The sequence below is a fragment of the Ranitomeya variabilis genome, chromosome 1, assembly GCF_051348905.1.
Source record: "Ranitomeya variabilis isolate aRanVar5 chromosome 1, aRanVar5.hap1, whole genome shotgun sequence".
Lineage (NCBI taxonomy): Eukaryota > Metazoa > Chordata > Amphibia > Anura > Dendrobatidae > Ranitomeya > Ranitomeya variabilis.
In genome coordinates, this window is record NC_135232.1 from 171,051,354 (window position 1) to 171,123,442 (window position 72,089).

A 72,089-nucleotide genomic window follows, 5' to 3' on the forward strand; every position below is an offset into this window, starting at 1 on the left:
TTAATTAGCGGATTTTCTGTAGCTCATGCAATTCTAAAATCCACACATAAAACTCAAGAGGTTATCATGTTGCGGATTTAAAACAAACAAACAACAAAAACGCACCACAGGACAGTTTACACAGCATAAAAAAAAAGCACAGTGGGCAGTATAGGACAGAAACTGACCTATTGTGGACATGTGATGAGGGCAAATTAATCGGAAAAGGAGATGCTGCCCGGAATAGTTAGCAGTAAATGGAAACAGAGGAGACCAAAGGTCTGTAGGCTGGACACCATCAAGGAACAGACAGGGAAACATGAAGACAACCAGTCTACACAGTAACCAAGGATCGGGCACAACTCAATGGATAGAATCAAAATCATATTTATCAAAAGTTTAGTTGGAAGCGTACATTTATGAGTTGGTAAAAATTGTGCTATTTAATGTCTATTGGCAAAATCTCTACAAAATGTCTGACTTGACTGCACTGTCTATACACCATAAAGAAGCAAAGAAATGGTAATTAGATACATTTCAATTCATCTAATGTATGAAAATACGCAAAAAATTGCTTTTAGGTTACACTCAACACTATAGAAGCAGGTTGCTGAGTCACCAAGTGTCTGGAGAAAATTAAGCTAACATAATGAGCTTGACACTTCAGAAAGTTTAGGCCTTCAAATACATGCCCATGGTGTTTGAAGTAGACCTCATTAACGTATTATGGGATTTGCTGTCTGTTTGGGCTATGCAGTGGCTGATGCAGATGTGAATAAAGTCTTAGATTAGTTTCATACTTATGACATTCAAGTTCTGAGCACAGATCACGATGTCCGGACCATCCGTGGGTCTCAAAGCTCAAACTCATCAGCCTTATCTATAGCTTTGAGACTGTTGAGTTCAAGCCAGGAGACCCACAGCTGTTCGGACAATCGTGGTCCCTACTTGGACAGTGAGTGTCAGAAGTGTGAAACCGATGTAAGGCCAGTATCAGGCATAGGTAGTACTGGCCTAACGGAGGGTCTACAAACCCTGGGTGTGAGTTTGGGTCGGTAGATTTCTGGTTGTGTTAACTCATGCATCGTTAATATGGGTGCTCCCGTTCATCTGTTATGTACCAAACCTAAACTTTTTTTTCCAACTTAATATACTTAAAGGGTTATTCCCATCTTCATAAAAGGGTATTGTCGGATACTGCTTGTAAATACAAACAAATTTGCAATTTGCTGCTAGTTAAAATTTTCACCCGTCCTTGAGCTATTGCCACGTTTGTTTAGTTTGTAGTTTTGGAGACCGATTACCTCTGTAGGTTGCAGAACTTGCGCGGTGCTTACCAACGTTTGTTTATTGAGCTCCTGTTCTGCAGCTGGCCAGGATCGCCAGAGCATAGTCACCTCCTCATCCCAGTCAGCTTCAGCTCAAGGCTTGCAATCTCCACAGCAGCAGTGGTCTGTCTCCAAGATAACACGTTGTGAAAAAAAAAGTGTTAGGCTACTTTCACACTAGCGTCGCACGTCGCAACGTAACGACGCATACTGTGCAAGCGCCGCACAACGGGGGCAGCGGATGCAGTTTTTCAATGCATCCGCTGCCCCATTGTGAGGTGCGGGCAGGTGGGGGCGGAGTTCCGGCCGCGCATGCGCGGTCGGAAAAGAGTCACGACGCACCAAAATGTTACATGCAACGTTTTTTGGTGGCGACGGACCGACGCAACAGTCGCACGACGGTTGCGAGGTGTCAATGCATCGCTAATGCAAGTCTATGGAGAAAAAAGGCATCCTGCAAGCACTTTTGCAGGATGCGTTTTTTCTACAAAACGCATAGCGACGTGCAGTGCACGACGCTAGTGTGAAAGTAGCCTTAACATCTCAAGTATGACTGAATATTTTAATAGCCCTGCCAATTTTATAATTGCAAAATTTCTATTTTTTTTTTTTCTCACAAGCGCTCTATCTATAACCGTGAGAATAACCCTTTAAAGGAAGTATTATATAGAGGCAGAGACCTTGATTCCAGCGACATGTCTTCAGTCTGTCATTTTGATACAGTCGATATTTTCTTAGCTGCCCCTAGAAAGCTAATAAAGGGTGGGGGTGAGGTTACACAAAGCAGTTCACTAGGACCCACAATACATCTAGTCCTGTAGTGAAAATTTCCTGGTATAAAACACTGATTTTATTGAAACAGCAATTTCACACATCTTTGTTTTTCACAGTTGTATCTATAGATCCATAATATCATAATATTCTAGGGGTCTGTGTGTTGTGCTAGAAAAAAAAAATACGGAAAGCACATGGATGTGAGAATGTAGCATAAAACAAAGTAGGAACCAGTCTCTACTACATGAGGGTAGCAGAATGGACAGTGAAACTGCTGCCTTGTCTTGGAAGTGCCGCAGCATCTACAGCAGTAGACAGCGCTTCCAGCCAACGCTACAGGTACGAGACCTGTTCTTCCAACACCGGGATGGGCCTAGGACATTTTCCCTTCACCCATTACAGCTTACTGTTCGATTTCAGCAGGGAATCCCATCAAGGACAGGAACCCAACTGAAGCGGGTGAGAAGTACCGCCCTTTTATTTCAGTAGTTTACGGTCCTGGCGGTGCAGATCCATCTCTCAGGTGTGCTGTCATGGGTGAAGGGAAAATGAGCAACATTGTGCAAAAAGGAAAAGAGCAGAATCAGGTGAGCACAAGGGTTTTCACAAGGTCTTTAATGCAATTCTTGGAGCAAGTCACAAGTCCTCTTTAGGCATCAGCAAGAAGACACAAGATGATTGTGTCCAGGTTGAGAATGCAGCCCAGAATGAAGGATATTATGTCATCTCAGGCTGTGTAGATAATACATACACACACTGGGTAGTCTCTTAAATGTGAATCATGAGATCCAGCCTCTGCATAAGGTGCAAAATGTGTAAGAAACACTGCTTATGTAGGATGTAGCACACTCGGGTGATCGAGTATTTGTAACTGCTCGGATTTAGTTTTTGTCGATGCAGCTGCATGATTTACGGCTGCTAGACAGCTTCAATACATGTGGGGATTCCCTAGCAACCAGACAACCCCCACATGTACTCAGACTGGCTAGCAGCCATAAATCATGCAGCTGCATCAACAAAAAATAAATCTCAAGCACTAACAAATACTCGGAGACCCCCAGAGCATGCTTGGGAAAACCCGAGCATCAAGTATACTCGCTCATCACTAGTAGATGGTAAAACACCTGCAAGACTCTTCCTATTGAATTCTGGTCATATGTTCAATCTTTTGAACGTTTTTCTTCTGCTACAGGGTTTTAAAAACCCTTGATAAGAAAAACACTCTTGATGGGAAAATACTCCTAACTAGGCACTGTCCAATCGGACGACCACAAGAAATGCTTCAGAAAAAAAACTCTTCAAAACTGCTTCATGGAAAAAAAATAAAAAAATTCTGAAAACTTCCAAAAAGTAAGTACACATGAAGTCTTTAGGATGTTTGTCAAGACTGCCACTGCTTCGATAAAATCCAGCAAAGCTTTCCTGAAGTGCCGTCGTTTTTGTCCGGCATGTTTTGTTTCTAGAGTTGAAGCTATAACTGGTGAGGAATGAACACGATACTGCCTTTAACAGTTTCATGGTTTCCGAGTCCTGACGAGCTTAAAATAAGTGGCAAATATGTACACAGCAATATTATTTTTACATTGCTGTGCATCATTATCATTTTTTTGCGGAGCTTTTGCAGCTTTTCACGGGAGGATTCAGACGTCGTGTGCACATACCTGAAGCTATTTCCACTAGAAAACTTGTCAGGTTTGACTGCCTCAAAATTCCTCTAAATGCACACAGCCTTAGATGTATTAAGAAACTTTAGTTTAATGTATGCCTTCATGCCGATAAATGAGTAGAGCAAATACCTGAAGAAACACGCCAAATATCAGTCATCAGACGCTATTAAAATACCACAAGGCAAGATTGTATTTTTATCACTTATTTTACTCATTCCCTCAGATGTCTGGTTATACCAGCCAATACAGAGCTTGTCCCCTCTCGTTCCAAGCCTCGGGCTGCAGCGTCCCACAGCAAAGTAATGATATTCTTTCCCCTTCATGACTAATTAAATAAGATAAAATTATGTCTACATATTTCATCAACACAAACCCCCCCCCCCCAATTGTACTGTTTGGAATGCTTCCCCCTTCCTGCTACAATTATAATCTAATGCAAATACAATTATAATCTAATGCAAACTTATGGCGACATTTTGTAATATGCTTTAAATTTATCAGTTCATAAAAATATTACTTTTTTCTTAAATAGGAAAAAAAGACATAACTTCCAGTCTTTATTTGGGTGAATATTGAAAAAAGTTGCCAAAATATCAACGCAAAACTTATTTCATATGTAAGAGCTCATGTTCATTGACTTTATTAGTCCTTTATACAATTTTGGAGATTTATGGAGTCGTAATCCAGCACCCAGACAGCTGTGGGACCTGACTATACCTACACGTGCCTCTGCTTCCATGTCCCATCAGATGGCGTATTGGAGAGATTCTTCCCTAGGGTTACTTCTAGAAATGAACATTTTCATGCATGGAGGCACCATACAGCAGAATAAGATCTGAACGAGGCCCAACTGTGATCCAGAGAGAAAATTTAGGTAACAGCTGAATTTATGAGGTCAAAGTGACCTGGAATAGAGGCATAACTAATATTTTTAACCCGAAAGTAAAAAAAAAAAAACTAAACAAAACAAAAAACACCCTGTCTGTTAACCATAGTGGTTATGTCTGATACTACAATGAACACATCCCATAAATATATTGACTCCAATGTTAATATCATTAAGTGAGAATTTGGAAGAGGGGCAAATATGAACAATATTTACAACAAGAGAAGCACATATAGAAAATAATTACGTCATATTCAGACATAACCGTTTTCCTGTCATCCCGATCCAGATCTATAAACTTTGGGCCGGGTTATGTATATGTATTCTCGGACCAGTCATTTGTCAATTGTGTACGTGACTGGGACCACTTGAAGCTCCATGTGCTCGTCTGCCTCGTGCATGGGTGCAGGAGCTGCCTGCCATTAAAAAACTAATCTGTAAAATCACTGGCAAATTGACCAACACTGGGGACGGTGCTGTCCGTTGTACATACGTTCAGCCGTAGGCCAGTTTAACACATGATATTCACGGTCCAAGTACAGGACCCTTGATCAAAACGCACCATGCTCACAGGCATGTATGAGGCTGTTGAGTGTAGAGCTAGGAGTCCTAGTACTAACATTGTGGTCCATACTCGTGTGAAACCGGCCCAGGTTATGGCAAGTTTCAAATAAATGTATGAAAATGAACAACTTATATTTATATGGAACACACGTTTTATACAGTTCCAAAAAAAAAAGGGCAAAAACCCCAAAAGCATTTTACTATACACCAACTGTAGAAGAATGCAGATTTATGCCCCCATAACTAGGCCGAAAGAGCTAAACTAAGCCTTAGAGTGCAACTATGAATGTACGCTTCGGATAAACTAGCCGATGCTTGGAGGCTCTTTCTTAGGTCGCACTCTGGACACCACTGAAGATGCACTCGCGGAACTAAACATAAAAAGACTTGCTTTGAAAGAACATCAAGTGGACAAAACATCCTTCAGAGGAAAATATATTGACATTAGTGATGAGCACAAGCGCTCGTTACTAGACTTAGCCTAGGGTGCTCGGGTATGCACAGAGTAACGCGGGTCAACGAGTGACATGTTTGAATCCCCACGGCTATTAGACTGCCACAAAACATGCGGGGACAGCCCATATTTGCCAAGCAATGGCCGCATGATTTGTGGCTGTCTAACAGCAGCGATCTATGCAGCCGCGGGGACTTGAACATGTCACTCGAGCACCCGTGATACTCTGTGCATACCCGAGCACCCTAGGCAAAATCGAGTACAGAGCACTTGCGCACTAATTAACATTAAAAATCAAAATTAAAATCCCCTTAGGAAAAAAAAACCAAACCTTCAGACAGTTAAAAATAAAGTTATGTCTTAACACCATTTTTTTTTTTATTCCTTTTATATTTTTTCTTTCTTTCAGGGGATGGCTATAGTGGAGTTTAAAAGGTAAAACCTAGCTTTAGCAATATATACAGTCTTTTCCTTACCAATATCAGGAAAAAGAAACAAAAATTATTTGCAGTTGGGACAACAGTGTGTAAAGAAAGAAAACTATCCAAATAATTCTGGGTTATGATCCAACGCGTGTTGTGGTTGTTCTTTTATCGGAAAAGAAGCTTTTGAGGAGAAACACCTGTCCAATGCTGACAACTAGGAGTATAATGGCCTCCCCGACGGACCAATAGGCTACACGGGTGTTCAGATCCTCTGCCCTGCTGCGGCCCTGCGCCTCTCGTAAACGGAAGTGTGTCTGGTAATCGATGACCGACTTCAGAGCTTCGTGGATTGAAACACAAGCGGATTCCATCTGTACAATATAGAAGCAAGAAAAAAAAAATATTTATTAGAAAATGCAAATATAGTTATAACTTCCAAGAGAAATTACAGATTATTTTTCTATGCATTCATCACATGAATTTTACCTGCTTTTCAGTACATTATATGGTAGAATGAACAATTTAAACTCAAAACTACACTTCATCCTGACAACCCCTCATACGGCTGGGCTGTGTAGATGGAAAAGAAAATATTATGGTCCTTGTAATAAGAGGAGGAAAAAACAAAAGTAAACACCATAAGCTGCCCTGACAAAGGTGTTATGGGCCTATCCCCCAAGGGCTATCAGAAGTTTATGTGTTCTACTGCGATCTCAGAAATGATCGGTCACGGTTGAGTCCTGGCCGAATATCAATGTCTCCTGGGCATCTAGCAGAGACGCACACAGACTTCATCCATCCATTTATAGAACGGCAAATGTAGTAACTGTTTGGGCTGATGGTCCTGTCTGTTCCACAGGTAGAAGATGAAGTGCCAGCTCATTGGCATTACTGCATCCCACTTCTTCACATACACTAAATGTGTGGGATGCAGCTGTACAACATGTAACAATGCAAATGGCAGCAATATCACAGATATTATTTCACTATACGCGTTTGGTTGTGAAATGCTTTATAGGCTTCACTGATTAATATAAAAGCAAATTAAAAAGAAGAGGAGAGCGTCTGACCTGTGTCAGGGCTGTGGCCCGGTTCTCACTGGGGAAGAGAGGAGGGTCTTCACCAACTTGGAAGTCAAAGTAGACAGTCTTGTGGGTGAAGGTGGAGAACTCATTGCTGAAGCAGAACTTGTAGGTTCCATTGCGAGAGGCTGTGAAAGTGAAGCTGTCGTACTGTTTCTTCATCTCCTTGTACAGCACATTCCCATCAGCGTCTTCAAGACGGCAATCCACATCATAATGGCCGCCGGTGATGACCTGTAGAAAAGGACAATGTTAGAGCACACATTGGAAGTGAGGAATACCAGTTTCTTCTTGGGGCAGCCATTTTTCCAATATGGTTGAAAAACAGGCAATGTGAAATATAGAAGTATCAGCTTTCAAAATTGAATGATTAAAGGGAATCTGTCACCCCCAAAATCGAGGGTGTGGTAAGCCCACCGGCATCAGGGGCTACAGCATTCTGTAATGCTGCAGATAAGCCCCCGATGTATCCTGAAAGATGAGAAAAAGAGGTTAGATTATACTCACCCAGGGGCGGTCCCGCTGCTGGTCCGGCGCCTCCTATCTTCATCAGATGACGTCCTCTTCTTGTCTTCAGGCTGCGGCTCCGGCGCAGGCGTACTTTGTCTGCCCTGTCTGTTGAGGGCAGAGCAAAGTAGTGCAGTGCGCAGGCGCTGGGCCTCTCTGACCTTTCCCTTTGAAGACCAGAAGAGGACATCATCTAATGAAGATGGGAGGCGCCGGACCGTGATGCCCATAGGATCGGGGGCGCCCGCCCAGGTGAGTATAATCTAACCTTTTTTTCTCATCTTTTAGGATACACCGGGGGCTTATATACAGCATTACAGAATGCTGTAGATAAGCCCCTGATGCCGGTGGGCTTCCCTCACCCTCATTTTGGGGGTGAGAGATTCCCTTTAAGACTTAAAGGGGTTGTCCATTACCTGGATAACCCCTTTTAAGAAGTAGTCCACTTTGTAAAATTAAAAGTAACATATACTTACGTCCTGTACTAGCACTAGGTCTCCAGGGGCTTGCGTGACACTTATGCCATGTGAGCCCTGCAGCTAATCAGAGACTTCTCTAGTCGTGAGACTGCAGCAGCCCAAAGCTGCTGCTGATTGGCTGAAGGGCTCATGTGGCATAAAGTAATGCGAGCGCTGGGGCAGACAACGCTTAACCCCCTTCACGACCTTGCCCTTTTCCGTTTTTGCGTCCTTGTTTTTCACTCCCCTCCTTCCCAGAGCCATAACTTTTTTATTTTTCTGTAAATATGGCCATGTGAGGGCTTGTTTCTTGCGGGACAAGTTGCACTTTCGAACGACATCATTGGTTTTACCATGTCGTGTAACAGAAAACGGGAAAAAAATTCCAAGTGCCGTGAAATTGCAAAAAAGTACAATCCCACACTTGTTTTTTGTTTGGCTTTTTTGCTAGGTTCACTAAATGCTAAAAGTGACCTGCCATTTTGATTCTCCAGGTCATTACGAGTTCATAGACTACTAACATGTCTAGGTTACTTTTTATCTAAGTGGTAAAAAAAATTCCAAACTTTGCTAAAAATTGCACCATTTTCTGATGCCACCCGCAGCTATTGCGGGCACATGACAGCTGTTCAAAACAGCGGACATGTCCCGGCTTTGAGGTTGGCTCAGCGTCAGAGCCCACATCAAAGCAGGGGATCCGACATCCACAGTAATAGTACGGCGGAGGTCGGTAAGGGGTTAAACAATGCCTGCCTAGAATGAGCGTACCTGTTATTTTCATTTTACAATGTGAACTACTTTACCATTTTAAAGTGTTTTCCACTTTAAGAAAAGTGGGCCCCAAATGCTTTTATACTTGCAAATTAAACAGAGCAACTACTCGCCTCTCCTGGCTCCAGCGCTTGCAGACAGCACGAGCTGCAGAGCTCAATGATTGGCTGCAGTGTTGTGGCTGCAGTGTTGTGTGCGCTATCTACGTGACAATACTGTTGCAGTCAAATACAGAGCACAGCAGCAGGGCCGCAGCTGGACCTGGGGAGGACAAGTATCTGCTCTGTTTGTTAATTAACAACTACAGTGGCATGTACAAGTCTGGGCACCCCTGGTCAAAATTACTGTTATTGTGAACAGTTAAGCAAGCTGAAGATTAAATGATCTCTAAAAGGCCTAAAGTTAAAGATAATTCATTTGTATTTAAGGCCAGGTTCATATTGCATTAGTGCAGTCCGTTCAACGCATGCGTTAAACGGACTGCACAATGCAAGTGCCTTTTAAAGATAGTGTTATGTGATCGCGCTAGCGCAGACCCCAAAACGCTGCAGACCGCATCCGAGGGTCCGTCACATAATGACGGCACATCGCTAACGCTTGCCGATTATGACATGCGTTAGCAATGCGCTACATAATGACAGTCAATGGGTGTGCTAACGCATCCGTTACATAGCGTTAGTGCCGCTATGTAAGATGCCGTCAGAGCATTGCCATTAACACAATGTGAACCTAGCCTTAGGCAAAATAATGTCAGTTTTTACATTTTAAAAATGAAAATGGGCAAATGCAAAAGTTTGGGCACCCTTGGAGATTTATGTGCTCAGATAACTTTGATGAAGGTTTCAGACCTTAGCCTGTTAGGGTTATGGCTTGTTCACTATCATTGTTAGGAAAGGCAAGGTGATGCAAATTTCCCAGCTTTATAAAAACCCAACCTCCTCTAACCTTGTGCCAAAAACAGCAGCCATGGGTTCTTCTAAGCAGCTGCCTAGCACTCTGAAAATGGTGGAGGCCCACAAAGCAGGAGAAGGCTATAAGACGATAGCAAAGTTGCCCTTCCCAGTTTGAAATGTAATTAAGAAATGGCAGTTAACCCCTTCATGACCCAGCCTATTTTGGCCTTAATGACCTTGCCGTTTTTTGCAATTCTGACCAGTGTCCCTTTATGAGGTAATAACTCAGGAACGCTTCAACGGATCCTAGCGATTCTGAGATTGTTTTTTCGTGACATATTGGGCTTCATGTTAGTGGTAAATTTAGGTCGATAATTTCTGAGTTTGTGAAAAAAACGGAAATTTGGCGAAAATTTTGAAAATTTCGCAATTTTCACATTTTTAATTTTTATTCTGTTAAACCAGAGAGTTATGTGACACAAAATAGTTAATAAATAACGTTTCCCACATGTCTACTTTACATCAGCACAATTTTGGAAACACATTTTTTTTTTGCTAGGAAGTTATAAGGGTTAAAATTTGACCAGTGATTTCTCATTTTTACAACAAAATTTACAAAACCATTTTTTTTAGGGACCACCTCACATTTGAAGTCATTTTGAGGGTTCTATATGGCTGAAAATACCCAAAAGTGACACCATTCTAAAAACTGCACCCCTCAAGGTGCTCAAAACCACATTCAAGAAGTTTATTAACCCTTCAGGTGTCTCACAGCAGCAGAAGCAACATGGAAGTAAAAAATGAACATTTAACTTTTTAGTCACAAAAATGATCTTTTAGCAACATTTTTTTTTATTTTCCCAAGGGTAAAAGGAGAAACTGGACCACGGACGTTGTTGTCCAATTTGTCCTGAGTACGCTGATACCTCATATGTGGGGGTAAACCACTGTTTGGGCGTACGGCAGGGCTCGGAAGGGAAGGAGCGCCATTTGACTTTTTGAATGAAAAATTGGCTCCAATCTTTAGCCATGTCGCGTTTGGAGAGCCCCCGTGTGCCTAAAACATTGGAGCTTCCCCACAAGTGACCCCATTTTGGAAACTAGACCCCCCAAGGAACTAATCTAGATGTGTGGTGAGCACTTTGAACCCCCAAGTGCTTCACAGAAGTTTATAACGCAGAGCCATGAAAATAAAAAATAATTTTTCTTTTCTCAAAAATGATTTTTTAGCCCACAATTTTTTATTTTCCCAAGGGTAGCAGGAGAAATTGGACCCCAAAAGTTGTTGTCCAGTTTCTCCTGAGTACGCTGATACCCCATATGTGGGGGTAAACCACTGTTTGGGCACAAGTCGGGGCTCGGAAGGGAGGTAGTGACGTTTTGAAATGCAGGCTTTGATGGAGTGGTCTGCGTGCGTCACATTCCATTTGCAGAGCCCCTGATGTGCCTAAACAGTAGAAACCCCCCCACAAATGACCCCATTTTGGAAACTAGACCCCCCAAGGAACTTATCTAGATGTATAGTGAGCACTTTGAACCCCCAAGTGCTTCACAGAAGTTTATAACTCAGAGCCGTGAAAATAAAAAATCATTTTTCATTCCTCTAAAATTATGTTTTAGCAAGCAATGTTTTATTTTCGCAAGGGTAACAGGAGAAATTGGACCCTGAAAATTGTTGCCCAGTTTGTCCTGAGTACGCTGGTACCCCATATGTGGGGGTAAACCACTGTTTGGGTACACGTCGGGGCTCGGAAGGGAGGGAGCACCATTTGACTTTTTGAACGCAAGATTGGCTGGAATCAATGGTGGCGCCACGTTGCGTTTGGAGACCCCTGATGTGCCTAAACAGTGGAAACCCCTCAATTCTAACTCCAACACTAACCCCAACACACCCCTAATCCCAACCCTAACCCCAACACACCCCTAACCCTAATCCCAACTCTAGCCATAACCCTAATCACAACCCAACCCACCCCTAACCACAACCCTAATCCCAACCACAACTTTAACCCCAACACACCCCTAACCCTAACCACAAGCCTATTCTTAATCCTATTTCCAACCCTAGCCCTAATTCCAACCCTAACCCTAAGGCTATGTGCCCACGTTGTGGATTCGTGTGAGATTTTTCTGCACCATTTTTGAAAAATCCGCAGGTAAAAGGCACTGTGTTTTACCTGCGGATTTACCGCGGATTTCCAGTGTTTTTTATGCGGATTTCACCTGCGGATTCCTATTGAGGAACAGCTGTAAAACGCTGCGAAATCCGCACAAAGAATTGACATACTGCGGAAAATACAGCGCAGCATTTCCGCGCGGTATTTTCCGCACCATGAGCACAGCGGATTTGGTTTTCCATAGGTTTACATGGTACTGTAAACCTGATGGAACACTGCTATGAATCCGCAGCGGCCAATCCGCTGCGGATCCGCAGCCAAATCCGCACAGTGTGCACATAGCCTAATTCTAACGCTAACCCTAGTTCTAACCCTAACCCTACCCCTAACCCTAGTGGAAAAAAAAAATATTTTCTTTATTTTATTATTGTCCCTACCTATGGGGGTGATAAAGGGGGGGGGGGGGTCATTTACTATTTTTTATTTTGATCGCTGTGATAAGTTTACCATAGTGATCAAAATGTACATGGAACGCATGCGCCCGCCATTTTGGAAGATGGTGGCGCCCAAGGAGAAGACGGACCGACTTCGGGAGGCTCGGTAAGTATGAGGGGGTGGTGGATCGGAGGACGGGGGGACCGGACAGAACGGAGGACTGGGGAGGAGATCGGGGGCGGTGGGGGGGGGGGGGGGGGGGGGGTAGATCAGGATTTCCAGCCATGGCCGATGATATTAAAGCAACTAAAGCAATTGTTACCATCCACCTCTCGTGTCTCCCCTTTTCCTCATAGTTTGTAAGCTTGCGAGCAGGGCCCTCATTCCTCCTGGTATCTGTTTTGAACTGTGATTTCTGTTATGCTGTAATGTCTATTGCCTGTACAAGTCCCCTCTATAAGTTGTAAAGCGCTGCGGAATATGTTGGCGCTATATAAATAAAAATTATTATTATTATTATTATATTATTGCAGCATCGGCCATGGCTGGATTGCAATATTTCACCATTTTCATAGGTGAAATATTGCAACTTGCTCTGATTGGCTGTTGCACTTTCAACAGCCAATCAGAGCGATCGTAGCCACGTGGGGGCAAAGCCACCCCCCCTGGGCTGAAGTACAACTCCCCCTCTCCCTGCAGATCGGGTGAAATAGGAGTTAACCCTTTCACCCGATCTGCAGGGACGCGATCATTCTGTGACACAGCATATGCGTCACAGGTCGGATTGGCACCGACTTTCATGATGCATACGCTGTGTCACAGGTCGGGAAGGGGTTAACAGGAACAGTGGAGGTTAAGATAAGGTCTGGAAGACCAAGGAAAATTTCAATGAGTTGTTTGTAAGGGTACCGTCTCACAGTGGCACTTTGGTCGCTACGACGGTACGATCCGTGACGTTCCAGCGATATCCATACGATATCGCTGTGTCTGACACGCAGCGGCGATCAGGGACCCTGCTGAGAATCGTACGTCGTAGCAGATCGTTTGGAACTTTCTTTTGTCGCTGGATCTCCCGCTGTCATCGCTGGATCGGTGTGTGTGACACCGATCCAGCGATGCGTTCGCTTGTAACCAGGGTAAACATCAGGTTACTAAGCGCAGGGCCACGCTTAGTAACCCGATGTTTACCGTGGTTACCAGCGTAAAAGTAAAAAACAAACAAACCGTACATACTCACATTCCGGTGTCCTTCAGGTCCCTTGCCGTCTGCTTCCCGCTCTGACTGACTGCCGGAGCAGAGCACAGCGGTGACGTCACCGCTGTGATCTGCTTTCACTTTATGGCGGCACTCAGTCAGAGCGGGAAGCAGACGGCAAGGGACCTGAAGGACACCGGAATGTGAGTATGTACGTTTTTTTTTTTTTTTTTTACATTTACGACGGTAACCAGGGTAAACATCGGGTTACTAAGCGCGGCCCTGCGCTTAGTAACCCGATGTTTACCCTGGTTACCCGGGGACCTCGGCATCGTTGGTCGCTGGAGAGCGGTCTGTGTGACAGCTCCCCAGCGATCACACAACGACTTACCAATGATCACGGCCAGGTCGTATCGCTGGTCGTGTTCGTTGGTAAATCGTTTTGTGAGACGGTACCCTAAGATTGCTAGGCAAATCAGAACCCTCACTTCACTGCAAATGACCTTCAAAAAGATTTAGCAGACTCTAGAGTTCTGTTACATTGTAATCTCTACTGTTCAGAAACACCTGCACAACTATGGCCTTCATGGAAAAGTCATGAGAAGAAAAAAATCTCCTGCATCCTCACCATAAAATTTCAGTGTCAGAAATATGCAAAACAGCATCTAAACAAGCCTGAAGCATTTTGGAAACAAGTCCTGTGGGCATAGGAGGTTAAAACAGAACTCTTTGGCTACAATGATCACGGTCATGAGTGGAGAAAAAAGGGCCCAGAATTTCAGAAAAAACATCTCGCCAACCATTATGCATAGGGGTGTATCAACCATGCTTTGGGGTTGTGTTGAAGCCAATGGCACGGGGAACAATTCACAGGTAGAAGGCAGAATGGATTCAATTAAATTTCAACATAATTCTTGATGGTAACATCATAATAATAATCTTTATTTTTATATAGCGCTAACATATTCCGCAGCGCTTTACAGTTTGCACACATTATCATCACTGTCCCCAATGGGGCTCACAATCTAAATTCCCTATCAGTATGTTTTTTGGAATGTGGGAGGAAACCGGAGAACCCGCAGGAAACCCACGCAAACATGGGTAAGAACATACAAACTCCTTGCAGATGTTGTCCAAGGTGGGATTTGAACCCAGGACCTCAGCGCTACAAGGCTGCAGGGCTAACCACTGCGCCACCGTGCTGCCCTATAACACAATCTGTAAAAAAGCTGAGGTTGAAAAGGTGATGGCTTCTACAAATGGATAAAGATACGAAACACACAATAGACTACCTCAAAAGACGCAAGCTGAAGGTTTTGCAACGGCTATCTATGCGTAGACCTCAAAATAGAAGTGCATGAAAGACAACCCAGAAATCTCACAGGACTAGAGGAATGTATGAAAATACCTCAAAGTATTGGAAGACCCTTGGACGGCTAGAAAAAGAATTTACAAGCGGTGATACTGTCAAAAAATATAGTTCTTACCGATAACGGTATTTCTCTGAGCCCATGACGGCACCACGGAGAGAGGGGATCCGCCCACCAAGGACAGGAAACCTACGGATAAAAAGGCGGTACCACTCTCCCGCATCAGTTGTTTTACATAGAAAATGATGGGAGACTACTAAAACATTTGTTAACTTTAACTTGTTTAGCATAACGAGATACCGCGTGACTTAAAAACTATTAGTAAACTATGAATAAATCGTGGCACTATTTAATGTGAGCACCCATAGGTGAAGGGAGGGAATGTACGGGTGCCGTCATGGGCTCAGAGAAATACCGTTATCGGTAAGAACTATATTTTTCTCTGATCGCCCATGACGGCACCACGGAGAGAATTGCATAGATAGTACATTCAGGGAGGGACCACCGCTTCCAGAACCCTTTTACCGAAGGTAAGGTCCGAAGAGGAGTTTAGGTCCAATCTATAGTGCCTATAGAATGTAGATGGTGAGGACCAGGTAGCAGCTCTACATATCTGGTCTATAGGAACTCCGGCCTTCTCCGCCCAGGAAGATGCCACTGCCCTTGTTGAGTGAGCCTTAACCTCCCCGGGAACGGACATCCCACTTGCCGAATACGAAAGACTGATGGCATCCGTAATCCATCTTGCTATGGTGGCTTTCGATGCTTTTTTCCCCTTCCGGGGACCCTGGAAACACACAAACAGAGAGGCATCCTCCCTACTCTCCTTAGTGACTTCTAGGTAACGTAAGAGACATCTTCGTACATCTAGTGTATGTAATGTTTGTTCCTTCCTATTTACAGGGTTGGGACAGAAGGAAGGGAGAGAAATCTCTTGAGACCTGTGAAACTTTGAAGCCACTTTCGGGAGATATGCTGGGTCTGTTTTTAAAATGACCCTATCCTCTAGAAATTGTGTGTAAGGAGGGTTAGCCGAAAGAGCCTGTAAGTCGCTGACCCTACGGGCAGAAGTGAGGGCGACTAACAGAGCGGTTTTGAGAGATAGGTTTTTTAATGAAGCTTCGTGTAATGGTTCGAATGGTGGGTTGGTCAGGGCTTTAAGGACTAAGTTTAAGTCCCATTGAGGAACGATTTTTGTCGGAAGAGGCCTTGATCTTCCTGCTGCTTTTATGAATCTAGCGACCCACCTATTTGAAGCTAAATCAAAATTGAATAGGGCCCCCAATGCTGCCACGTGAACTTTCAGGGTACTAGTGGCCAGCCCCATCTCCAACCCATTTTGTAGGAATTCTAATATGGAATTAAGGGGAATTTCTTTCCCTACTTTTTCGCCTGATGAAGACAAAAACTTTTTCCATATCTTGCCATATTGTTTCGTTGTAACTGGCTTCCTACTTTGTAATAAGGTTGAGATTAGCCCTGGGGAGAACCCCCTGTCTTTTAGCAGCTTCCTTTCAAGAGCCAAGCTGTCAAGTGCAAGTTCTTGACCCTTGGATGACAGACTGGGCCCTGTGACAATAGATCCTGAAGGTCTGGTAATACCCAGGGGTCGGACATTGACATCTTTCTCATCCATGAGAACCAAGGTCTCTTCGGCCAGAACGGGGCAATTAAGATAACCAGCGCCCCGTCCTCCCGAATCTTCCTCAGCACTGCTGGAATCAGAATGAGAGGAGGAAAGGCATAGAGCAGATGATGGCTCCAAGACATCAGAAAAGCGTCCACAACTACTGGGTTCCCCAGGGGAGATAGGGAGCAGAAGGAGGTTACTTTTTTGTTTAGGTGACTCGCAAAGAGATCTATTTTGGGAACACCCCATTTCTCTGTGATCTGGGTAAATATTGCCTGATTTAGTTCCCATTCTCCCTGTTTTAGGCTGGACCGACTGAGGAAGTCCGCTTTGTAGTTGTCTTCCCCTTTTATGTGTAGACTTGTTATGGATAGGAGGTTGCTCTCGGCTATTTGCAGGATTGAGTTGGTCACTTCCATTAGATTTTTGGAACGGGTGCCCCCCTGGTGATTGAGGTAAGATACTACCACCCGGTTGTCCGACATCACTCTTACGTGATGAGAGTGAAGGACTTTCAAGAATTTCTGAAGGGCAAATTTGACTGCCAGAAGTTCCTTCATATTGGAGGATTTGTCTGCTAGGGACGGAGACCAGGTGCCCTGGGCTACCAGATCGTCTAAATGAGCTCCCCACCCTGAAGGGCTTGCGTCCGTAGTCAGGACTTTTGAGATCTGAATTACCCACGGGACCCCCTGGGAAAGATTTTCCTGCGATTTCCACCATGTCAGAGAGTGGCTGGTACGAGGAGATAGAATTAACCGCCCGTCTAAATGCTCTCCTAGACGGGTTTGTTCCGACAATATCTGCCATTGGAGGTCTCTCGAATGTAATTGGGCCCACTGGACTGCGGGGATGCAAGAGGTCATGGAGCCTAGGAGGGACATACCCTGACGGAGTGTTATGGAGGGGAGAGACTGAACCCTCGATACCAAACTTTTTAGTTTTTGTATTTTGTTCTCCGGTAGCCGACATTCCATTTTTATGGAGTCTAGGGTGAGACCTAGGTACTCCTGAACTTGAGAAGGTATTAGTCTGGATTTTTCTATGTTTATTAGCCAGCCTAGTTCTTTTAGGGAATGAATCACAATTGCCAGTTGTTGCTCGCAGTGCTGCGGGGAGGAGCCTATTACCAGAAAATCGTCCAGATATGGTACGATCAAGGTATTTTCTTCTCTGAGGTGGGCCATTACCTCCGCAATCAGTTTTGTGAAAATCCTCGGTGCTATGGCTAGACCAAAAGGCAGAGCTGAGAACTGGAAGTGGCTTAGGACTCCTCTGATGTGAACCGCCATCCTGAGGAATCTTTGGTGATCCTTGTGTATTGGGACGTGATAATATGCGTCCTTTAGGTCTAGGACCACCATGAAGCATTGAGGAAACAGCATCTTGATAGATGACTTTATCGTTTCCATTTTGAATGCCTGGACCTCTAAGTAGTTGTTTAGACTTTTCAGATTTATGATGGTTCTGAAAGACCCGTCTGGTTTTCTTCTCAGAAATAGAGGGGAATAATATCCTTGTCCTCTTTCTTGAGGGGGGACCTCCAGTAGGACTCTCTTTTCTACTAACCCGATGACTTCTCTTTCTAGTGCCAGCTGTTCCTCTACTGAAGACCTCGTAGATGTCATCGTAAAAGAGGGACGAGGGTATCTCTTGAATGTTAACCTCAGTCCTGATTCTATAATGTTCAGTATCCATTGACTGGAGGTAATCTTTTTCCAGGCTGGGAGAAAGCGAGACAGCCTCCCTCCCACCTGGGGCGAACCTTCATTGCGGAGGTTTCTTGTTATCATTGGGGTTTTTATTAAAGATAAACCCCTTGTTTTTGTTCCTCTTATCCTCCCATTTCCCCTGGCCTCTCCCCGGGTTCTTTCGGAAAAACCTCTTGCTCCGAAAGGGCTTCCGGTAAGAGGGGAGGCCCAAGGGAGGAAAGGACTTTTTCTTGTCCCCAGCTTTTTCTAAAATGTCATCTAAAGTGGAGCCAAACAAGAATTCTCCTTCACAGGGGATGGTACACAGTCTTGTCTTAGTTTGGAGGTCGCCTGGCCAGTTCTTAAGCCAGAGGGCGCGCCTGGCTGCATTAGCCAGTGCTGCTGTCCTAGCGGCTAGTCTGATTGAGTCGGCCGAGGCGTCAGCCAGGAAAGCCGCGGCTCCTCTCATCACTGGTAAAGTATTCAGTATGGAGTCTCGGGAAGTCTTCCCTTTTAATTGACCCTCTAGTTGGTTTAGCCAAATCATTAGGGAGCGAGATGTACACGCCGCTGCTACTGCAGGTTTTAAGCCCCCCCCTGCTGCCTCCCAAGAGCCTTTGAGGAAGGCGTCCGCCTTCTTGTCCATAGGGTCTTTTAGTACCCCCATGTCTTCAAACGGGAGTGCGAATTTTTTTGATGCTTTGGCTATAGCCACATCTAATTTGGGGGCTTTTTCCCAAAAGGAGCAGGATTCGTCCTCAAAAGGGTATTTCCTTTTGGGAGTTAAGAGAGACTTTTTCATGGGCTTTTTCCATTCTTTTTTGATTAAAGCTGCAATTGCATCATTAAGTGGAAAAACTCTCCTCTTTTTTTGTTCTAGGCCCCCGAACATGATGTCCTGTACCGATTTTTTGGGGTGGGAGTCTACTAATCCCATAGTACTTCTCACCGCCTTTATAAGGCCATCGGTGTCCTCTAGAGGGAAACAGTTGTGCCCCCCCGAGGAAGAAGTGGATGATGCCGATGAGGAGGAGGAGGAGTCGGAGGATACTGAGCTTGCACTGTCGCTGTCAGATTTTGAGACCGGAGATGGAGACCTATCCTTGGTCTTTCTCCGTTTTTTCCCCTTTTTTAGGGATCTAAGGGTGTCTTCTACTTGCTCTTTAATCAGGTTTTTTAAGTCGGTTGCAAACCCTGGCAGACTTTCAGATACTGTCTGCTGTATGCAAGTATTACACAGCGTCTTCTCCCAGGCAGGTGGAAGATCTTCTCTGCAGATGGCACAAATTCTATGCTTTGTTTTGCCTACGCTCTTCCTCCCCTAAAAGAGACAAATAATAACCTTACTGTCTCTGACTTTCACGAAGATCCACTTACCACCTCCAGGACCCATAAATACCGATTGGGGATTCTCTGCCTCTGGCTTTTTCCCCGACGCCGTACTGGACCCCTTACTGCGTTGGGACCTCTGGCGTTCGTTGCTGGTGTCCTGGCGCTGCTGTCGCCTTTTTTGCTGCTGCTGCTGCTGTGGCGCTGCTATAGGTGGAGATGATTCTGGCAAGGGAGATGCCGGGTCGCTCATATTGCTGCTGGTCTGCAGTTACTGCTTTGACAACACTATGATGTAGTTGCGAGCAGCTTTTTTTGAGGCTTCTGCTGATATATTTGCGGAGCCGCTAGGAGGAAGTAGCTTTCCCCATTTAAAGCCTTCGCGCCGCTTTTTTTTTTTTTTTTTTTTCTTCTTATCCGCGCCTGCGCAGTAGCGCCCGGCTGATCGAACGCCGGCGCCTGCGCAGTAGCGCCCGGCTGACGCCGAACGCCGGCGCCTGCGCAGTAGCGCCCGGCTGATGGCGAGGAGCGCCGAACGCCGGCGCCTGCGCCGTCGGATCCAAGCGGCGCCTGCGCAGAAGCGGTACGAGCGCTTCGCCGGCGCCTCGCGAGACCAGCTTAATCCCGGGCATGCGCCGAACTTGCAAGATGGCGCCGGGAGTGCATATATGGCGCTGCTGACCGGCGCCTCCGGTCCTATGCAGTCCTTAGTGTGCGGCTCTGCATGCCCGATGGCGGTGCAGTGTGCAGACTGACGCCAGCTTTTTTGGGGGGAGGGCCGCCGCACCTCCCGCAACCACAGAGGGACCCCCCTGGATGTTGCCTGCTGCATCTTACCTGGGGAGGTGACCGCGAACTCCTTGTCACCTCCCCCGCACACCCTAGAGGCCCACTAGCCCTTCGCGGTGGCGCTTCGGGTCACCACCTTAGCCGAGGCAGAGGGACCCCAGCTGCCTGAACCGGACTAGATGGCCCCGGAATTCCCACGTCGATCTGGTAAGTCCATAGGTCTCCCATCAAGGACAGGAAACCAACTGATGCGGGAGAGTGGTACCGCCTTTTTATCCGTAGGTTTCCTGTCCTTGGTGGGCGGATCCCCTCTCTCCGTGGTGCCGTCATGGGCGATCAGAGAAAGAGGTGCTACTTGGTACTAACCATGCAGGGTGCCCCAACATTTGCATTGGCCTATTTTCCTTTTTGTAATTTTTAAAAAGTAAAAAAAGGATGTGCGTAATGCATTATAGTGTAATGGTTAAGTGCACAGCCTACGACAAGGGAGACTGGGGTTCTACTCTGTGGAAAAATAAATTATGATTTATTAAATTGGGAAAATGGCTACAAGAGATCCCAGGAGCAACATATGAGCTCTCTGTCCAGAAAACAGCAATGCTGGGAACAGCTAAGATCCTACGCAGAACCCTCAAGGTCCCAGGACCCGAGAATGAGAAAGGACGACAAAGACCAATGTGGGTGAGAAGGAAGTTGTGTATATTATAAATATATATATATATATATATATATATATATATATATATATATATATATATATATATATATATATATATATATATATATATATATATATATATATATATATACATATATACATACATACAAAAAAGCAGGCAGCACTCCAGGCTTGAGAAAGGCTCAGTTGAGCCGAAACGTCGCAGAGACATGTGGGTTCATTAAAATCCTGCATACTTTAAGAAAATGGAGTGCTGCCTGCTTTTTTGGATATATTGATTGGAGACGACCGGTGGACGGGTGGTCTGTGGGCATTGCACCCGAAGCTAAGTATAGGAGTTGTGCTGTTCCAATTTTTTGCGAAATATATATATATATATATATATATATATATATATATATATATATATATATATATATATATATATATATATATATATATATATATATATATATATATATATATTATTGTCTAAGGGGTACTTCCGTCTGTCTGTCTTTCTGTCTGGAACTTCCGTCACGGAAATCCCGCGTCACTGATTGGTCTCGCCAGCTGCCTGTCATGGCTGCCGCGACCAATCAGCGACGGGCACAGTCCCGATTAGTCCCTCCCTACTCCCCTGCAGTCAGTGCCCGGCGCCCGCATACTCCCATCCAGTCACCGCTCACACAGGGTTAATGCCAGCGGTAACGGACCGCGTTATGCCGCGGGTAACGCACTCCGTTAACGCAGCTATTAACCCTGTGTGTCCCCAACTTTTTACTATTGATTCTGCGTATGCAGCATCAATAGTAAAAAGATCTAATGTTGCAAATAATAATAATCATAAAAAAGGTTATTCTCACCTTCCGACATCGCGGCTGTCCTCGGCAGTGAAAGCGGCAGGTTCCGGTGCCAAGGATGCTATGCGAGAAGGACCTGCCATGACGTCACGGTCATGTGACCGCAACATAATCACAGGTCCTGCGCTCATACCAACCCTGGGACCGGAAGCTGCCGCGTGCACCGCACACAGGCGCCAGGACTTCAAGGGGCCTTTTCTTCAGTCAAGGAGGCAGGCCTTTCCCCCCTGCTGCAGACGCCACACAGCCGTCACTCAAGTCTTCTTGGCGCCGCCTCTTCACTGCTGTTTTGAAATGAGCCGGCGCCTGCGCTCTTTTCTCCTGCCTTGAGCAGGCACAGTGAGCGCTGCCCGTCTGTCCTCATATGCAGTCTAGCTGACTGCGCCTGTGCGGACGCCCTGCCTGTGAATCCCAGCCCCGCAATGTGAATAAATCAGAAGACAGTGGGCATTTAACTAGTTAATAGCAGTGGATTCTGACCTCGGACATACTATCCCGTCAGAGGTCAGAAAGGGTTTTTTTTTTTTTGCATAAAACATGTCAGCTGGAGCACATTACACCAAGTCCAACAAGCACTAATGTCTTCCCCTATACCACAAATGTAACTTAAAAACAAGGGATTGTCTTCTATCCAAACTGCCAGGGATTCAAGAACAACTTGGCAGATTAAAATGGGTATTCCCATCTCCAAGATCCTTTCCCAATATGTAGTAGGTGTAATAATAATAATAATAATAATAATAATAATAATAATAATAGCAAATATCTCCAATTAGAAACGTAGGTCGTTCTGATTCGCTATGTCCCTTACCCATTGTGCAGGGCATTGCAGTAGCTTAGGTATCCATGGATACGACCACTAACAGCTAACTCACTATATCAGTGGCTGTAATAATGGATACTTAAGATACTGCAGTGCCCTGCACATGGGATAAGTGACATAGCAAATCAGAATTATTATTACACCAACTACATATTGAGATAGGATCTTGGAGATGGGAATACCCCTTTAAAATAACTATGGGGATGTCCAACGAATGCCAATCCTGCAACCTTTACATTCCCATCTGAAAGACAGATCCCAGAAGTCCCTATGTTATAGATTCCTGCAGATTTTAACCAATGTAATGACAGATTCCTACACATTGAATACAGGACACATGAGCTGAAATACCGTAATTCTCCAGTGTGTGTGGCCAAATATGCATTAAAAGGTGTCTACAGCTAAATGACGGAAATGGTCTTTAACTACAGATATACCATTGTATATGCAAAAACAAGCACCACCACCTCGTATTTAGCCCATAAACAACGAGTTACTGTAAAATGCCACATGACAGGAGTTTTAGGACTTGTCACACCATGTTTTATAAGAACAAAATGGGAGACTGATACATCAATGTGTTTATATCAGAAAACAGTCATAAAACAATTTGCAATTTTTATTTTATTTTTTTAACACAATGCAGAGTTGTACAAAATTTTAAGCAACTTTTAGCATTTAATTAAGTACACTTAATTGTAAAGTGCTGCGGAATATGATGGCACTGTATAAATAAAAATTATTATTATTATTAGCATTTACTCACCAATTGCCTGTCAAATTCATGGAAAGTGGCGGCATTTCTTAGGCAAGAAACTTTGCTCCAGTCCCTGATTGGAGTAACATTTCTGGCAAGGTGCATGCCTCTTAGTGAATTGGAGCATCTTATTCCTGCACACCCCTCACTAAGACTGGCGTACAAAACACTAGTCTTAATGAAATCAGGGACCTAATGTTTACCAAAAGGGATTTGAAAACACGTTGGAGCGAATATTTCTTGGACGCAGCAGTGTTGACAAATTGGGATGGTCACTGAAAGGTGTGATAAGATTGTGGCTAGGCAGCAGAAGGCGAGAAGTCATTTATTAATATCACCCAAACACATCCAATTACCAAGAGTGATGTCAACGGACAACAGAAGTGCACCCACCAAATACCGGCCATGGGTAAAAACTGTAGCCAAGGGGTTGTGCAAGTTTCCACTTTACTTAAAGTTTCTAAGGGTTGTCTGAGACGTAACCATTAGACCACCCCCTCCAGTTGGTTTTCAAGGCTAGAGTGGTGCTTCTAATCTAAGGTCCCTGCCCGTAGTCATGTACTTACCAGCTGTCCCCTTCACCAGCTGTTGGCGGTGTTTTGGTAGCACGACACCATCTTATGGCCGTAACTTCAGACTAGCCAGAAGTCAGAAGCTACGTCACAAGTGCTCAATGCAAGTCTGTGAGAGAAAGAACAAGGATCTCAGACTTGCATTGAAAAAGTGACCTCCGACTCCCTCCAGCAAACAATGGAGCGCTCCGACAGGTCACAAACTACAGGAGACTGACGGCAGCGATAGGTGAAGATGGCAACGGGTAAGTACAACACATTATAGGCCAAGTAGGGACCTTAGATTACAAGGACGAGCACTGCAATAAAAAAAATAAAGAGCTGGAGAGTTGCTTTACTGAACAGCTCATCAATAGGAGTTCAGGGATCAGATAAAATAAGCATCGCAATAAGAAAAACTGGGAAAGAGGCTGCTAAACAATGTGTGGAGCTGCAGAGTGCTTTCCAACACAGTATTTGTATCCGGTCGATAACAGCTGATTATTGGGGCGAGATGGGGATGGTAGTCTGGTTTCTGGACCCCTACAAATTTTATTTGACTGTTGGAACTTTTTTTATCCAGTAACTTAATGTATCGGTTAAAAACAGATGAAACTCGGAAGCCCAAAATCCACCTTCCTAGTTTCATCCATTTTAATGGCCAAGTCTGATCTATACAAAGGATAAGAATCGGACATGTTCTTGGTTTTCTGGATCAGAGACTCGGACCCGTTTTTTTAAAAACGGATGTGTGTAAGCATCAATAGAAAGCTATAGGTCAGTGTGCTGGCTAAGAAAAAAAACCAGACTGCACTAGGATGTGTCACACAGATGTGTGAATGGAGCCTTATTCTGATGTGTTAGCATTGGCAAATAATACATGGTGATTCTCTCGCTACTGAAATATGGTTTATGATAAACTGATGTTTTAAAGCAGGTGTTGAAAATGTCCACCGTTCGCATCCAAGCACGCTTGCACGTGCAGTTCCATATTGTTGAATGTATTCCGCAGGAAGTCTGGGGTCATAGCCTGAATTTCTCTATATATGTTCGCTCAGAGTCAATGTAATGTTTGCGCCTTGTTTCTGTACCACCGACCATTCAAATGGCCATAGAAGGAAAAATCTGGCTGTACTGATTTAACACAATGACTCTGCATGGGGTAACACAACCTTTCTAGGCCTCTCATGGACAGTTGGAATACAACAAGCCAGTCTCCTGAGAAAGCCTGTACAACAATTTACGTGGAGATGCCAGAAGTCACCGTTTCACATCTTTAATGGTTTCCTTAGACATTTTTAGACGTCCTCCATCATGCCTATCCAGAAATGTTCTTGTACGTTGCAGCGTATTCACCAATGGCAGAATACACTGTTTACACAGCAGATCTCGTAGTGGAGACAAGTCGGTGAGACCACATGGTGCGAGGACGTTTATCGTCAATGAGGTTCACTGCACTCTCACTTGTCAAGAACCAAGGTGTGTACAGTCCAAATTTCAGTACGGCTGACTAGTTCTTTTAGAAGTTACAGCAGTTTTCCTGGGTAAAGTAGCGAGTGAATCATCCTGTACAATGATTGCGTAGCTAAGTGGATTTGGTTTAGTATACTGAGACAAGTCCGACAGATCAGCTTTACATTGAAGACAATCAAATCACTGCCAGGAGCAACAAATGCCAGCTCATCAACTAAACCACACATGACCAAAGCCTATGGGTATGTGCACACGTTGTGGATTTGCCTATGGAATTTTCTGAGTGAATTCTTCCTCTCTTGGCAGAAAACGCAGTTGACAATCCGCACATTTTTTATGTGGATTTTCATGCGGATTTGAATGCGTTTTTGTAAGCTAAATATATATTATTTAACAAAAAAATAAAGAAGAATTGTGATGTAATTTCCTTGTTCAACCTCTTCTTTTACATACTCCACTAAAGAATAATGTTTACACACACAGATAGATATATCTATAGATAGATATGGGATAGATAATACCAAGCCACATGTTTAGTAATAAACATAATAAAATGTTACATAAAGAGTTAAATAAAGACACAATCTGCGTTATGCCGGGGTCACACTTGCGAGAAACTCACACCTCAATACCCGACACTGCTGTTCAGCTGCATAGAAATACATGCAGCCCCACACTCCAATCCCAAGTGTTGGCGGCAGTGTTGGGTATTGAGATGCGAGATTCTCTAAAGTGTGACCCCGGACTTAAGGTACCTTCACACTAATTGACTTTACAACGATAACGACAGCGATCCGTGACGTTGCAGCGTCCTGGATAGCAATCTTGTTGTGTTTGACACGCAGCAGCGATCTGGATCCTGCTGTGATAATCGCTGGTCGTTGCTGAAAGTTCAGAACTTTATTTGGTCGTCAGATCGGCGTGTATCGTCGTGTGACAGCCAAAGCAACGATGCCAGCAATGTTTTACAATGGTAACCAGGGTAAATATCGGGTTACTAAGCGCAGGGCCGCGCTTAGTAATCCGATATTTACCCTGGTTACCATTGTAAAAGTTAAAAAAAACAAACACTACATACTCACCCTCTGATGTCTGTCACGTCCCCCGGCGTCCGCGCTGCTGCTCAGAGCTTCCTGCACTGAGTGTGTCAGCGCCGGCCGGAAAGCAAAGCACAGCGGTGACGTCACCGCTCTGCTGTTAGGGCCGGCGCTCACACAGTGCAGGAAGCGGACGCCGGGGGACGCGAATGTAAGTATGTAGTGTTTGTTTTTTTACATTTAACACTGGTAACCAGGGTAAACATCGGGTTACTAAGCGCGGCCCTGCGCTTAGTAACCCGATGTTTACCCTGGTTACCAGGGGACTTCGCATAGTTGGTCGCTGGAGAGCTGTCTCTGTGACAGCTCTCCAGCAACCAAACAGCGACGCTGCAGCGATCGGCATCGTTGTCGATATCGCTGCAGCGTCGCTTCGTGTGAAGGTACCTTTAAACACATTATCTGTTTATCAAAAAACAAACAAAAACAATGGCGTGGGCTCCTGCGCAATTTTCCAAACCAGAGTGGGAAAGCCAGTGGCTGGGGGCCGATGTTTATAGCCTGGGAAGAGGGTAATACCCACTTAGCTTCCCAATCTATTAATAGAAGCTCACCGCTGTATATTTAGCCTTTACTGGCTATTAACATAGGGGAGCCCCCCCCAAAAAAAATTACGTGGGGTCCCCCTATAATAACCAGAAAAGGCTATGCAGACAGCTGTGGGCTGATATTAATAGCCTAGGAAGGGGCCATGGATATTGCCCCCCCCGGTTACAAACACCAGCTCTCAGCCGCCCCAGAACTGGCGCATCTCTAAGATGCGCCAATTCCGGCACTTAGCCTCTCTCTTCCCACTTGCCCTGTAGTGGTGGCAAGTGGGGTAATAGTTGGGGGGTGGATGTCACACACACACATTCTCCGCCCAGACACTCTTCCTCCTGCCTTTCTGTAGCTTTTTTCGCACGCACATCCGCAAATCTTTTTACACCTTCGGTTTTGCTGTGGATTTGACTAATTCAATGAAAGTCAATGGGTGCAGAAACACTGCAGATCCGCAAAAAGAATTGACATGCTGCGGAAAATAAAACGCAAATCTGCTTGGATTTTTTGGCAGCATGTGTGCGCCAATTCTGGATTCACATAGATTAAAATTGGTTGTGCACTACAGTGCAGATTTGGTGCAATTCCACGCGTCCAAAAACACTGCGGATCCACAACAAAATCCGCAACGTGTGCACGTACCCTCTAGGGTCACACACAAAAAAAGAAAACAAAAATCTTTTATTTGTACCAATTGTAACTTCTTATTAGCTAAAAGTAAATGTTATGATTATGCATTTAAAGCTGAACCTCAAAACCAAGGTAAAATATAGTCGGTACAGCATCAACAGGAGGACCTGACATACAACACCTCGCCTTCTACGTGGATTAATTGCAGAACTGAACTTTCCAGTCTGACAGGCGGCGTGCTTAAATTTTAATAAATAGAATAAACACAAAGGGCTCAATGAATGGGTTTTCACACCAGCATTCTTGCAAAGTTGTACCAAAATTTTGTGGAATTTGGCAGTTTCTCTCAGCTCCGAAAAGATGGGCAGAGCGACAGGCCCTCGTCATAATTCATGACGAGTGGCAGAGTTGGCTACAACACAAATCTTACTCCAGCGGGGACTGGATTAATATTTTTGGGTGAGGCACACACAGCGGTGTACGACGCTCCTGATTCATGAAGCGGCTTATGCGTCAGGAATCAGGAGCGCCCGACTCCAGTACACCATCGGGCCCAAAATTCAGAGAAACAACGGCAGTAAAAGGAAAGCTAATGGCAGTCTCCTTGTCACAATGTCGTACAGAACGTTTTTATTTTTTCAAACTAAACAAGCCTAGATATAATTACTGAGAAATAGATGTAGACTGCTGTCAGACACTGGCTGTGACCATCGCGTTAATGCGCTCCTTGAGCACTCTTAAAAATGTAACCCTCAACCAAGTATTCGGCGTAAAGTATGAAAATGATAATGGACCTAATGGGGATATGGTGCCATGAAAGGTCACTTTAAAGGGAATGTCAGCAAGATCAACACCTCCTGAACTGTTTATATGGGCATGATGATCACTAAAAGAAACGCGTTGGTACTACTATATATGCACTATCCATTACCTGAAGCTGGATAAAGCTGCGCTTTTTGCAATATGCAAATGAGGCTTAAGCTACAAGTGATGGGTCAATGTGTCTACCATCAGGTGCTGACCAAGAAATCTACTGATGTAGATCAGCACTTTCCTTGCCTCTGTGCACTAAGAGGTCTTGAGGAGGGCACTGGTTTTAGCGTTCTACTGCGCATGCGCCACTCAGCCTTGCTGTATGCCAGAACACACCAAGTGTCCTCAATGCTTTTCTTCAAGGTGTCCAGCAAGGCTGGGTGTCGCATGTCCAGTAGAAAGCTAAAGCCAGGGCACCTGAGTGTAGAGGCGAGGAAAGTGTTGATCTATTCACGAGCTAGATTTCCTGGCTGGCGCCTGATGTCACACACATTGACCCATCTCTTACACTAAGGATGTTAAAAACTCAAAAAACAATTTTGTTATGTGCCCTGGGTGTAGCAAAGCACACAATGCCTCATTTGCATACTGCTTAAATTATGGATTTTTTATTTAGGCAACAAATAGAGGTACCGATACATTTGGTGGCTTGCAAAAGTACACACACACACACACACACACACACACACACACACACACACACACACACACACACACACACCCCCAACCCCCACCCCCACCCCCACCCCCACCCCCACCCCCACCCCCACCATTTTTGGTGTTTTGCCACCACAACTAGGAATTTCAATTTTTTTTGTTGAGGGTCTGAATCAGTTCATGTAAAGAATATGCCTACATCTGTGAACATTTTGTTTCTTTTTATTGCGAAGTAAACAACAAAAAGGGCAAAATAACTGAAAAATTCAGTGTGCATAGCTATTCACCCCCTAAAGTCAGTACTTTGTAGAGCCTCCTTTTGTGGCAGTTATGGCTGCAATCACTTTAGATAAGTCTATGAGCTTCCCACATCTTGCCACTGGGATTTATGCCCCTTCTTCAAGGCAAAACTGCTCCAGGTCCTTCAAGTTAGATGGTTCCCTCTGGTGAAAAGCAATTTTAAGCCTGACCAGTTTCCCCTTAGGGTATGTGTCCACGTTCAGGATTGCTTCAGGATTTGGTCAGGATTTTATGCAGGTAAAATCCTGACCAAATCTGCACCTGAGGTGTCCTTGAGTTTTTTCTGCAATGTAAGGACATGCTGCGTTCTTAAAAGACGCGCCACATGTGAGTTTTCTCGGGTGTGCCGCATGCGTCTTTTACTGCATAGTGGAGACAGGATTTCATGAAATCCCCTCCACTATGCTGTAACATCTGGACGCTGCGTTTTTTATGCATGCTGCTCAACGCTGCGTCAAAAACTCAGCGTTTCCTGAACGTGGACACATACCCTGAGGGTATGGCTCCACGGTACGGCTTGCCGGCGGGTTCGCCGCAGCGGCGAAGCCGCTCGGCGCTAAGCCCCGCCCCCTTTCTGGGACGCGATGGTGCCGGATGTGTACAGTACACATCCGGGATCATCGCACCCCTCGCCATAGGGCCCTGTGATATGCCTTGCGGGGACGCTGCGTCCCCGCAAGGTGTACGGACATGCTGCGTTCTGAAAAGACGCGCAGCATGTCCGGAGTCGCAGGGCCGCCGCGTGCGGGTTTCCACGCATAGTGGAGACGGGATTTCATAAAATCCCCTCCACTATGCTGGAACATCTGGACGCTGCTTGTTTGACGCTGCAGCGTCAAACAAGCAGCGTTTACTGACCGTGGAAACATACCCTTAAAGTACTTGAGTGTTGCTTTAGCAGTATGCTTTGGGTCATTATCTCCTTCAAATGTGAACCTCCGTTCCAGTCTCAAATCACTGACCGACAAACAGGCTATGCTCAAGAATATCCCTATATTTCACACCATCCATCTTTCCCTCGACTCGGACCATTTTCCCTATCCCTGCTGCTGAAAAACATCCCCACATCGTGATGCTGCCACCATGTTTAACTGCTTGGGGTGATGAGCTATGTTGGTTTGGCACCAGACATAACGTTTACCCTGGTGGCCAAAAAGTTCAATTTTGGGCTCATTTACCACACCTCCATACATTTGGGGTGTCTCCCACATGTCTTTTGGCAAACTCAAAACGAGCCTGACAATTATTTTGTGTGTAAGTAAAGGCATTTTCCTGCTCACTCTTCCATAAAGGCCACCACTATGGAGTGTACGGCTTATTGTGGTCTTATGGACAAATGCTCCAGTCTGATTGAGAACTCGGCAGCTCCTTCAGGGTTACCTTTGGTCTCTGTGCTACCTATCTGATTAATAACCTCCTTGCCCGGGCCTTGAGTTTTGGTCGGGCGGCCCTTCTCTTGGCAGCTTTGTTGTGATTTTTTTTCCCTTTGAGGATAATGGATTTGATGGTGCTCCGGGGAAGGGTCGTCAGAGATTGGGGGATATATATATATATACATATATATATACATATATATATATATATATATATATATATATATATATATATATATATATATATATATATATATATATATATATATATATATATATATATATATATATATATATATATATATATATATATATTTCACAAAAGCAGGCAGCACTCCATAGTCTTTGAGACAAAGTGTAGGTGTTTATTGGACCCACATCTCCATATGCAACGTTTCGGCTCTGCTGAGCCTTTTTCAAGGCTTGAAAAAGGCTCAGCAGAGCCGAAACGTTGCATATGGAGATGTGGGTCCAATAAACACCTACACTTTGTCTCAAAGACTATGGAGTGCTGCCTGCTTTTGTGAAATATACTGACAGGAAACAACCAAGGACGGGTTGTCTGGGCTTTGCACCCGAAGATAAGTAGTGTATTTGTGCTGTTCCAATTTTTTTTATATATATATATATATATATATATATATATATATATATATATATATATATATATATATATATATATATATATATATATATATTTTTTTTTTTAATAACCCAAAACACCTTTGTCCTTGGCTTGTTTGGAGATGTCCTTTGTCTTCATGGTGTTTGGTTAGTGGTGCCTCTTGCAACCTCTGTGGCCTTTCAGAAAAGGTGTGTATATACTGACAGACCATGTGCCATTAGATTGCACACAGGCGGACTTCCTTTCACTAATCATGCGATTTATGAAGACAATTGCTTGCACCAAAAATTTTTTGGGGCTTCGTAGGAAAAGGGGCAAATACATATGTACATGCCAATTTTTACTTATTATTTGATCCCATAAAATTAATTTATGCCTAGATTTTTCTCACGTCACCAACTTCCACTCTTTAGTGCTAATGCATCATACACAAATCGGATTATAAAAATATTTAAACACAGGATGCAATGTAACAAAATAGGTGAAAAGCCAAGAGGGTGAATACTTTCGCAAGACACTATTTTTTCACCTACATTGCCATATAAACAGTTGATCTTGCTCATGAGCCCATACACCACACTACTCTGGTCTCCGTGCAGTGCGAAACACCGCCAAACCTCCTCTGCACTACACTACATAGTCATAAGGGGTTGTCCGGCACCTGTCACTTCCCTACTGAGAGGCAAATGGCGCTACTGTCGCAGGGAGACAACAAATGCTACAAGTATTGGGACAAGGATACCAGTGAAACACCTGTGTACAAGACCTGAAAAGCAGCCGACGGACGCCGCGCCAGCAGTGCCCCTCACCTCCCAACGTAGAACAAGTCAGGCGCACTCAATAACCCAACTGTATGGGAGGAACACACGGACTAGAGAATAACGGAGTGAGATTTACCTGGAATTCGAGCGTACACTTGGTGCCCTGAATGATGTCTTCATAGAAGCACTGCTTGGCATTATCGGGAAGTTCAAAGGTAATTTCGGAGGCAGTGGCACAACCCAGAATAAGCAGGAATAGAGATAGCAAGGAGCCGACCCTGGAGTCATTTACCAGACACTGCAGCATCTTCACGTTATTACTGGCCACAAGCCACAGAGATTATCACCACCTACAAAGAGCCAAGAAATGAGAGAATAAGAGATCTATTAAATAAAACTATCTGATAAATTCAGGTAACATGGTAGGCGCTATTCATACACTATGCATCGGAAGAACATTTCTGTGGGCTCCAAGCTCCGAGCGCAGTGTCCCCCGATGTCACTGTGGCTGCACCCCTGTATTACACCAGGTGCAAAATATGCTTTCCAATTCAAAGTCAGGATAACCAGTGCGGTGGCCATCGAATTACAGGCTGAAGTCGGCCATGCACATACCACAGCGGACGGCAGAATGAGCTGCAGGCTGTCAGTTATCTCCCCCCGACTCACCAGTCACATGAGTGTTCGGCACAGCCAAGTGTTCATGTGTTTTCAATGGGGAGAGTGGAGAAAGCGGCTACAAATGTTGGATGTAAGCCCCGACGTGAGCCACTGAATGCAGTGACAGCGCCATTACACAGATTCTATTAAGAAGCCGAACGTGTGTGTCAGCAAATCACATCATACACGGACTGCAGACTTGTCCCAAGCATGAACACCCCCTCCTTGGCTACTGCCAGATGTGCTTTGCGGGAATTGTAGAATTAGGGCCATGTATCAGACTGGATCCTTTCAGCACAAAGGTTTTATTTGGGTAAGACGCCCATGCTAAGTCCTTACAGAATCAAACCCCTTTCTTGGCCCTGCACAGCACCACATCATAGGTCCCATACACCGTAGAGATGTCGTCCAAACCAGCAGATTTTGGAGAGCAGATGACTTGTGTATTGGGGCTTGTTGTTCCATCACCGGATGTGTCTGGCAGTGGCTTACGCTACTCATTTAAATCTCCTCCAACCCATAGGAGCAACACGTGCAGATGTGGGGGGCCGGGAACTAACAATGCCACTGACCATCAATAAGCCTCTTGTGTGCAGGCTCCTGGATATTTGGCCGATCTGCACTACGCTGCCATTCAGTAAGGTGACAGCTCACTGAGGGGCAGTTACACTGCACCAATATTGGGAACACGCGCCCTTATTTCCTGATAATCACCCGCCAACCGGGAAATCACTTATTGGGTGAAATCTTCTAGCTTGCTTCTGTACGGTGGTATCCTATGGCCGTCCCAATGTACACCCCTGACCGATACTACCAGAGGCCCTATACCAGCACTGTACGGCCATATTCACACTCAGGGACTGCTCTACATGTGCAGCGGCGGTCCGGCCATATGTAAGAGGTGCATCATTCCACAAAGGAGCCAACAGCGTGCAGGGGGCCGGTCTGGGGGTCTCAGGGCAACTATACGGCCCGCGCCCAACATACAGACACCGGCACATCATGGCCACCGCGCCCTACACATCCTGAGGGCGGTACCAATGTCCCTTCATGGGAAAAAGGCCATATAGATGTGGTTATCGGGGGTCCATCTGCCGAAGCCCCCACAATCAGCGGTTGGTGGGCAGCGCTGCACACAGCACAGGCTGAGGACCCATTATACAGGCTTGTATACACCATGGAAGAAGGATAATGATGGGCGCCTGCTATCAGCAGTCAGCTCAGCTGATAACAGGGAGCAGTAGCTTGCTCTGGGCCGCACAGAGACCGGTCACCCTGCGCCTCCTGTACGAGTCCCACAGCAATCCGTGCACATGGCCGGCGCCTGCACTGCTGTCCCCAGAGCTCCCGGCCCTGCACTGTTCGGTCCCGGCGGCGACCCCCGACTCTCACTCACCCCGGCCGTGTCCCGGATGTAGGGGACAAGCAGCTCCTGTAAGCGTGGCAGATGCGGAGGAGGAGGCTCGGGACGAAGGAGCCTACAAAGCGGAAACCGGTGACTGCTGCCCCGGAAACAACCGCACAATGTCTACGTGTAGGTCAGGGAGTGAGGAGGCGGGACCCGTCTCCATGGCGGCGGCCATTGAGCCTGCTGTCCTATGGGCGGGAGGGTGTACCGATGAGGGCTGGTCGGCGTACACAGCCATCCAGAGCTAGTTTACGGTTTTTTTTTTTGTGAATAATAAACCTACCAACTATGGAGGACTAAGGAAATACATGTCCGAGGCCACAGTTATATATATACTATGTTATTCCTCATGTGCCCCCACACAGGAAGAGTGCCCCTAGTGAAGCCGCCTGGTGCCCCCACACAGGAATAGTGCCTCTAGTGAAGCCGCCTGGTGCCCCCACACAGGAATAGTGCCCCTAGTGAAGTTGCATGGTGCCCCACACAGGAATAGTGCCCCTAGTGAAGCTTCCTGGTGCCCCCACACAGGAATAGTGCCCCTAGTGAAGTTGCATGGTGCCCCCACACAGGAAGAGTGCCTCTAGTGAAGCCTCCTGGTGCCCCCACAGAGGAAGAGTGCCCCTAGTGAAGCCGCCTGGTGCCCCCACACAGGAAGAGTGCCTCTAGTGAAGCCGCCTGGTGCCCCCACACAGGAAGAGTGCCTCTAGTGAAGCCGCCTGGTGCCCCCACAGAGGAAGAGTGCCCTTAGTGAAGCCGCCTGGTGCCCCCACACAGGAATAGTGGCCCTAGTGAAGCCGCCTGGTGCCCCCACACAGGAAGAGTGCCTCTAGTGAAGCCGCCTGGTGCGCAGGAATAGTGCCCCTAGTGAAGCCGCCTGGTGCCCCCACACAGGAAGAGTGCCCCTAGTGAAGTTGCATGGTGCCCCCACACAGGAATAGTGCCCCTAGTGAAGCCGCCTGGTGCCCCCACACAGGAAGAGTGCCTCTAGTGAAGCCGCCTGGTGCCCCCACACAGGAAGAGTGCCCCTAGTGAAGCCGCCTGGTGCCCCCACACAGGAAGAGTGCCCCTAGTGAAGTTGCCTGGTGCCCTGTTATGACTCCAATGGCAGAGGGTCTCAAGAATCAATACCAAGTCTGCAAACACAAAAAACCAGCTCATAGGGCTGTCATGGTTCCCAATGGCAAGGGAACGTAAAAACACATAAGTAACGAACGAGCTCTCGGGTGATGGAAACTCGAGTTGACCGTGAGCTAAATCTACCACACAACTAACAGTAGCCAGGGAGCATACCTACGGCTCCCTATATGCCACGCGCCAGCCGGAGGACTAACTACGCCTGGTAGAGGAAGAAACAGACCTGGCTTACCTCTAGGGAAATACCCCAAAAGATGATAGCAGCCCCCCACATGTAATAACGGTGAATTAAGAGGAAAAGACATACACAGTATGAAAGTAGATTTAGCAAAGAGAGGTCCACTTACTAGATAGCAGAAGGATACAAAAGAGGACTTCACGGTCAACTGAAAACCCTTTCAAAAACCATCCTGAAATTACTTTAAGACTCCTGTGTCAACTCATGACACAGGAGTGGCAATTTCAGCCCGCAAGAGCTTCCAGCTACAGAGAATTACAAAAACTGCAAACTGGACAAAAGGTTCAAAACAAAAGGACAAAGTCCACTTAGCTGATCAGCAGACTAGTAGCAGGAACATGCAACCGAAGGCTCTGGTTACAATGATGACCGGCAAGGAAATGACTGGAGAGCAAGGCTAAATAGGAAACTCCCAAACACTGATGGAAGCAGGTGAACAGAAGAAGCAAAGTGCAAACAAGTCACCAGTACCACCAGCAACCACCAGGGGAGCCCAAAAAGCGGATACACAACATAGGGCAGTGGTAACTGGGCTGACCATATATCTAATCCTAGCACCACAATTAGAAGTAGCCGGGGAACGTGCCTACATTGGTTCTAGACGTCTCGCGCCAGCCGGAGAACTAACTAACCCTAGAAGGGAAAAGAAAGACCTTTCTTGCCTCCAGAGAAAAGACCCCAAAAGTTGGATACAAGCCCCCAACAAATAATAACGGTGAGGTAAGAGGAAAAGACAAACATAAGAATGAGCTAGGTATTTAGCAAAGAGAGGCCCACTAGCTAGTAGCAGAATATAGTAAGATGACTTACATGGTCAGCAAAAACCCTTTTAAAATATCCACGCTGGATATTCAAGAACCCCCGAACCGTCTAACGGCCGGGGGGAGAACACCAGCCCCCTAGAGCTTCCAGCAAGGTCAGAAATCACATTTAGTACAAGCTGGACAAAAATAGTAGCAAAGCAAGTAACTCAAAAAACAAAGAAGCAAGACTTAGCTTAATTTTGCAAAAGCCAGGACCAGCAGACAGGAGCAACAGAAGGATCTGATTACAACGATGCCAGGCACTGGACTAAGGATCCAGGAAGTTAATATAGCGACACCCCTGGACTAACGACCCAGGTGAGTGCCAAACAGAAAAAAGACAATCCCAGAGTCATACCACTAGTGACCACAAGAGGGAGCCAAAAAGTCTAATTCACAACATTGCCCCCACACAGGAAGAGTGCCTCTAGTGAAGCCGCCTGGTGCCCCCACACAGGAATAGTGCCCCTAGTGAAGTTGCATGGTGCCCCCACACAGGAATAGTGCCCCTAGTGAAGCCGCCTGGTGCCCCCACACAGGAATAGTGCCCCTAGTGAAGTTGCATGGTGCCCCCACACAGGAAGAGTGCCTCTAGTGAAGCCACCTGGTGCCCCCACACAGGAAGAGTGCCTCTAGTGAAGCCGCCTGGTGCCCCCACACAGGAATAGTGCCCCTAGTGAAGCCGCCTGGTGCCCCCACACAGGAAGAGTGCCTCTAGTGAAGCCGCCTGGTGCCCCCACACAGGAATAGTGCCCCTAGTGAAGCCGCCTGGTGCCCCCACACAGGAAGAGTGCCTCTAGTGAAGCCGCCTGGTGCCCCCACACAGGAAGAGTGCCCCTAGTGAAGTTGCATGGTGCCCCCACACAGGAATAGTGCCCCTAGTGAAGCCGTCTGGTGCCCCCACACAGGAATAGTGCCCCTAGTGAAGTTGCATGGTGCCCCCACACAGGAAGAGTGCCTTTAGTGAAGCCGCCTGGTGCCCCCACACAGGAATAGTGCCCCCACACAGGAAGAGTGCCCCTAGTGAAGTTGCCTGGTGCCCCCACACAGGAAGAGTGCCTCTAGTGAAGCCGCCTGGTGCCCCCACACAGGAAGAGTGCCCCTAGTGAAGTTGCATGGTGCCCCCACACAGGAAGAGTGCCTCTAGTGAAGCCGCCTGGTGCCCCCACACAGGAATAGTGCCCCTAGTGAAGTTGCATGGTGCCCCCACACAGGAAGAGTGCCTCTAAGTGAAGCCGCCTGGTGCCCCCACACAGGAAGAGTGCCCCTAGTGAAGCCACCTGGTGCCCCCACACAGGAAGAGTGCCTCTAGTGAAGCCACCTGGTGCCCCCACACAGGAAGAGTGCCCCTAGTGAAGCCACCTGGTGCCCCCACACAGGAATAGTGCCTCTAGTGAAGCTGCATGATGCCCCCACACAGGAATAGTGCCTATAGTGAAGTTGCCTGGTGCCCCCACACAGGAAGAGTGCCTCTAGTGAAGTCGCCTGGTGCCCCCACACAGGAAGAGTGCCTCTAGTGAAGCTGCCTGGTGCCCCCACACAGGAAGAGTGGCACTACTGAAGCTGCATGGTGTCCCCACACAGGAATAGTGCCCCTAGTGAAGCCACTTAGTGCCCCCACAGAGGAATAGTGCCCCTAGTGAAGCCGCCTGGTGCCCCCCATACAGGAACAGTGCCTCTAGTGAAGCTGCCTGGCGCCCCCACATACGAAGAGCACCCCTAGTGAAGCCGCCTGGTGCCCCCACACAGGAAGAGCGCCCCTAGTGAAGCCGCCTGGTGCCCCTACACAGAAAGAGTGCCCTTAGTGAAGCCGCCTGGTGCCCCTACACAGAAAGAGTACCCCTAGTGAAGCCGCCTGGTGCCCCTACACAGGAATAGTTCCTCTAGTGAAGCTGTATGGTGCCCCCACACAGGAATAGTGACCCTAGTGAAGCCTCTTAGTGCCCCCACACAGGAATAGTGACCCTAGTGAAGCCTCTTAGTATCCCCACACAGGGCTATACCCCTTTACTGGCCTTCGCACACACAGTCACTCGCCAACATCTCTGGGGACCTATTAAGGGAGCCTGTCACCAGGTTTTACTCTAATAAACTAAAAGCACCCACCTTAAAGGGAACCTGTCACCCCCAAAATCGAAGATAAGCTAAGCCCACCAGCATCAGGGGCTTATCTACAGCATTCTGTAATGCTGTAGATAAGCCCCCGATGTATCCTGAAAGATGAGAAAAAGAGGTTATACTATACTCACCCAAGGGCGGTCCCGGTTCGGTTCTGGTCCGATGGGCGTCGCGGTCCGGTCCAGGGCCTCCTATCTTCTTACGATGACATCCTCTTGTCATCAGAGAGGCCCGGCGCCTGCGTACTGCAGTACTTTGCTCTGCCCTCAAAAGGGCAGACAAAGTACGCCTGCGCCTGAGCCACAGCAGCAATAATTTGTTGTCATTTAGGCTATTATACTGTTTTCTTTGAGGAGATTTTTGGGCAAATAGTAAGCAATACTAGCTGTTTCCAGCCAGCTAACGCTCGGCACGCTCATTGCTATCTAATTAACGCTGCTGGTGATTATGCAATTAAATGTACGTTTACCTTGGCTGAAGTGGTTGAATTACATAGAAAAGAAGTGCTGCGTGTGGTAATGTGGGGGGGAGGAGCCTCGTGTGGTAATGTGTGGGGACTGAGCCTCGTGTGGTAATGTGTGGGGATGGAGCCTCGTGTGGTAATGTGGGGGGAGGAGCTTCGTGTGGTAATGTGTGGGGATGCAGCCTCATGTGGTAATGTGTGGGGATGCAGCCTCATGTGGTAATGTGTGGGGACGGAGCCTCGTGTGGTAATGTGTGGGGACGGAGCCTCACGTGGTAATGTAGGTGGATGGAGCCTCGTGTGGTAATGTGAGGGGACGGAGCCTTGTGTGGTAATATGGGGGGCGGAGCCTCGTGTGGTCATGTGTGGGGACGCAGCCTTGTGTGGTAATGTGTGAGGACAGCCTCATGTGGTAATGTGGGAGGGCGGAGCCTCATGTGGTAATGCGGGTGGATGGAGCCTCGTGTGGTAATGTGGGGGAATGGAGCCTCGTGTGGTAATGTGTGAGGACGGAGCCTCGTGTGGTAATGTGTGGGGATGCAGCCTCATGTGGTAATGTGTGGGGACGCAGCCTCATGTGGTAATGTGTGGGGACGGAGCCTCGTGTGGTGATGTGTGGGAACGGAGCCTCATGTGGTAATGTGGGTGAATGGAGCCTCGTGTGGTAATGTGGGGGAACAGAGCCTCGTGTGGTAATGTGTGGGGACAGAGCCTCGTGTGGTAATGTGTGAGGACGGAGCCCCGTGTGGTAATGTGGGAGGGCGGAGCCTCGTGTGGTAATGTGGGTGGATGGAGCCTCGTGTGGTAATGTGGGGGAATGGAGCCTCTTGTGGTAATGTGTGAGGACGGAGCCTCGTGTGGTAATGTGTGGGGACGCAGCCTCATGTGGTAATGTGTGGGGACGGAGCCTCATGTGGTAATGTGTGGAAACGGAGCCTCGTGTGGTAATGTGGGGGAACGGAGCCTCGTGTGGTAATGTGTGGGGACAGAGCCTCGTGTGGTAATGTGTGAGGACGGAGCCTCGTGTGGTAATGTGTGGGGACGCAGCCTCATGTGGTAATGTGTGGGGACGGAGCCTCATGTGGTAATGTGTGGGAACGGAGCCTCATGTGGTAATGTGGGGGAACGGAGCCTCGTGTGGTAATGTGTGGGGACAGAGCCTCGTGTGGTAATGTGTGAGGACGGAGCCTCATGTGGTAATGTGGGAGGGCGGAGCCTCGTGTGGTAATGTGGGTGGATGGAGCCTCATGTGGTAATGTGGGGGAACGGAGCCTCGTGTGGTAATGTGTGAGGCCGGAGCCACGTGTGGTAATCTGGGAGGGCGGAGCCTCGTGTGGTAATGTGTGGGGACGCAGCCTCGTGTGGTAATGTGTGGGGACGGAGCCTCGTGTGGTAATGTGGGGAAACGGAGCCTCGTGTGGTAATGTGGGGAAACGGAGCCTCGTGTGGTAATGTGGGGGGACGGAGCCTCGTGTGGTAATGTGTGGGGACGGAGCCTCGTGTGGTAATGTGTGGGGACGGAGCCTCAAGTGGTAATGTGGGTGAACGGAGCCTCGTGTGGTAATGTGGGGGAACGGAGCCTTGTGTGGTAATGTGTGGGGACAGAGCCTCGTGTGGTAATGTGTGAGGACGGAGTCTCGTGTGGTAATGTGGGAGGGCGGAGCCTCGTGTGGTAATGTGGGTGGATGGAGCCTCGTGTGGTAATGTGGGGGAATGGAGCCTCGTGTGGTAATGTGTGAGGACGGAGCCTCGTGTGGTAATGTGTGGGGACGCAGCCTCATGTGGTAATGTGGAGGGATGGAGCCTCGTGTGGTAATGTGGGGGAATGGAGCCTCGTGTGGTAATGTGTGAGGACGGAGCCTCGTGTGGTAATGTGTGGGGACGCAGCCTCATGTGGTAATGTGGAGGGATGGAGCCTCGTGTGGTAATGTGGGAAAATGGAGCCTCGTGTGGTAATGTGTGAGGACGGAGCCTCGTGTGGTAATGTGTGGGGACGCAGCCTCATGTGGTAATGTGTGGGGATGGAGCCTCGTGTGGTAATGTGGGGGGACGGAGCCTCGTGTGGTAATGTGGGGGGATGGAGCCTCGTGTGGTAATGTGGGGGAACGAAGCCTTGTGTGGTAATGTGGGGGGACGGAGCCTCGTGTGGTAATGTGGGGAAACGGAGCCTCGTGTGGTAATGTGGGGGGGGCAGAGCCTCGTGTGGTAATGTGTGGGGACGCAGCCTCGTGTGGTAATGTGTGGGGACGGAGCCTCGTGTGGTAATGTGGGGGGACGGAGCCTCCTGTGGTAATGTGTGGGGACGGAGCCTCGTGTGGTAATGTGTGGGGACGGAGCCTCATGTGGTAATGTGGGTGAACGGAGCCTCGTGTGGTAATATAGGGGAACAGAGCCTCGTGTGGTAATGTGTGGGGACAGAGCCTCGTGTGGTAATGTGTGAGGACGGAGCCTCGTGTGGTAATGTGGGAGGGCGGAGCCTCGTGTGCTAATGTGGGTGGATGGAGCCTCGTGTGGTAATGTGTTATGAACTGGTGGTTTAGGAGCAACATGGGACGTGCTCTGGAGGAGGTGGTACCTTTACTGACCGCAGACCCTAAACTTAACACAACAACTAGAAGTAGCCGTGGGATGTTCCTGTCACTCCCTAGACACCTCGTCACAGCCGGAGGACTAAATACCCCTAAAGATAGAAACAGGAAAGCTATCTTGCCTCAGAGAAAATCCCCAAAGGATAGACAGCCCCCCACAAATATTAACTGTGAGTGGAGAGGGAAATGACATACACAGAATGAAACCAGGATGTAGCAAAGGAGGCCACTTCTAGCTAGATAGATAGAATAGGACAGAATACTGTGCGGTCAGTATTAAAATACTAGAAAAATCCACCACAGAGTTTACAAAAATCTCCACCACCTGACTAAAGGTGTGGAGGATAAATCTGCTTCTCCAGAGATACCAGCTTAACTGAATAAATCCATACTGGCAAGCTGGACTAGAAAAAACATAGAATGTACTGAACTATTAAGTCCACAACATATGGACTGCAAAGAACCAAGCCAGGACTTATCTTTGATGATCTGGTCAGAATAGCAGAGAAATCCAAGAAGAGATGTGAATCCAACCAGGAACATTGAGAACTGGGGGCGGGATTATGTGTGGTGATGTGATGGAGGGGCGGGATTATGTGTGGTGATGTGGTGAGGGGGCGGGATTATGTGTGGTGATGTGATGGAGGGCGGGATTATCTGTGGTGATGTGGTGGGTGGGCGGGATTATGTGTGGTAATGTGGTGGGGGGCGGGATTGTGTGTGGTAATGTGGCGGGGGCCGGGATTGTGTGTGGTAATGTGGGGGGGACAGGATTGTGTGTGGTTATGTGGTGGGGGGCGGGATTATGTGTGGTAATGTGGTGGGGGGCGGGATTGTGTGTGGTAATGTGGGGGGGGCGGGATTGTGTGTGGTTATGTGGTGGGGGGCGGGATTATGTGTGGTAATGTGGTGGGGGGCGGGATTGTGTGTGGTAATGTGGTGGGGGGAGGGATTGTGTGTGGTAATGTGGTGGGGGGCGGGATTGTGTGTGGTAATGTGGTGGGGGGAGGGATTGTGTGTGGTAATGTGGGGGCGGGATTGTGTGTGGTAATGGGGTAGGTGGCGGGATTGTGTGTGGTAATGGGGTGGGGGGCGGGATTGTGTGTGGTAATGGGGTGGGGGGCGGGATTGTATGTGGTAATGTGGTGGGGGCGGGATTATGTGTGGTAATGTGGGGGCGGGATTGTGTGTGGTAATGTGGTGGGGGGCGGGATTGTGTGTGGTAATGGGGTGGGGGGCGGGATTGTGTGTGGTAATGGGGTGGGGGGCGGGATTGTGTGTGGTTATGTGGTGGGGGGTGGGATTGTGGTAATGTGGTGGGCGGGATTGTGTGTGGTAATGGGGTGGGGGCGGGATTGTGTGTGGTGATGTGGTTGGGGAGGGATTGTGTGTGGTAATGTGGTGGGGGGCGGGATTATGTGTGTTAATGTGGCGGGGGCGGGATTGTGTGTGGTAATGTGGTGGGGGCGGGATTGTGTGTGGTTATGTGGTGGGGGGCGGGATTATGTGTGGTAATGTGGTGGGGGGCGGGATTGTGTGTGGTAATGTGGGGGGGCGGGATTGTGTGTGGTTATGTGGTGGGGGGCGGTATTATGTGTGGTAATGTGGTGGGGGGCGGGATTGTGTGTGGTAATGTGGGGGGGGCGGGATTGTGTGTGGTAATGTGGTGGGGGGCGGGATTGTGTGTGGTAATGTGGGGGCAGGATTGTGTGTGGTAATGTGGGGGCAGGATTGTGTGTGGTAATGTGGTGGGGGGCGGGATTGTGTGTGGTTATGTGGTGGGGGCGGGATTGTGTGTGGTTATGTGGTGGGGGGCGGGATTATGTGTGGTAATGTGGTGGGGGGCGGGATTGTGTGTGGTAATGTGGGGGGGCGGGATTGTGTGTGGTTATGTGGTCGGGGGCGGTATTATGTGTGGTAATGTGGTGGGGGGCGGGATTGTGTGTGGTAATGTGGGGGGGGCGGGATTGTGTGTGGTAATGTGGTGGGGGGCGGGATTGTGTGTGGTAATGTGGGGGCAGGATTGTGTGTGGTAATGTGGTGGGGGGCGGGATTGTGTGTGGTTATGTGGTGGGGGCGGGATTATGTGTGGTAATGTGGGGGCGGGATTGTGTGTGGTAATGGGGTGGGGGGCGGGATTGTGTGTGGTTATGTGGTGGGGGCGGGATTCTGTGTGGTGATGAGGTGGGGGGCGGAGCTACTGTGCAGGGGGCGGGATTAGCGAGTAATCATGATGCCTCTTATATATATAGATACATATATTCTTAATAGCTTTGCATTAACTCTTTGGTGACATAATCTCCTGGGCACGTGCCTCTTGCTATTGTCACAGCATCCTCACGGATGTCGCTTTGTATATCACCTTTCTTGCACTTGTTGTCTGTGTTTTTAAAATAAGTTATTAATAAAGTGGATTTATTTGGATACTGCATTTTTTTACCTAGTATCATCCTTTCTTGGTGTTGTGTTATGTCCGTGAGAACAGGAAGGCTGGTTATTGCAGGGAGAGATGAGGCGCTGAGCACAGACCAGCAATGCCCATCGGACCGCAGCTATTCGCATATAGTGCAGGAGAATTTAGAAGGTGTTTTAGTTTTACTCTACAGGGGACTTTTATTTATACATGTCACTGGACTCATTTGTAAGAGGAAATAAAATAGGTATTTTTAGTTTGGGGAAAACCTGGTGCCAGGATCCCTTTAATTGGCTTGTCTCTTGGGGAAACACAAGCCCTCTCAGCAGTTGTATAAACCCTGCCCTCCTACAGCTCAGGGGTCTGATGGAATCCGGGATAGTTGTCAACTATGCAAACAATATGATGCTCCCAAAATGCCCTAAAGTTGCCCCCCCCCCCCCCACACACACACACAGGATGCTTCCACCTCTACCTCCAGTACACCCAATCTCCATTACAGCTCATGAGGCTGCATCAGCCCAATGGTCTTCACGTATTGTTCCTGCTGAGACTTTCTGCAGACAGTTGCACTCCAATGGTCTGCAGCCTCTGACACATCCGTGTCACTATGTATGTATGTCGCCATCCCTTATGTAGCATCCACTCTAGCCATGTATGGCACAGTCCCTTATTATGTTGCATTTTCTTTAGTTATGTATCTCGCCATCCCTTACTATGTACCATCCTCTCTAGCTATGTATGGCGCCATCCCTTATTATGTATTACCCTCTCTAGTTATGTATAGGGCCGTGTCTTACTGTATATAGTGTCCTCTGTAATGTTCAGGGCTGTCCCATTATTACGTAATATCATCTCTTATAATCTATAGCACTGTCCCTTACATAGCATATTCTTATTTTTGTTATTCACAGCTCCTTCTCTCTATCACATAGTCCTCTCTTGTTAGATATAAAATGACTGCTGGTGGAGCAGCCATTGACCAGAAGATCAGTCCATCAACTCCTCCGTCAGCTTTCCCATGCTCCATCAGCCATCATTGCATTATATATCTAACGAGAGGGTGTTTTATAACAAAGAAAAGGGTGCTAAAAATAACAAGAGAATGTGAAGGACAAGAATGGGCGCTATGTAAATTTATATGACATATATATAGCTTTGTCGCCACAAAAGGAGAGGGCCCAGACACATTTCTTCCACAGGGGCCCCAAGCGGTCAGTGTATGCCCCTGCTGCAGGTTGTAGGGGAGGTCACAAGTCCTGTTTCCTCTTCATCCAAGTGGAAGCTATCGCAACTGTGAAGATTTAGCCCCTTTGATGAATCGGGTACACATAGTCTATGCAGAACACCATTTTTGCTAAATTTCACACAAGTTCCTTGCCAGATTCACCAATTCTTCTAAAGTTACTCCAAAAATGTACTTGATTGGAATAACATTTCTGGCAATGCGTGCACTAGTGATAATATGCACCTATTAAATGTTGTGATCACCTGTCAGCTAACAGGCTTTCTTCCAATCAGAGCCATGGCTCAGCGAAAGATAAACTCCTATCCATATTAAAAATGACTGGGTAATAATACTGACAGACTAAATGGCGGAGAAGGGAACTAATAGCTCCCTGTTCCACCATTCTGTTCAATTTGTGTTCCATAAATACAGAAATTTGGACATACTGCCGACGTCCAGGAGTAGCAGTGCAACTTCCCAAATATGGAAATGTTACACACTTTTTGCGACTATGGCCCAGTGGCCTAACTGTTAATATGTAATAATAACAATAAGGATAACGAACCTTGAATAATACAGTTAATAAAGTAAGATGCAAATAAAAGTGCCACCAAATCACGGTATCATACCCCCACAGTGAATTCCTGCACACAAACGATATAACGACCCTACTACTGTATATTCTACTATATTCCACTCCCTCAATCCTCTGACAAAGAATGGTGACCTCATCACAGTATGATTCTCCACTGTAATCACCACACAGCCCTCCATACAGTATAATGGCCACAAAAGTGCTCCATACAGTATAATGTCCCCCCCCCCATAGTCGTCCATACCGTTTAGCGAGGCCCTGAATTGCCTTTCATACAGTATAATGGCCGCAGAAAAAGTGCTCCATTCAAAATAATGGCCCAAGAAAAAGTGTTCCATACAGTATAATGGCCTCACATAGTGCTCCATACAGTATAATGGCCCCACAAAGAGTGCTTCATACAGTATAATGGCCACAAAAAGGCTCCATACAGTATAATGGCCCCACATAGTGCTCCATAATGCATAATTGACCCACATAGTGCTCCATACAGTATAAAGTGCCACACACAGTGCTCCATGCAGTATAATGGCCCCACATAGCACTCCATACAGCATAATGACTCCACATAATGCTCCATACAGTATAATGAGCTCACATAGTGCTCCATACAGTATAATTGTCTCACATTAAAAAAAATAAACACTCATCTCTGCCCAGTTCCCAGCTGCTCCAGTCTCTTCATGGTGTCTTCAGATCCTCATCCCAGTACAGCGGGCATGTCGTTGTAATGAAGTCATCGCACACTCTGAACTGAGACATCAGACGCAGAGGGGGAGTGATGGGAGAGGGAGTGTCAGCTCACACTCTCTCCTCCATCATCGCTTTCAGGTATATCGGCATCTCGAATGCCATTATAGTTGAAAATGTAACGCCAGACGAAAGTGCAGTGCTCGTTGAGGGTCAAATATTCTGACACTGTGGGCCAGAGTTAGACATAAGTGCTCTACATAATAAAGATAGGGCGCCGTAAATAACAAAAATAATGAGAAAACGCTATGTAAGTGTTATAAACAATAAGATGACACTATGCAATAATGGGACGGTGCATTAACAAGTAGACTATATAATCAGGGATGGCACCATAGATAACTAGAGAGGATGCTGCATAATAAGGGACGGTGCTATACATAATAAAAGAGGAAGCTATGTAATTAAGCATAAATATAGCTAAATATAACAAGAAAGTACATTGTATACTAAGAGATGGTGCTATACACAATAAGGCTGTATGCATGTGAAGTGGCAGTGTGCTGCACAATTTTGGACAGCACACAGACCCATTCAGTATGTCCTATTCTGAAAATGGAGATTGCTCCCTTTGTCAGCCCATCGGCACCCCTGCAGTCGCAGGGTGCTAATAGTTGATATTGGTGAAGCCTGACAATGATCTCCCTCTCAGCTCTATCCATTGGGCAATCAGATCCCGCCGAGGTCTGGGACTGTTTGGCTAACTATCAGTCAAAGACTGGCAGTGAAGATAATGCTCTGTAGTACATTTAAGGTATCTTCACACTAAACAACTTTCCAACGAGAACGACAACGATCCGTGACGTTGCAGCGTCCTGGATAGCGATCTCGTTGTGTTTGACACGCAGCAGCGATCTGGATCCCGCTGTGATATCGCTGGTCGGAGCTAGAAGTCCAGAACTTTATTTGGTCGTCAGATCGGCGTGTATCGTCATGTTTGACAGCAAAAGCAACAATGCCTGCAATGTTTCTTCATGGAGCGAACAACCAGCGAGAACGATAAGTACGTCACTGGATCGCTCCTGCATCGTTCTGCTGTTGCCGGTGTCTGACGTCCCCTAGCGACCTAAACAGCGACGCTGCAGCGATCGGCTCGTTGTCTATATCGCTGCAGCGTCACTTAATGTGACGGTACCTTTAACATTGTGATCAAAGAAACGCAGTTCCAAGCCCTCTTATGGGATTAGTAAGTATTGTAAAATGAAGAAGAAAAAATAATGTTTTTACATTTTATAAAAAAGGTAAAAATATAAAAATTAAAATAAAAATCAACGATTTAATAATAAAAAATGGTTACCTGTAAAAAAAGAAAACCCTCTAGCTTCTGCAAAAGCACGACATATTATGTATCGCTGTGTTTGTAATGACCCATGCTAGAAACTATTCATTTTCATCCCATGCGTAAATTTTTTTTTTTTTAAATATGCTATAATTATTACCACTTTTATTAATGTTGGCTCAAAAAATTAAAAAGTGATCCAAAATCACACACCCCCAAGAGGAAGCTGTCGCGAAACGCGCGTCGGGGTTTGGCTGAGATTGGCGTGCCACGTGTGGCTGTAAGCGGGGAGCACCGCATTTTTTCAGGTAATACGTATATTATGGTTTCCTTGCTTCACATAATTTTTTTTGATACTGCTGGTTATATGCATGCACGAGCTTGCATGTTTGTATTGCCCGCGGCTGCACCATTGCAGTTGCAGTTCTGAGCTTTAGTTGCGAGCGCTGATAAGAATTGTATGTATTGAACTTGGCATTTGCTCTGTTTAGAAAATCTTTCTAGCGCTGATATATACGAGTCATATATGGTGGTTTTTATTCATCTTGTGGGATAAATTAGTCCATGCAGCTATATTAATCTGGCATATTTGGTCAGTGCACATTACATGATCACATATATGGTCCTTCGCTGTACTGTTTATAGTAGCAGGTTTGAACAAATTTCTTCTTATTGGGCAATCCGAATTAAGTTGGTTCAGGGCTGAATGCAGCATTTATTAAAAGGCTTAGTGATCATTGTTCATTCACTCATTCCATCTGCACAGAGATATTGGGCTCATTGCTTGCAGCATATACACTCACCGGCCACTTTATTAGGTACACCTGTCCAACTTCTTGTTAACACTTAATTTCTAATCAGCCAATCACATGGCGGCAACTCAGTGCATTTAGGCATGTAGACATGGTCAAGACAATCTCCTGCAGTTCAAACCGAGCATCAGTATGGGGAAGAAAGGTGATTTGAGTGCCTTTGAACGTGGCATGGTTGTTGGTGCCAGAAGGGCTGGTCTGAGTATTTCAGAAACTGCTGATCTACTGGGATTTTCACGCACAACCATCTCTAGGGTTTACAGAGAATGGTCCGAAAAAGAAAAAAAATCCAGTGAGCGGCAGTTCTGTGGGCGGAAATGCCTTGTTGATGCCAGAGGTCAGAGGAGAATGGGCAGACTGGTTCGAGCTGATAGAAAGGCAACAGTGACTCAAATCGCCACCCGTTACAACCAAGGTAGGCCTAAGAGCATCTCTGAACGCACAGTGCGTCGAACTTTGAGGCAGATGGGCTACAGCAGCAGAAGACCACACCGGGTACCACTCCTTTCAGCTAAGAACAGGAAACTGAGGGTACAATTTGTACAAGCTCATCGAAATTGGACAGTAGAAGATTGGAAAAACGTTGCTTGGTCTGATGAGTCTCGATTTCTGCTGCGACATTCGGATGGTAGGGTCAGAATTTGGCGTAAACAACATGAAAGCATGGATCCATCCTGCCTTGTATGGAGCATCTTTGGGATGTGCAGCCGACAAATCTGCGGCAACTGTGTGATGCCATCATGTCAATATGGACCAAAATCTCTGAGGAATGCTTCCAGCACCTTGTTGAATCTATGCCACGAAGAATTGAGGCAGTTCTGAAGGCAAAAGGGGGTCCAACCCGTTACTAGCATGGTGTACCTAATAAAGTGGCCGGTGAGTGTATGTCTATGGTTTGTTAATCAAATTGGTTAGTGTTCCTGATTATGGGCTTTGTATAGCATTTTTCAAGCACCTATGTGGGAGTATTAAATTATTATAAAAAATATTGCACGATTTATAGCCCCTCTTGTTACTATTTGATTAAACATTTAGGTTTGGAGCATACTTATAACATTCTAAACCATAGATAACAATAACATGTACCAAATTTAATTTAATTTTATTTAGATGTTTTCTTAGCATGCTTTATTGGCCGGCTTATTAAATATAATATTGTCTTTATTACCTGGGTGCTTTCCGCTACCATTAGGATTCTTTCCACGCCCACCTGCCATTATACAATTGATTTGTATGGTTTTGAGGCATTGTTTTATTTCTTGTATTGTTTGTCTTAATAAAGTTATAACTTTTATCTAAAAAAGTACAACACTTCTTGATTCAGCGTGCAGCTTAATAACTGTTGAGTGGATCAGTATGTTTAGTGATTTTATAAAAAAGGTAAAAATATAAAAATTAAAATAAAAATCTTTTATTATCTATTTATGATTTAATAATAAAAAATGGTTACCTGTAAAAAAAGAAAACCCTCTAGCCTCTGCAAAAGCACGACATATTATGTATCGCTGTGTTTGTAATGACCCATGCTAGAAACTATTCATTTTCATCCCATGCGTAAATTAAAAAAAAAAAAAAATGCTATAATTACCACTTTTATTAATGTTGGCTCAAAAAATTAGAAAGTGATCCAAAAGTCATATTTATTCCAAAATGGTACCATTAAAAATTACAGCTTGTTCCAAAAAAAAAACCCTTTAGCGCAGTTACATGAACAGAAAAATTTAGGGATCTTGATCTTGCAATATGGCAACCAATGAGTTTTGTTTATGAAAATGAAGAAAAACATTAAAAAAATATAAATTGGGTATCAATGCAATCGTATTAACCCGCTGAATAACAGAGAAATTTGTAAAAAATATCATTTAAAAATTACAGATTTAATAGTTTTTAAAAAGTTCATGCCTACTACAAAAAGAAAACAGTGATTACAAATTACTGCTTATTCCTCAAAAAAACAAGCTCGTCTACAGATTTATGTAAGCAAAAATAAAATTATGGGTGTCAGAATAAGGTGACCAAATAAAAAGGTGTTTTTATAAGTCATTTATGAAAAATAGCAAAACATAAATATAAAATATCTAAATTTGGAATTGGTGGGATCCTATCAAACCGTAGAATTAAGATATGTGAATTATGCAGATTGGTGTTTTAAAAAAAAAATTGTATTACTGTTTTATTTTTATTTAAAGAGTTAATGAACAGTGATCACAAAGTCACATGTACCACAAAATGCCACCAATGAAAACTACAGCTTGTCTTCCAGAAAATAAGCCCTCACACAATTCTGCTGACGGAAGCATGTGAAACATAAGGCTCTCAGAATATGACGACCTCAAAAGAAATTATTTTTTCCCACAAAGTGTATTAATTGTAAAAACATAATGAAATATAGATAAAGCTATAAAAGTTCGGGATTGCCATATTCATACTGACCCACAGAGTAAAGTTAACAATTTATTTTTACAGCACGGCAAATACCGCAAAATTTATAACACAAAAAACAGTGCCAGAACTGCTGTTTTATTTATATTCCTTTCCTTAAAGAGTTAATAAAAGTTTGTTAATAAATGATTTTATGCCACTGAGAAATACAACTCACCCCCCTTCCAAAAAAAACTAACTCTAGGACTATGTCACAAAAAAAAAGGGCTTCTGAAATACGACAATAGAAAAGGAAAAAATACTTTGCTATAAAAGCCAAAACTGGCTATGTCTCCATAGGGTTAAAAGTGGCAGAAAGTAGGACCTATATAATGGTTCACTGATAGCACAGCAGTAAAGGGGTTGTCCGCTACTAGGACAACCCCTTCTCATTCCTCAAGTTTGGCCCTTGTTGAACACCAATGGTAAGTCAGGGCTACGGCTGCTCTCTGACTTCCTCTTGATTTTCGACTTGTCCTAAAGCGGGGACAGTGAAGCGAGTGCTGAATTGGGTCTGGACTCGTGTGACATAACTTCCTCATGTGAGCGCCAAGGAGAGCGAGTACCAAGACCACTGGAGCAGCGCTAGCATCGGAGGCGAGTATAGGTGTTTTTATTTTAACGGCCAAACATGAGGAATGAGAAGAGGTTGTCCTAGTAGTGTTGCTCCAATATACACAAAGGGAATAAACAATTACATTAGTCCAAATGATAGAAGGCACTTCAACAGAATTCAACAACGAAAGCTTCCCATATGTTTAGTACCCGTGGAAATATGAAGAGATCCATTACAGATTAATGTAAAATCCAACACTTTATTAAATATTGATTAAAATTACCATATGAAAAAGCAAAGTACAATTAAGGAACACCAAGCAGAAAAGGGGGGGGGGGGGGTGAATTTGCACCAAAATTAATATGAATAACCAGCACTATGCAAGTCCTCGGCCAAAAAGCTGGCCATGTGTACAGTAAGAATTCTTTCAATAACTGGGACTATGCATAAGTTATGTCTCAATATGGTTACTCATTAAGAATTCAACTAATAACCAATGTAAAACAACATCAAAACAATGTCCCCATACAGTTACTCCTCATAAGCGAATACCAGTAAGAAAATAAGGCATAAGACAGTACCTATCCCAAAAATCATGGTAACGAAAATTCAGATACAATATTTGTGCTATAATAGCTGGGAGAGAGATAGTTAATACTGCCCAAGATAGTTATATTCTTAAAAGTAAAGGTAACATTACCGGTAGCTAGAGGTCCTGTAGGTCTGCTCGGCATCCCCTCACCCCAACGCGCGTTTCGCAGCCAGCTTTTTCTTCCGGGGACGCCGAACAGACCTAAATGGGAAATCAGACTTTTTTTTGTGGGGAATAACGGTGATCATAACACTGAGGTTGGTAAAAACTGACCTGAATCTTGAATCAGCTACCCCGGAGAATTTGCAACGCTGGGGGGGCACTATACGCTTATTTCTCAGTGCCGTTAAAAAAAAAAGTACCCTATTTATGTGCAAGTGTAAAATTACAATTCAAAAACATTGTGCTTTTGGAGCAAAATTGGGATTTTATATAATTGTAAACCGTTTTTTGTATTGTTTACTGTTCTTTATTGTTTTTGTCACAATGGTTGTATAACAAGAGAAAAAATGTTGATAATTCTTTGTTGCTTTGTTTTGTTCCATAAAAACGATCTGATTGAAAAAGTTAGGGTCCATGTTTTCTGTAGTTTGACCATTCAACACAAGATGGCGCTTATGTATAATGAAAAGTCACCAGAAGTCGGCTTCATATAATTGGTAATGTATTTACTGCTCTGTGTGCGCTTATCAAAACTACTTTATTTTAAGGACATGTATGACAATCATTTGTTCACCTAATTACATAATAAGCATTCCACAGACTCGAGAGACTTGGACAGGTTTTCTATACAACACTACTGCAGTTCTTGAAGAGGTTTTCTGGACTTAAAGGGAATCTGTCACCAGGTTTTTGCCAACTAATCTGAGCATAATGCAGGGCTCAGCAGTCAGAGAACAGGTAGATCTGCAACAGATAAAACAGGGATTTTATAAAGACTGCAGCAAGTAGTTCAGTAAGTGATACATCACGGGAATGAGGGTCTCTGCCCCTACGTTATGCTACTCTCATATGAGGTAGCAAAAACCTGGTGACTGATTCCCATTAAGATATTAATGACCAGCCCTAAAGCAGACAATACATGTTAGATAACGTCTGACTGCCACATAGATAGGAACAATTGGCTTGGGGAAGCAATCCTGTGTTCTCTAAGCAAATAGCGTAGTAAGCTGTTTAGATGGTCAGTTGATCCCACTGAATTGACTGACTTTAATCTAAAGTGTATGAGGGTCTTAAGGATTGCTCATCAATATCAGATTGGTGGGAATCTGGCACCCTCACCGGTCAGCTGTCTTCAGACCTGGTGACAGCCAGACGTTATCCGTGAACAGAGCCGGACAGCACATCTGTGTTCACTATGTAGTGTCCTTTCCCAGGTACTGCAGCTCAGTTACTATTGTGAGGCAGAGATGGGTATTATATGCGAGCGTCGCTATGTGTCCCCCAGGATACGCATAGAAGCATATTCAGACCACTGGAGTGCATTGGAGTCACAGATATAGCTGTGATTGCAGGGCAAAATAACAGTAAGTTTGTTCTTGGGGAAGCTGTTTGCACCTAGGCAGATTTAAGAAAATCCGGCATAAGCTTTTATTTTTGGCGCGATCTACAGATTCCATTTTGAAAGCCCTGCATGTTGTGAAATTGGATTTTGGGCTCCCCCGGTGGCCACTGGTGGAATTGAACTGGTGTGCATCATCCTCTCTGTTCACCGGTTTCCATCAGGATGTGGGAGTCGCTATTTAGCCTTGCTCCTCTGTCACTTCCATGCCGGTCAACATTGTAATCAGAAGCCTTTCTGTGCATGTTCCTGCTGCTAGACAACTCCCAGCTAAGTTGGACTTAGTCCTTGTTTGTTTTTGCATTTTGTTCCAGTTCACAGCTGTAGTTTCGTTTCTGTGTCTGGAAAGCTCTTGTGATCTGAAATTGCCACTCTGATGTTATGAGTTAATACTAGAGTCTTAAAGTAATTTCAGGATGGTATTTTGATAGGGTTTTCAGCTGACCATGAAAGTGCCCTTTCTGTCTTCCTGCTATCTAGTAAGCGGACCTCAATTTTGCTAAACCTATTTTCATACTACGTTTGTCATTTCATCTAAAATCACCGCCAATATTTGTGGGGGCCTATGTCTGCCTTTCGGGGAAATTTCTCTAGAGGTGAGCCAGGACTATATTTTCCTCTGCCAGGATTAGTTAGTCCTCCGGCCGGCGCTGGGCGTCTAGGGATAAAACGCAGGCTATGCTACCCGGCTACTGTTAGTTGTGCGGCAGGTTTAGTTCATGGTCAGTTTAGTTTCCATCCTTCCAAGAGCTAGTTCGTATGTTTGCTGGGCTATGTTCTCTTGCCATTGAGAACCATAACAGTTTGACCGGCCTAAAAGGGTTAAATTAATTGACAGAGAAAGGAGAGAAAAGAGAAGTCTGCTGAAGATTTTTTTTTTTTTTTTTTTTCTCAGTTCTGAGTGTGCTTGTAATTGAATCTCTTGCAAGTCTGCCTATATTGCAGCCTTTCTCTCTCTCTCTCCTTCTAATCCTGGAATGGCTCTGTGTTCACCTGTTTAAAATGGATATTCAGAGTTTAGCTGCAGGTTTGAATAATCTCACCACGAAAGTTCAAAACTTACAAGATTTTGTTGTTCATGTTCCTATATCTGAACCTAGAATTCCTTTGCCTGAATTTTTCTCGGGGAATAGATCTTGCTTTCAAAATTTCAAAAATAATTGCAAGTTGTTTTTGTCCCTGAAATCTCGCTCTGCTGGAGATCCTGCTCAGCAGGTCAGGATTGTGATTTCTTTGCTCCGGGGCGACCCTCAGGATTGGGCTTTTGCATTGGCTCCAGGGGATCCTGCATTGCTCAATGTGGATGCGTTTTTTCTGGCCTTGGGGTTGCTTTATGAGGAACCTCAGTTAGAACTTCAGGCGGAAAAGGCCTTGATGTCCCTATCTCAGGGGCAAGACGAAGCTGAAATATACTGCCAGAAATTCCGTAAATGGGCTGTGCTTACTCAGTGGAATGAGTGCGCCCTGGCGGCGAATTTCAGAGAGGGTCTCTCTGATGCCATTAAGGATGTTATGGTGGGGTTCCCTGTGCCTGCGGGTCTGAATGAGTCCATGACAATGGCTATCCAGATCGATAGGCGTCTGCGGGAGCGCAAACCTGTGCACCATTTGGCGGTGTCTACTGAGAAGACGCCAGAGAATATGCAATGTGATAGAATTCTGTCCAGAAGTGAACGGCAGAATTTTAGACGAAAAAATGGGTTGTGCTTCTATTGCGGTGATTCAACTCATGTTATATCAGCATGCTCTAAGCGTACTAAGAAGCTTGATAAGTCTGTTTCAATTGGCACTTTACAGTCTAAGTTTATTCTATCTGTGACCCTGATTTGTTCTTTATCATCTATTACCGCGGATGCCTATGTCGACTCTGGCGCCGCTTTGAGTCTTATGGATTGGTCCTTTGCCAAACGCTGTGGGTATGATTTGGAGCCTCTTGAAACTCCTATACCCCTGAAGGGGATTGACTCCACCCCATTGGCTAGCAATAAACCACAATACTGGACACAAGTAACTATGCGGATTAATCCGGATCACCAGGAGATTATTCGCTTTCTTGTGCTGTATAACCTACATGATGTGTTGGTGCTTGGATTGCCATGGCTGCAATCTCATAACCCAGTCCTTGACTGGAAAGCTATGTCTGTGTTAAGCTGGGGATGTAAGGGGACGCATGGGGACGTACCTGTGGTTTCCATTTCATCATCTATTCCCTCTGAGATTCCTGAATTCTTGACTGAATATCGTGACGTTTTTGAAGAACCTAAGCTTGGTTCATTACCTCCGCACCGGGAGTGCGATTGTGCCATAGATTTGATTCCGGGTAGTAAATACCCTAAGGGTCGTTTATTTAATCTGTCTGTGCCTGAACATGCTGCTATGCGAGAATATATAAAGGAGTCCTTGGAAAAGGGACATATTCGTCCTTCGTCATCTCCCTTAGGAGCCGGTTTTTTCTTTGTGGCTAAGAAAGATGGCTCTTTGAGGCCGTGCATTGATTATCGGCTTTTGAATAAAATCACGGTTAAATATCAATATCCGTTGCCACTGCTGACTGATTTGTTTGCTCGCATAAAGGGGGCCAAGTGGTTCTCTAAGATAGATCTTCGTGGGGCGTATAATTTGGTGTGAATTAAGCAGGGGGATGAGTGGAAAACCGCATTTAATACGCCCGAGGGCCACTTTGAGTATTTGGTGATGCCTTTTGGTCTTTCAAATGCCCCTTCAGTCTTTCAGTCCTTTATGCATGACATTTTCCGTGATTATTTGGATAAATTTATGATTGTGTATCTGGATGATATTTTGATTTTTTCGGATGACTGGGACTCTCATGTCCAGCAGGTCAGGAGGGTTTTTCAGGTTTTGCGGTCTAATTCCTTGTGTGTGAAGGGTTCTAAGTGCGTTTTTGGGGTTCAAAAGATTTCCTTTTTGGGATATATTTTTTCCCCCTCTTCCATCGAGATGGATCCTGTCAAGGTTCAGGCTATTTGTGATTGGACGCAACCCTCTTCTCTTAAGAGTCTTCAGAAATTTTTGGGCTTTGCTAACTTTTATCGTCGATTTATTGCTGGTTTTTCTGATGTTGTTAAACCATTGACTGATTTGACTAAGAAGGGTGCTGATGTTGCTGATTGGTCCCCTGCTGCTGTGGAGGCCTTTCGGGAGCTTAAGCGCCGCTTTTCTTCCGCCCCTGTGTTGCGTCAGCCTGATGTTGCTCTTCCTTTTCAGGTTGAGGTCGACGCTTCTGAAATCGGAGCTGGGGCGGTTTTGTCGCAGAGAAGTTCCGATTGCTCCGTGATGAGACCTTGTGCTTTTTTCTCGCGTAAATTTTCGCCCGCCGAGCGGAATTATGATGTTGGGAATCGGGAGCTTTTGGCCATGAAGTGGGCTTTTGAGGAGTGGCGTCATTGGCTTGAGGGGGCTAGACATCAGGTGGTGGTATTGACTGACCACAAAAATCTAATTTATCTTGAGTCCGCCAGACGCCTGAATCCTAGACAGGCGCGCTGGTCGTTGTTTTTCTCTCGGTTTAATTTTGTGGTGTCCTACCTGCCGGGTTCTAAGAATGTTAAGGCGGATGCCCTTTCTAGGAGTTTTGAGCCTGACTCCCCTGGTAATTCTGAACCTACAGGTATCCTTAAGGATGGAGTGATATTGTCTGCCGTTTCTCCAGACCTGCGGCGGGCCTTGCAGGAGTTTCAGGCGGATAGACCTGATCGTTGCCCACCTGGTAGACTGTTTGTTCCTGATGATTGGACCAGTAAAGTCATTTCTGAGGTTCATTCTTCTGCGTTGGCAGGTCATCCTGGAATCTTTGGTACCAGGGATTTGGTGGCAAGGTCCTTCTGGTGGCCTTCCCTGTCTCGAGATGTGCGAGGCTTCGTGCAGTCTTGTGACGTTTGTGCTCGGGCCAAGCCTTGTTGTTCTCGGGCTAGTGGATTGTTGTTGCCCCTGCCTATCCCGAAGAGGCCCTGGACGCACATCTCGATGGATTTTATTTCGGATCTTCCTGTTTCTCAGAAGATGTCTGTCATCTGGGTGGTGTGTGATCGTTTCTCTAAGATGGTCCATTTGGTTCCCCTGCCTAAGTTGCCTTCTTCTTCCGAGTTGGTTCCTCTGTTTTTTCAAAATGTGGTCCGTTTGCATGGTATTCCGGAGAATATCGTTTCTGACAGAGGTACCCAATTCGTGTCTAGATTTTGGCGAGCATTCTGTGCTAGGATGGGCATAGATTTGTCTTTCTCGTCTGCTTTCCATCCTCAGACTAATGGCCAGACCGAGCGGACGAATCAGACCTTGGAGACATATTTGAGGTGTTTTGTGTCTGCAGATCAGGATGATTGGGTTGCTTTTTTGCCTTTAGCGGAGTTTGCCCTCAATAATCGGGCCAGTTCTGCCACCTTGGTGTCTCCCTTTTTCTGTAATTCGGGGTTTCATCCTCGATTTTCTTCTGGTCAGGTGGAATCTTCGGATTGTCCTGGAGTGGATGCTGTGGTGGAGAGGTTGCATCAGATTTGGGGGCAGGTAGTGGACAATTTGAAGTTGTCCCAGGAGAAGACTCAGCTTTTTGCCAACCGCCGGCGTCGGGTTGGTCCTCGGCTTTGTGTTGGGGACTTGGTGTGGTTGTCTTCTCGTTTTGTCCCTATGAGGGTTTCTTCTCCCAAGTTTAAGCCTCGGTTCATCGGCCCGTACAAGATATTGGAGATTCTTAACCCTGTGTCCTTCCGTTTGGACCTCCCTGCATCTTTTTCTATTCATAATGTTTTTCATCGGTCATTATTGCGCAGGTATGAGGTACCGGTTGTGCCTTCCGTTGAGCCTCCTGCTCCGGTGTTGGTTGAGGGCGAGTTGGAGTACGTTGTGGAAAAAATCTTGGACTCCCGTGTTTCCAGACGGAAACTCCAGTATCTGGTCAAATGGAAGGGATACGGTCAGGAGGATAATTCTTGGGTGACTGCCTCTGATGTTCATGCCTCCGATTTGGTCCGTGCCTTTCATAGGGCTCATCCTGATCGCCCTGGTGGTTCTGGTGAGGGTTCGGTGCCCCCTCCTTGAGGGGGGGGTACTGTTGTGAAATTGGATTTTGGGCTCCCCCGGTGGCCACTGGTGGAATTGAACTGGTGTGCATCATCCTCTCTGTTCACCTGTTTCCATCAGGATGTGGGAGTCGCTATTTAGCCTTGCTCCTCTGTCACTTCCATGCCGGTCAACATTGTAATCAGAAGCCTTTCTGTGCATGTTCCTGCTGCTAGACAACTCCCAGCTAAGTTGGACTTAGTCCTTGTTTGTTTTTGCATTTTGTTCCAGTTCACAGCTGTAGTTTCGTTTCTGTGTCTGGAAAGCTCTTGTGATCTGAAATTGCCACTCTGATGTTATGAGTTAATACTAGAGTCTTAAAGTAATTTCAGGATGGTATTTTGATAGGGTTTTCAGCTGACCATGAAAGTGCCCTTTCTGTCTTCCTGCTATCTAGTAAGCGGACCTCAATTTTGCTAAACCTATTTTCATACTACGTTTGTCATTTCATCTAAAATCACCGCCAATATTTGTGGGGGCCTATGTCTGCCTTTCGGGGAAATTTCTCTAGAGGTGAGCCAGGACTATATTTTCCTCTGCCAGGATTAGTTAGTCCTCCGGCCGGCGCTGGGCGTCTAGGGATAAAACGCAGGCTACGCTACCCGGCTACTGTTAGTTGTGCGGCAGGTTTAGTTCATGGTCAGTTTAGTTTCCATCCTTCCAAGAGCTAGTTCGTATGTTTACTGGGCTATGTTCTCTTGCCATTGAGAACCATAACACCTGCAGCACTGGGTTGGATGTGTCAGTCTTGGTTTGCAAACTACAGAGCAGGTGGCTCTGCAAAGCTTCAGCCTGTGTGAAGTAACACGGAGCCAAAAGGCCTGTCACCCCTCAGCGTGACACGGCGGTGCAGTCACCCACGGCAGTCGGTCTCGGACACAGACTGTCTTGTTTCCCGGCTGTGATCCAGAGGATACCTTTTGTTTTCTGTTTGTGAGTACACTGAACATTAAAGAGACTTTGCTTTGAACTTTCCTGTGGTCACTGCCTGTCTGTTACACTGCATCAACTCTGCTGCACTACATATGGTTGGAGAATGCAGGCAGTGTGAACTGAGGCATACCCCAAAGCATGCTGCATGTCAGTGATTAGGCCTGTAATGCTGCAGCTAAGGTCTGCCAACAAGATGGAGGAGCTTTTGAAGCAGTTGTTCCTCACTCAGCAGCGGCAATAGGAGCATCAGCAACTGGAGTATCAGCAGCAGGAGCAGCAGCAACGGCAGCAGGAGCTATATGATCAGCAACAGCAGCAAATAACCTGTTGATGCAGCAGATCACGGCTATGTGAGAGGCGGCCCTTCCAGCGACCTCGTTCCTATCGGAGGCCTGGTACAAAGCCTGGTCAGCGTTGAGGAATATGAGTCCTGAGGACGATTTGGAGGTTCTCCTCAACGTGTTTGAGTGCACAGCAGAGCGGAAGAGCTTGCTGATGATTCAGTGGGCTGAAGTGGTGGCCCCCTTCCTGACGGGAGATACTCAGAAAACCTTCCTGGACCTCAGTTGATACAATGCCCTGGACTATGAGAAGCTGAGAGGTGATATCCTTGCCCGACTTGGAGTTAATACATATGTGCGGGCTCAGCGGGTGTGCCAGAGTGTCACCCTGCCAGGTCTCAGGCCTATGACTTGCTGCAGCTGGTAAAAAAATGGCTCCAGCCTGAGACCTAAACCCCTCTCCAGTTGGTAGAGAGGGTGGTGGTCGACTGGCTGGTTAGGGCTCTTCTAGCGGCCGTCCATTGGGTGGGGCAAGGGGACCCGGGCACTCTGGACCAGGTGATTGGACTGGTTGAGCAGTATACGGCCACTCAGGAGTTTACATGGGACACTACTCCACTTCGGCTGTGACGTTGGGCACCACCAACCCAGGAGCCTGGAAAATTATGGGGACCGGGGACCCTCTGCTGGGGCCAACCAGGACCGAGCCCGTAATGAAGGAGTTCCCTGAAGTGAGGGTGACAAAAGTCCTGCTTCCCCTAAACTGGTCCTGAGGTCCAGTCGTGCCACCGTTATTAGGTGTTGGCGGTGCCAAGGACCCGGACATCTGGCTGCCCACTGCCCCCTGACGAGTGAACCTATTGACTGCAGGTTTATGCGCAGAGTCTCTATGTACGCCCAGCCAGTCTGCACCACAACTACGGGCACTGCCGGCAGCGAACCCCAACTGTGCCAGTTACTCATCAACGGGTACCAAACGGAGGCTCTCTTGGACCTGGGGATCTTAGTGACTCTGGTCCATGGGTCTCTTGTTGCTGTCGATAACCCCAATGGACGGAAAGTGAGGGTGGCGTGAATACATGGGGATCTCCGAGAGTACCCAACTACGGAGGTTACTTTTTCCACACTGTGTGGAGAAATAAAACATGTGACCTCCCAGGGTAAATGTTATTCCAGACGCGGAACCCGAAGATCCCGAGTCAGGGATTTCTGCTGAAGGCATCGCCAACCTAGGGGCAGAATGTAGCCCCGATAGGTTTCCCCTAGAGGTATTGGCAGGAGAGGTCGAGGAGACTCCACCTATCCCCGAGCTGGACGTGTCCCCTGGTAAGCTCGGGACAGCTCAGCTCCAGTATCCCACTCTGGCCTGGGCACGAGAAAGGGTGATAGCGATAAATGGAGTGGCTCAGCAACTGGGTGCCGAGGCAGTTTTTCCCAGCAGGCTATCCACCAGGATTTGTTATATGGGGTGGATGAGGTGGTGGAACAACTGGTAGTGCCCCAATCCTACTGTCGGACAGTGCTCAAAATGACTCACACCCACATGCTGGGAGGGCACTTGGGGGCCAAAAAGACACAGGAGCACATACTGCAGCATTTTGTTTGGCCTGGGATCTACGCGGAGGTCCAGATGTACTGTGACACGTGTCCGGAGTGCCAAGTAACATCACCCACCTCGAACTACTGGAGTCCATTGGTACCTCTGCCCATCACAGAGGTACCATTTGAGTGGATAGCAATGGATCTGGTGGGGCCTATAGTGAAGGCCGCCTGTGGCCATCCACAAATTTTGGTCATAGTGGACTACGCCATGCGGTACCCAGAGGCGATACCTCTCCGACATACCTCTGCAAAACTAATAGCCGGCTATCTGTTTGCCATGTTTTGTCACCTTGGGCTACCAAAGGAGATCCTCACAGATCAGGGGACTCCTTTTATGTCCAAGGTGACCAAGAAGTTATATAAGCTGCTCCGGATCAAACAGCTACGCACGTCGGTGTATCACCCACAAACTGATGGGTCTAGTCTCCAAGGATGAGAGAGACTGGGACATGTTATTGCCCTGTCTAATATTTGCTGTCCGCAAGGCGTCCGTTTCTCCCCGTTTGAGCTATTGTATGGCAGGCAGCCAAGGAGGTTGCTCGACGTAGCTAAGGAGCTGTGGGAACAGGAGCCAACTCCACATCGGAGTGTGATCCAGCACATGCATGCAGGACCAGATTGCGGTGGTCAGGCCCATAGTAAAAGAGCATCTAATGGATGCCCAGGCCACGCGGAGCCACAAGTATAATAATAGAGCCACAGTCAGGTTCTTTAAAGAAGGGGACCGGGTGTTGGTACTAGTGCCCACCATGGAGAGTACATTCATGGCCAAGTGGCAAGGGCCATATAAGATACGGGGGAAGGTAAAAGAAGTAAATTATAGAGTGTACCAGCCCAGAAAGAGGAAGCCCGAGCAACTGTACCATGTAAACCTGATAAAACTCCGGTCGTACCAACAGGGGACCCTCTGGCACCGAGCAGGACACTGCCAGGGATCAGGTTAAAATAAATGATGCTCTCACCAAACAGGGGCGATGGGAAGCTCGTGTTCTGAACATGAACAGAAAATGATCAGGGCCGGATTTTCCAGTGTCAGATCGCATGATTGCCATGATTGCCAGCTGTTTCAATGATTTCTCTCTCTTCTGACATAATGTACATGTCAGAGGAGAGAGAAATTATGTCCCCCGAGACCCCCAGCCATCCCCGGTCACTCCTGCTCCATCCCCCGGCCCAGCGTCATCTTCCTGAAAAAAAAAATGCTGGGCGTATGTGCATTGCGCCTGCCGAGATCTGCCGACCGGTACCCGACAACAATAGGAAGCTTTTCCTATTGGTTCCTTTTGATCAATGTAATAGATCCTATCACAGTGCTAAAAATAATGAATAGTAAATCAAACCCCCCTTTGTCAGCCCCTAAGCTAGATAAAAATGATAAAATATATATATTTTTTATTTTTCCCATTCTTTTCGGTTGGGTTAGGGTTGGCGTTAGGTTTGAGGTTAGGTCTGTGTTAGGATTAGGGGTGTGTTAGGATTAGGGGTGTGTTAAGGTACCTTCACACTAAACGACTTTGCAGTGATAACGATAGCGATCCATGACGTTGCAGCGTCCTGGATAGCGATATCGTTGTGTTTGACACGCAGCAGCGATCTGGATCCTGCTGCGATATCGCTGGTCGTTGCTGAAAGTTCAGAACTTTATTTGGTCGTCAGATCGGCGTGTATCGTCGTGTTTGACAGCCAAAGCAACGATGCCAGCGATGTTTTACAGTGGTAACCAGGGTAAATATCGGGTTACTAAGCGCAGGGCCGCGCTTAGTAACCCGATGTTTACCCTGGTTACCATTGTAAATGTAAAAAAACCAAACAGTACATACTCACCTTCTGCTGTCTGTCACACGTCCCTCGCCATCTGCTTCCCGCACTGACTGTGAGCGCCGGCCGTAAAGTGAAAGCAGAGCACAGCAGTGACGTCACCGCTGTGCCCTGCTTTCCGGCCAGCACTCACAGTCAGTGCGGGAAGCAGACGGCGAGGGACGTGTGACAGACAGCAGAAGGTGAGTATGTACTGTTTGTTTTTTTTACATTTACAATGGTAACCAGGGTAAACATCGGGTTACTAAGCGCGGCCCTGCGCTTAGTAACCCGATGTTTACCCTGGTTACCCGGGGACCTCGGCATCGTTGGTCGCTGGAGAGCTGTCTGTGTGACAGCTCTCCAGTGACCAAACAGCGACGCTGCAGCGATCGGCATCGTTGTCGATATCGCTGCAGCGTCGTTTAGTGTGAAGGTACCTTTAGTGTTAGAATTGTTTGTTTTTTTCAAAAGTGAAAAAAAAAATGTCATGACGGCTACTGTTTAGCGCAAGTGATTGCTACTTGAGTATTGCAGCTCACTGCATGTTTTTGGGGTGTCTAACAGCTGTGAAACATGCAGGACAGGGACTCCAGCGTGTCACTCATGTCAGTTATATCTGATACATGCATCACCGCTGATGCCATGTTGTTCGCCGTTGAAACCATATAAAGAAGACCAATGTGGATAGGTAAGAGTCTGATGGCGCATACCACAACTTTATTGTACTCCATATGCTTTTGTTTCAAATTTGAGACTTAGAGAGGTACACCAAAATGTATTGTGGTTTATTGAGATTGATTGAACAGTTGTATTTCACATTGAGTGCTGCTTTTTACTGGATTTTTTCTTTATTTGATTCATATGTATTCAATGGTAATCATTTTTAAGGTAATTTTTCAATAAACAATTTTTACATTCTATTGGTGGTTTATGGCTACTCTGCTCTGTTGTTATGTTAACCATTATACACCACTAGATGGTAGCCCGATTCTAACGCATCGGGTATTCTAGCATATATATATGTAGTTTATTTATGAAGATTTTAGAATAATACATTGAATACACAGGATTCGGCTGGCCGGGCGCGAACAATTAGCGAAGAGTGGTTCAAATCCCGCGCCAATTCGCAGCCGGACTGCACCTGTCGCTGATTGTTCACGGCCGGCCATGTAGTATATAGCACAGCCATGTAGTATATTGCACAGCCACGTAGTGTATTGCTCAGCCCACGTAGTATATTGCCCAGCCCATGTAGTGTATTGCACAGCCACGTAGTGTATTGCACAGCCCACGTAGTATATTGCCCAGCCCATGTAGTATATTGCCCAGCCCATGTAGTATATTGCCCAGCCCACATAGTATATTGCCCAGCCCACGTAGTATATTGCCCAGCCCACGTAGTATATTGCACAGCCCACATAGTATATTGCACAGCCACGTAGTATATTGCACAGCCCACGTAGTATATTGCACAGCCACGTAGTATATTGCCCAGCCCACGTAGTATATTGCCCAGCCCATGTAGTATATTGCACAGCCGCGTAGTATATTGCCCAGCCCACGTAGTATATTGCACAGCCACGTAGTATATTGCCCAGCCCACATAGTATATTGCCCAGCCCACGTAGTATATTGCCCAGCCCATGTAGTATATTGCACAGCCACGTAGTATATTGCCCAGCCCACGTAGTATATTGCACAGCCCATGAAGTATATTGCACAGCCCACGTAGTATATTGCACAGCCCAGGTAGTATATTGCACAGCCCACGTAGTATATTGCACAGCCCATGTAGTTTGTTGCACAGCCTCGTAGGATATAGCACAGCCACGTAGTATATAGCACAGCCACACAGTATATTGCACAGCCACGTAGTATATTGCACAGCCATGTAGTATATTGCACAGCCACGCAGTATATTGCACAGCCACGTAGTATATTGCACAGCCACGCAGTATATTGCACAGCCACGTAGTATATAGCATAGCCCACGTAGTATATTACACAGCCACGTAGTATATTGCACAGCCACGTAGTATATAGCACAGCCACGTAGTATATAGCACAGCCCACGTAGTATATAGCAATGTGGGCATCATATAATTAAAATAAAAAATAGTTCTATACTCACCCTCCGTTGGCCCCCCGGTCCCAAGAGTACATTGTGGACTCGCGAGATGATGACGTAGCGGTCACGCGAGACCGCTACGTCATCATCTCGCGAGATCGCAATGCATGGAGCGGTCACCGGAGCGTCGCGAGGAGCGGGAAAGGTCTGTTCCTGATTCGGGGGGCCGACGGACGGTGAGTATAGAACTATTTTTTATTTTTTTTATTATTTTTAACATTAGATCTTTTTACTATTGATGCTGCATAGGCAGCATCAATAGTAAAAAGTTGGTCACACAGGGTTAATAGCAGCGTTAACAGACTGCGTTACACCGTGGCATAACGCGGTCCGTTAACGCTGCCATTAACCTTGTGTGAGCGCTGACTGGAGGGGAGTATGGAGCGGGCGCTGACGGCTGGGGAGTAGGGAGGGACTAATTCTCGGCCGGACTGTGCCCGTCGCTGGATTTCCGGGACAGACAGACAGACCGAAGTGACCCTTAGACCATTATATAGTAGATGTAGTTGTTCACATGACCCTTGTTTTTTTATGGAACTAACATGCGCAAAAAAATTCATGGAAATGATACAAGTCACTGATCAAAATTACTCATACAAAACTATCATGATCAGCACGCAGATTACATCAATGTGTAATCCGTGTACTGTCTGAGAATAATATTACAATGAATAGGATAAGCTTTGTAATTTACTTATTTATTTCCCATAAGAGAAAATCACAGATAAAACACTAATGGCAAAAAATGACAAAGCGAACACAGAAAAATCATATGAAAAACGCTGATGAAACTTGCAACGTTTTTTCATATCACACACATAACAGCTAGATTATAACTGTTAGCTAGCTGATCTGTTGCTATAGAAAGCTACTGATTTGCACTAGCTTTGCTAAATCTTCACTCATGTACATATGTTTTTTTATAGTTCAACCTGGAGAGTTCATTCATATCTGACAGCTCAAGGTAGGTTGATGTTGTTATATAGAGTTAGAAATGATGGTGGCTGAATATGCCCTGAAGCTCATTGACCCATGACCTTAGATTGTATAAATAGGTCCATCAATCATAATGAAACCATTGATGTTCAAAAGTATTATATCACTTGTAGATAAGTTCTTTCTCCATTTAAACCATATCCGTAGATAATGGCAGCTCTAATCATTTTGAAACATGAGAGATTTTGAAAACATCTAAAAAGTATCAAGATGTTTACCCTAGAACAGTTTATATATGTGAGTCCTGATATTTTCATTGCATATGATTCATTACCAAAGATATAGCACAATTATTGGAGTGGTTGTGTCATAAAGACAACCCCTTTCTGCATATTTCACAGTTTAAGACAAATTATCTCTGTACGGGTATTTAGAAGAAAAAAAATCACCATATTGTCCTCTGTACTTTATAATGCATAAAATATAACCTTTATTAGGCTATGTGCACATGTCCGGAATTTCCGCGGCAATTCCGCACCTGTGCCGCGGGTAAAACACATGCGGAATTGGCATGCATTTTCCTGCTAAACACTAGCATTTTACAAGCGTAATTAGCTTGCAGAATGCTAGCATTTTCCAAGCGGTCTGTAGCATCGCTTGGAAAACTGATTGACAGGTTGGTCACACTTGTCAAACATAGCGTTTGAAAAGTATGACCAACTTTTTACTATTGATGCTGCCTATGCAGCATCAATAGTAAAAAGATCTAATGTTAAAAATAATTAAAAAAATAATAAATCGTGATATTCTCCCCTTCCAGCGGCCCCCGCAGCTTTCCCGATGCTCGTGGCAACTTCCGTTCCAGTGAAGCCTCGCGGCAATTACCCCAGATGACGTAGCGGTCTCGCGAGACGGCTACGTCATCACAGGTCATTGCCGCAAAACATCATTGGGAACGGAAGCATCGTGAGGAGCGGGAACCCTGCGAGGGAAGCCGGAAGGTGAGAATATCACGATTTATTATTTTAATTCTTTTTTTTTTTAACAATTATACGGTTCCCAGGGCCTGGAGGAGAGTCTCCTCTCCTCCACCCTGGGTACCAACCGCACATGATCCGTTTACTTCCCGCATGGTGCGCATAGCCACATGTGGAAAGTAAGTGGATCAATGCATTCCTATGTGTGCAGAATCCCCTCGATTCCGCACAAAGAATGAACATGCTGTTTTTTTCCGGAATGCGATTCTGCCGTAGAAAAAAATGCAACATGTGCACAAAAATTGCGGATTGCATTCTAATAGGATGCTTAATATATGCGTTTTTTTCCCGGTTTTATCGTGTTTTTATAGCGAAAAAACTCGAAAAATCCTGAACGTGTGCACACAGCCTTAATGTTAATAGTAAAACGTGACATGGACCACAAATGAAAAGAAAAGCACCAGCACCCTTTAAAATTAGAAACGAAGGGTGTTCCTGATCCAATCTGGTTGCTACAGAGGTAGGCATCTTTAAACCTGCGCATTGGTGCCCCAGCTCATCGATGGCTGTCCCTTCTAACCCTATGTTGCCCTGTTGGGATCAGGGGGAAAGAAAGACAAGACTAAATGTGAATATTACTATTATTATTATTATTATTATTAATAAACATTTATATAGCGCCATTTATTCCATGGTGCTTTACATGTGAATAGGGGGAAAATATAGACAAGTACATTAAACATGAGCAAAAAAAAAAAACCAGGCACACAGTTACATAAGGAGGGAGGGCCCTGCCCGCGAGGACTCACAGTCTGCAGGGGATGGGTGAAGATACACTAGGAGATGTTAGAGCTGGTTGTGCGGCGTTTCAGTAGGTTGAGGATCATTGCAGGCTGTAGGCTTGTCAGAAGAGGTGAGTCTTCAGGTTCTTTTTGAAGGTTTCTGTGGTAGGCGAGAGTCTGATGTCTTGGGGTAGAGAGTTCCAGAGTATGGGGGAAGCACGGGAGAAGTCTTGGATGCGGTTGTGGGAAGAAGAGATGAGAGGGGAGTAGAGAAGGAGATCTTGAGAGGGTCAGAAGTTGCGTGAAGGTAGGTACCAGGAGACCATGTCGGCGATGTATGGAGGAGATAGATTGTGGATGGCTTTTATATGTCATTGTGAGGGTTTTGAACTGGAGTCCCTGGGCGATAGGAAGCCAGTGAAGGGCTTGGCATAGAGGAGAGGCTGGGGAGTAGCGGGGAGACAGGTAGATTAGTCTTGCAGCAGGGTGTAGGATGGATTGTAGTGGTGCCAGAGTGCTAGAGGGGAGGCCAGAGAGTAGGAGGTTGCAGTAGTCAAGCCGGGAGATGATAAGGGCATGCACTAGTGTTTTTGTAGTGTCGCGGTCAAGGAATGCGCGTATCCCGGAAATATTTTTGAGTTTGAGGCGGCAGGAGGAGGCAAGGACTTGGATATGTGGCTTGAGAGAGGGCAGAGTCTAGGATCACACCGAGGCACCGGGCGTGTGGGACTGGGGAAAGTAAGCAGCCATTGAGATTGATGGATAGGTCTGGTGGAGGGGTAGAGTGAGATGGGGGAAAGATGATGAATTCTGTTCTGTCCATGTTCAGTTTTAGAAAGCGAGTGGAGAAGAAGGCTGAAATAGCAGACAGACAGTGTGGGATTTTGGTAAGTAAGGAGGTGAGGTCAGGTCCGGATAGGTAGATCTGCGTGTCGTTGGCGTAGAGATGGTACTGTATACCGTGGGATTCTATGAGTTGTCCCAAAATGAAGGTGTAGATGGAGAAGAGTAGAGGTCCCAGAACAGAGCCTTGAGGAACACCGACAGACAAGGGGCGAAGTGAGGAGGTGGCGTGGGGAAGGGAGACACTGAATGTTTGGTTTGTCAGATATTATGAGTTCCAGGATAGGGCCAAGTCTGTGATGCCAAGAGATGAGAGGATCTGAAGCAGAAGGGAGTGATCCACAGTGTCAAAGGCAGAAGACAGGTCCAGGAGAAGGAGGACAGAGTAGTGTCGCTTGCTCTTGGCAGTTAGTAGGTCATTGGTGACTTTAGTAAGGGCAGTTTCGGTTGAGTGATGGGGTCGGAAGCCAGATTGTAACCAGTCAAAGAGGGAGCAGGAGGAGAGGTAGGAGGACAGTTCAAGATGGACGTGTTGTTTCAGTAATTTGGAGGCGCAAGGGAGAAGAGATATCGGGCGATAGCTAGACACAGAGGATGGGTCGAGGGATGGCTTTTGGAGGATTGGTGTGATCTTGGCATGCTTGAAGGATGAGGGGAAGACACATGTTGTGAGTGAGCGGTTGAAGAGGTGTGTTAGGATTGGGATGAAGACCGTGGCAAGGTTAGGGATGAGGTGGGACGGGAGCGGGTCGAGCGTGCAGGTGGTGAGGTGTGATCTTGACAAGAGGGTGGAGAGCTGGTCTTCTGCCATGATGGAGAAGCTGGTTTTGGAGGAACAGGGCTGAGCAGCTAAGAGGGGCATTGGGCACTGTGGGCCAAGGCTTTCTCTGATTGTATCGATCTTCTGTTTAAAGGGAACCTATCACCCCGTTTTTTAAAGATTAGATAAAAATAGTGTGAAATAGGGGCAGAGCTGGGCTTTACATTAGTGCCTTTTTGGTGCCTTTACACCCCCGTTAGGCTGCCGAAATACCTTTGTGAAGTGGCTGTTTTGTCCTGTCACTCAAGTTGGTCAGGTCGGATGGGCGTGGTCACAGCGCTGTTTCTCCCCCAGATCAGGCTCATCATTACGTTGGTGGCGTAGTGGTGTGCGCATGTCCAAGGTCCCGAATCCTGCACAGGGGAGTGAAAATAGCAGCGATGTCCGTTATTTCATTGGTGGTCGGTGGGCGCGGCCATCTTGCTTTGGCCGCGCGTGCGCAGAAGCGGCGCTCTGCTGGCCGCGGCTTCAGGAAAATGGCCGCGGGCATCCGCGCGTGCGCAGATGGCTATCGCGGCGGCCATTTTCGTGAAGCAGAGTTCGCATCTCGGCTTCACGAAAATGGCCGCCGCGATAGCCATCTGCGCACGCGCGGATGCCCGCGGCCATTTTCCTGAAGCCGCGGCCAGCAGAGCGCCGCTTCTGCGCACGCGCGGCCAAAGCAAGATGGCCGCGCCCACCGACCACCAATGAAATAACGGACATCGCTGCTATTTTCACTCCCCTGTGCAGGATTCGGGACCTTGGACATGCGCACACCACTACGCCACCAACGTAATGATGAGCCTGATCTGGAGGAGAAACAGCGCTGTGACCACGGCCATCCGACCTGACCAACTTGAGTGACAGGACAAAACGGCCACTTCACAAAGGTATTTCGGCAGCCTAACGGGGGTGTAAAGGCACCAAAAAGGCACTAATGTAAAGCCCAGCTCTGCCCCTATTTCACACTATTTTTATCTAATCTTTAAAAAACGGGGTGATAGGTTCCCTTTAAAGAAAGACGCAAAGTCGTCAGCAGAAATGAGAGGGGAGCAGGCATTATGGCATAATCTCTGACGTGTGGGCCAAAGAAAAACTATGATGCAATAATAGGATTGCTTATATGGCTGTCAGCCCAATTGTTGATATTGCACTGAATTGTTAATAAAGTGAATATGTGCTTAGGGTGTATTGGCAGGAATGAGAAATGGGAAGGGGCAAATTAGCTCTAGATGTGCCCTTCCTGTCAGTGGGGGTTGGCGGCCTATAAACCTGCGCAAAGTGGCACTCCCGTTCTTGATGGCTGTCCCTTGTGTTCCTATTGATAGTACACCTTATAAGTAAAAAATCTAGTCTACCAGATGTCAACAACAAAAAGGGACAGAAGAAAGGATAAATTGCAACCTACTGATGTATCCTAATCAGCAGTGTTACATATAATTATAAATATACCTTGCAGACAGATGGTACAAATTGTCTGCAGTCACTCTTTTTCTTCCTAATGTACTGATATATATTGACTAAACCCCAGAGATGCCAAGTAACTCAGGGAATTTGGAAAAAAATCTTCTATAGTCATAAAAAGGAAAAAAGATAAACACTCAGAAGACTTTATGCGTTTTCCCTATAGCAGGTTCATCAGGAGTAGATGTAATGACAGTGGCACGAATAGCAAAAAAAAATACTGAGCTCATGAAAATTATGATGTTGATTAGCCCATCATAACACTAATGATATATTGAAGCACGAGGATTGATCCCTCCTGATGCTGGGATTTTAATCTGTATACACTATTTGTGGGTATCCTGTAGCAGCCTACACTTGGGGACTGTCCTTGTGAGGGCAGGAGCACAACAAGGAATAACAGGGAACCTTTGGCCCCCTCATGTATGGTCTATATATGTTGTTCCTGTGTAACATAAACCTGCTTCAGAGAGAATTCAGCATACTGGTGAGACCAAACCATTTTTTATTGAGCACTGGCTGAAGCACTGGCACTTTATTTATGTGTATGTTGTAGTTTATTTTGTGTCACCGTTGTTTTTGTA

General features: G+C 46.2%; 1 protein-coding gene across 1 annotated transcript; it reads right to left on the minus strand.

Moving 5' to 3' along the window:
* Window positions 1-4,292: 4,292 nt before the first annotated feature.
* On the minus strand, window positions 4,293-34,551 carry TMED7 (transmembrane p24 trafficking protein 7). The gene is made up of 4 exons (XM_077290599.1): window positions 34,322-34,551; window positions 32,402-32,615; window positions 7,148-7,393; window positions 4,293-6,448 (listed from the first exon to the last, which is right to left on the minus strand). The coding sequence occupies exons 2-4, from the start codon at window positions 32,570-32,572 to the stop codon at window positions 6,212-6,214; spliced, it is 654 nt and encodes a 217-aa protein (XP_077146714.1). The 5' UTR covers window positions 32,573-32,615; window positions 34,322-34,551; the 3' UTR covers window positions 4,293-6,211.
* Window positions 34,552-72,089: the final 37,538 nt, after the last annotated feature.

Excerpts from the sequence above, each read along its gene's own strand:
- TMED7 (XM_077290599.1), bottom strand. The coding sequence starts at position 32,572 with ATGCTGCAGTGTCTGGTAAATGACTCCAGGGTCGGCTCCTTGCTATCT. Across the intron at positions 7,394-32,401 it reads AGTGTACGCTCGAATTCCAG|GTCATCACCGGCGGCCATTA; the intron begins GTAAATCTCACT and ends CCTTTTCTACAG. Across the intron at positions 6,449-7,147 it reads GGGCCACAGCCCTGACACAG|ATGGAATCCGCTTGTGTTTC; the intron begins GTCAGACGCTCT and ends TATATTGTACAG.